General features: G+C 40.8%; 1 protein-coding gene across 1 annotated transcript; it reads right to left on the bottom strand.

Moving 5' to 3' along the window:
- Positions 1 to 8,837: 8,837 nt before the first annotated feature.
- On the bottom strand, positions 8,838 to 43,158 carry LOC131246107 (eukaryotic translation initiation factor 4B2-like). Its single transcript, XM_058245975.1, has 3 exons — positions 41,750 to 43,158; positions 10,761 to 11,171; positions 8,838 to 9,152 (listed from the first exon to the last, which is right to left on the bottom strand). Exons 1-3 carry the CDS (start codon positions 42,886 to 42,888, stop codon positions 9,128 to 9,130), a joined length of 1,575 nt encoding a protein of 524 aa, XP_058101958.1. The 5' UTR covers positions 42,889 to 43,158; the 3' UTR covers positions 8,838 to 9,127.
- Positions 43,159 to 72,089: the final 28,931 nt, after the last annotated feature.

Raw genomic sequence — 72,089 nt, forward strand, 5'->3', positions numbered from 1 at the left:
TATATTTATCACATTATTATAATGTATTTATGGGCCAAATTACACAAGTAGTTGGGCCTTTGATTGCCCACCAAATTAACCAAATACTTGGGCCAAGTTGCAAGGCCCGATTCACTTGATTTAAGCTTAAGGATTTGCCCATATGGTTGAAATAACAGGCTGCCCATTAGGCCCACCATAATATGTGGATTTATGACCTTTATGATTGGGCCCAAACCTTACTTATGGACCCACAATATTGCCTATGAGCTGAGCTTTATATGATTGCCCACTAGCCCATGATTGGTATAGGCCTTGGGCCTTGATTCGTATTTGGTTAAAGGCGGGCTACCTCTTGGGAACCAGTTGAGGTTGGATGTCCTCCTTGGTGATCCTAGGGTAGGCCCATGGGTTGCTATGGGTGGTTTAATGCCCACCATAAGCCCTTGCTAGGACCGCTTATTCCTTTAACTTATGACTAGTCCTTCTTAGTTTGTGGGCTACCCCAATCTATTGGGCCCCCACTAGCGGATTGCTCCTTAGAATATTTGCCTATATATCTAGACTTAGTCCCTCTTTGGGAAGGAGGAGTGTATTCCACATCATCATCGCCATGTGGTGCACCTATTTCACCCTCATGACCCATGTGCATCATTGCGTTGTTGGATTACATTAGTGTGGGGTCATTGGGTTGGTATGATAGAGGGATGGAGTTTTTCCCTCTTGTGCACATTGAGTGCTTGGAGCTAGTGCATGTTTGATATGCATGATTTATGCATCCGGCATCGTATCTTATAGATATTATCGCCCTTGCTTCACCAGGGTCTTACCTCCACAGGTATATTCGTAGATGGCTGTATGTGAACACCAAAAATATATTATTTGAGCATTTGAGGTACATAGGATATCCCTGTGTGAAAGTCCCTAAACCTTCAAGGTACCTAGAAGACGCCTCAACGCTGTAACCGAGTGGAAATTATGAGCACTTGAGCGCCTTACACCGTTAGGCCGCGTCTCCCACTGTCATGTAGTTGGTTGAGATAGGATGTGGCCTTATCCGCTTAAGTGAGAGGGCATTGCTAGGCTGAGTCTAACCAGCTCGTGAATGGGTCCGCTACCGTCGAGTCTTGCTAGTTACGGGTTATCCATGGGCAGGTAGTGAGGTCTCCTATGCTCGTTTGACTGTGCGAGTCTGTAAAGCGGCAATCATCCTACAGTGTACTTAACCCCGGTGGATTTCTTATGATGGAATTGTACTTGATATGGGGACTGGTTATGAGCATTAGCATTACTTCTGTGTAAGCCTTATTGCATTGCATAGCCTTGGTATGGCTTCCTGCATTCATGGCTTAGCTTGGGTAAGGCTAGTGATATTGACATTGATCGTGTTTCCCTTCTACATCTCCTATTATTCTTCTGTGCACATTGTCACACACCTTTACCACCCTCTAAGCTTTCTATAATCTTATGCACGATTGATGCGTGTAGGATATCCTAGGTCAGCGCAGTAGCGATGGAGCTGTGGATTTGGTTGGCGCGAGCTAAGGACCTCTTGCAGACCCTTCCTTTCCTCTCTCTACATTATGTATTTCCTTTTGAACCCTGTACCTGTAAAGTTTAAATTCATAGTGAATTTTACAGTGCTAGGACCGCTTTTTCCTTTAACTTATGACTAGTCTTTCTTAGTTTGTGGGCTACCCCAATCTATTGGGCCCCCACTAGCGGATTGCTCCTTAGAATATTTGCCTATATATCTAGACTTAGTCCCTCTTTGGGAAGGAGGAGTGTATTCCACATCATCATCGCCATGTGGTGCACCTATTTCACCCTCATGACCCATGTGCATCATTGCGTTGTTGGATTACATTAGTGTGGGGTCATTGGGTTGGTATGATAGAGGGATGGAGTTTTTCCCTCTTGTGCACATTGAGTGCTTGGAGCTAGTGCATGTTTGATATGCATGATTTATGCATCCGGCATCGTATCTTATAGATATTATTGCCCTTGCTTCACCAGGGTCTTACCTCCACAGGTATATTCGTAGATGGCTGTATGTGAACACCGAAAATATATTATTTGAGCATTTGAAGTACATAGGATATCCCTGTGTGAAAGTCCCTAAACCTTCAAGGTACCTAGAAGACGCCTCAACGCCGTAACCGAGTGGAAATTATGAGCACTTGAGCGCCTTACACCGTTAGGCCGCGTCTCCCACTGTCATGTAGTTGGTTGAGATAGGATGTGGCCTTATCCGCTTAAGTGAGAGGGCATTGCTAGGCTGAGTCTAACCAGCTCGTGAATGGGTCCGCTACCGTCGAGTCTTGCTAGTTACGGGTTATCCATGGGCAGGTAGTGAGGTCTCCTATGCTCGTTTGACTGTGCGAGTCTGTAAAGCGGCAATCATCCTACAGTGTACTTAACCCCGGTGGATTTCTTATGATGGAATTGTACTTGATATGGGGACTGGTTATGAGCATTAGCATTACTTCTGTGTAAGCCTTATTGCATTGCATAGCCTTGGTATGGCTTCCTGCATTCATGGCTTAGCTTGGGTAAGGCTAGTGATATTGACATTGATCGTGTTTCCCTTCTACATCTCCTATTATTCTTCTGTGCACCATTGTCACACACCTTTACCACCCTCTAAGCTTTCTATAATCTTATGCACGATTGATGCGTGTAGGATATCCTAGGTCAGCGCAGTAGCGGTGGAGCTGTGGATTTGGTTGGCGCGAGCTAAGGACCTCTTGCAGACCCTTCCTTTCCTCTCTCTACATTATGTATTTCCTTTTGAACCCTGTACCTGTAAAGTTTAAATTCATAGTGAATTTTACAGTGTGTTCATTGGCTTATTTTGAAGATTTATTTGCTATGATCTTGAGTATGCTCTATTGGATTGGAATTGTGATATAGAAATCCTCCTTGTAGGATCCCAAGATCGGAATCCTGCCTCAGGAGCCAAAAATGGGGTGCTACAGAGGTTGTTGCGGCCGGAACCGGCTATCGGGTTCCTTGTGAATCCAATCACCGAGTCTGGGGCATGACAAAAAATGAGAAGGGTTCAGAATCTGTAACTTATGTTGATCTATCCACTTTGAGGAAATCATCATAGTTAGTATTATGGAGAAAAAATTTGAACTATTAATGGAGTATAAGTTAGAAATTCACTGACCATACTAGGAACTTAATGTTTGAATGTATTGTGCTAATTAATTATGAAAGGGAACTGAGTTTAATGGTTTATTAGTGATATTAGGTTCTAGACTGACATAGTTCATCCTTGTATCTTTAATTCTTGTTTATATATGTATAGGGCTGCACATAATGTTATTTTTCTGAGAAATGTTTGAATTTTAGATATTGGAGATTAGTTTTTTGCATATTTTGCTCGGGAAACATAAAATGTTGGTCAGGGGGTGTGTCGAGTGTGAAATATTATATATTTTTCCCTTGTTATGTGTTGGTTTTATAAGCATAGATGCGTTTAATCGATTCAATCACGCATATTTTTCTATGTGAGATGATTTGGAGAGTTAAGATGAAAAGGACGCTTAAAGAGAAAATTAAATGCTCAAAGAATACCACAAGAAGATTTGGAGATTTTGAGGTGATTAATGAAGAATTAAAGTACCAAAGATCCAAGAAAACCAAGTGCAAAGGAGAGAGAAAAGACTCACTGAATCACAAAGAACTACAACGAAATAAATAGACCGTTTGCTCTCACCTAAGGTCGGTTCGGTCCGACCGAATGTGGACAAAACAGTCCAGTAACAAGCATTGATTTTTTGAGTTAATTCGGCTGCAATTGAAGACCAATTAGGTCATCCTGAAGTTGCGCTTGGTGCCACTGAAGCCATGTTTGGTGCAACCTAAGGAAGACAGAGACTTCCGATACAAATAGAAGAAATTCGGTTGCAACTAAGAGTTAATTCAGTGTGACCAAGCGCTATATTCGGTGTGACCAAAGCTTATCGTCGGATACAGTCAAAGCATAACAAAAATGCGTAAATTGATGTTGGTTCCAAGTCGGTTGCGATTTTTTCTATTTAAATAGATGTTTTAGGCTTTCTTAGATATGAAATATGGTAGAATGTGTAGAGAAAAGAGTTGTGGAGCCTCCGTAGAGTCCTTCAATCATTTAGTTCTAGTTAATTTTTATGTTTTTCCTTTTGGAGTTTTAGTTCAATCATGTCTTTGATTGGTTAATCTCTTAGCTATTGCTAAGAGATGAAGCTTGTAGTTATTCTTAATGCTTAGTTTACTTTAATTCAAGTATTTGATTTGAATGTTGAACAATTCATTGATACTTGGTTTGAATGAAGATTTATTTCTAGTTTACTTTGATCCATTGTCAACTCTGGACACATTGGATACTTGGGAATACTAAGAGTACTTTCTTATCTAATTTTTAAGAAATTGATCTGTAAAATTTATTTATCTATCATAGGTTCCGGACACGATAGATGCTTTTAATTCCCTACGATCAATACTTTGGTACATGATGTGGGAACCAATTTAATTGAAGTTCAAATCTGTTCTGGGTTTATGAATAATGATTTAACTGCTCTATTATTCAACTAGATAGAATAGGACTTCGATTCCGGTTGAGTTATATAATTGAATTAAGTTAATTAATATTAAGATATAACTATAAGTGAATCATTGGCACTCTAGTGTTTTATCCTTTATAGTTTCTCTCACAATTACTCCTTAAAGCAAATTTCAATAGTTAGTTTAATTCTATTTCTAATTTTAAAGTGTTCTAGAAATCACACAATTGTAAGTCCCTATGAGTACAACCTCGGTCTCACCGAGTTATTACTACATCGCAACCATATACTTAGGATTGTCGACCCTTAGGTTTGATCAATATGCTTATAGTGAAACCCAATTACTCTATGCTTTTCACGCACTCTCTCTCTCTCTCACGTGGTGTGGTTTATATAAGAAGATGCATAGTTAGAGAGAGGTGTTCTATTGCATTGATTCATCATCTAGGGTATTCTTTGGTTTGGGATTCCTCATATGATTGGGAGAGAAGTAAGCCTTGCATTTATATTTCTTTTATTTTTAGTGAAGAATAAATCTCTATATTGGCGTCCCTTGGAGTAGGCATACTATTGAACCACGCAAATCCTTATGCCTATTGTCTCTTGTTTTGGTTTAGATATTTTAGCTTTGGTTTAACCTTTTTCTTGTGTTTTTGGCTTCACCTACATTGACCATGTATGGGGTTTTTTTCTACAACAGTTAAGAGAATTAAGTCATGTTTAGATATAACTTCTATCTCTCCATGACACCAACGTTTTTTTAGGCCCGGGGAATTGTTGAATTCAATCAGCACTCCAACGTTTTTTGACAAGGCCTGTCCATCATAGACCCAATATAAGCCTCTATGGTCTACTTCGTGGGAGTGAGGAACCACGCACATAGAGCAGGAGTATCAATGGGCTTCCTAGCTTGGCTTGGGCTGGAGTACGAGGCCCAAGGACCAGGCTTGAGCCTAAATTTCAAGCCCATTTATAAATGGGCTGCGCTTGAACTAAGAAGCCCAAAGCTTATCAGCCGAACCCGCCCGGTAGGGTTTACAAATACATATCCCCAACACCCCTGGAGTGCCAGACCGCCAGATAAATATCCCTCCCTGGAGTGCCAGATTGAGTAAGGTAGGGGTAACAGCATAGTGGATGAGGCCTTGGCTTTGGGGCCCACCTTGATGTGTTATATATCAACACGGTCCATCTATTTTTCCAGATCATTTTAGGGCATTGTCCTAAAAATGAGGCAAATTCAAATCTCAGGTGTACCACACGGGAGGAAAATAGTAGTGATTGAACGTCCACCATTAAAAACTTCCTAGGGCCCACTGTAATGATTATTTGCCATCTAACATGTTGATAAGCTCACACAGACCTGACGAAGGCAAAACAAACAGCAGCTTGATCCAAAACTTTTATGGCCTATAAGAAGTTTTTAATGGCGGTAGTTCTATCCCTATTTTGTGGTCCACCTGAGATTTGGATCTACCTTATTTTATTTTACGGATGATGTCTTAAAATGAGCTGGAAAATGGATGGACAGCATGGATACAACACATACATCAAGGTGGGTCGCACGGTCAGGGCCTCACCCAAGTTGTACCCTTGCCTCACTCAATCCACGCCCTCATTCATTCCAATCCATTGGACTTCCAAGGCCTGATTAATGTTAATAAATAAAGAGAGAAGGGGTTGCTGACTTGAGTGGGACCCACCATGGTGTTTATCTGAAATCCATCCCGACTACCAAGTTTGCTACCCCATGTTAGGCCCGGAGCCAAAATCAGCCATTTCCATTATTTTAAGTGGACCAAGCAATTAGAAATGGTGTACAGGGCAATGCTTACCTTTCAAACTGTTTCCCACCTGAACGATGAATAACCGATAAAGCTGGTGTTTGGTGGAAGTGGATTTATTGGAAATGGTGTACAGGGCAATGCTTACCTTTCAAAGTGTTCACCACCTGAACGATGAATAACCGATAGAGCTGGTGTTTGGTGGAAGTGGATTTTAAATAATCATCACAGTGGGCCTTGTAAATATCTAGGGGGAACATCTCTCCCGACTGTTTCTCTTGGTGTGGTCCACCTCAGGTCAGCTGCCCAGGGGATAATATAGGACTAATGATCGAAGTGGATCTCACCTACACATTAAGGTGGGCCTCCAAAAAATAATGTGTGGTGTCGGGTAGATTTATTTTATGGCACGCATCTCAAGCAACAGAGGGAGTGGTTATTTCACCGATCATTTTGAAAAAGGGGTCGGCAGCTTGGGTGACTTCACCTTGTGTTAATATAAAATCCAACTAATCCATCAGCTGTGTCAGACCATGTTAGGTCCATGGCCCAAAAGTTAGCCTCATTTGTAATTCAAGTCAGCAACACACGATTGGAAATAGTATAAAAGACAAAGTTCACCTTCCAAACTATTTTCTTTGGTGTGGCAAACCCGAACTATGGATGGGCCTGATTTTTGGGATCCATGCCTAAATATTAGTGTGGCATCTAATGGTTGGAGTGGATTGTATATATTCATCACTGGCCCTGTAATAATCAAGGATGGTAGTGTCTCTCCAACCGTTTCCTTTGGTGTTGACCACTTGAATCACAAATAAGCCTGACTTTTTCAGTCTTCGCCTAACATGCGACTACACATCTAATGGTCGGAATAGATCTTACTTACACATCACCGTGGGCCCCTTAAAAATCAAGGATGTGCCTCCCTTTATTTTAAAAAATTTCTTTCACTTGGCGCCGGTCTCAAGCAAGACTCTTTTAGCCCCACGGACCCAGGCCAAGTTTGGGCTTAGATTATGTTTGATTTTACCATGGATGTTGTGGTGGAACAACGGCTAGGTCGATTCCAAGTTAAATATTTGCCAGGAAAGATTCCTTTGCAGCCACACTGACTTTACTAAAACCGAATATTACACACTTTGAGACCTATTAACCACAGCATTATCAAGTTTTTGTAGTAGATGGACTATTTTTATTTTTATTTTTATTTTTTATGTTATACATATGTAGATAAATGTATTAGCAAAAGTATCAAGGGATGTTTTACAAGGAAAGATTTAAACTCAATAAGTGAATAAGGAGAGACTGATTCAAGATGAAGGGTCATCTGCTCACGACCTGGACAGAGAGACCTAGGGCATTCCTTGAAGAGCTTGGAAGATCACGTTGTGTGGTGGCCATTTGGCATATAATTGACTATTATATATAGACACAAAAAACCAGCTGGTCCCACTCCCTTAATGGTCAGCTCATTAAGCTTTTCATCCCTGACCTTACGGGGTTAACTAGAAGATGTTATGACACAACACCAATTACATGATGGCATGCCTTCACGTGATGGTAAACCCAAGTGGAGTTCCGTCCTGACGTGGGTCCCCACCAACCTCCACTACCTTACATTCTTCCTTTCCCTCCACGTATCCCCACCTACCTCCACCATCTCACATTCTCTTTTCCCCTCCCATGTATCGCTCTGCGAAAGGGAAGAAAAGGAAATGGTTGGGATCCGTTGCCCTCAAATTGCACGAGGCATCTTTACCGTCGATTGGGGGGAAGTAGCCCATCTTTCCACTCATGGTTGATTTGAATGGGGCCATGAGGCTCCATGTTTTGGCTCCCCAAATCAATCCACTGTATAGTTTCCTTTTCTTCACTATGAAACCCATGCCCCCTGTCCATAACCAAACTAGCCAACAGAGCCAATAGTCTTTAGTGCAAGTGGTGGCATGTTTTTCTACCACTGTATAGTTTTCTTTTCTTCACTATGAAACCCATGCTCCCTATCCATAACCAAACTAGCCAACAGAGCCAATAGTCTTTAGTGCAAGTGGTGGCACGTTTTTCTACCAACTGTTAAACCCTAGCATGTAAAGCACAAGTATTATATATATATATATATATATATATATATATATATATATATATATATATATATATATATATATATTACTGATAGACTTGATTTTCGAAACATGAGACAAATCATATTAGGGCCCAATATATTATGGATCATGTGCAATCATGCGCGCCTACCTACCTACCGGTTTCATTGAAAATGATTCTTTCCGGAGGCGGCTCAGGTAGGTAGTCCGGGTTGGAAGTTTCCACTTCTTTTATTAAACATAACCTGAAGGTGCATTCTCTGTTATGCAGATCATCTGATATAAGTTGTCACACCCTAAGTGGCTAACATCTGACGCCAATAGCGTTCTGCAAATCCATGGGGAAAACCATAGGAAAATACAGTTATAAACCAATAAAACTGCACTATCATAGGACTCGAGAAACAAATAACAGCTTCAAATAGCATCAAAGGCAACAACACTGCTAAGAAGGCTTTGCCTTGACATGGAAAGAATTGCAATTTTACACCCTATCAAGGTAGCAATAAATTAATCGGAGTCAGGTTTTTCCGATATTGTTAAGAGACTTGTCACCATATGTCCAGGTGCAAAATGACTAACATGAAAAACATAGGAAAGCATTATTCTGTTGTGGTGTCAGAAAAACAAAAACAAAAAAACAAAAAAAAAAAAAAAAAACAAAAAAAAACAAAAAGAAGATGACAGAAAGAAATCCACACCATTGACAGCTTCACCATCTTTCTCTGGACTTGGACCTGCAAAACAAGTCACAGGCTTTAGGAACAGAATGAAGAAAAGATGTAAAACATTGACACTAAAATTTCCGTTTTCCTTTGTTCTTTTATTACAAGGGGAAAAAAACTGCTATAGTGTAAATCCAAATACACATGCTTGCAAAAATACCATCCCAAATTCTAATACATTTGGAAATCAACATGCAGCCATCCTTCTGGAAAATGCAAGCCTTGTTTGTGTCATGTGAAAATGAAAACAAGTTAAAGAAGTGGTGTTTCCAATTCCAGCCATGTTTTTACCACATTGGGTGCATTTGAATGCACTGTTGAACAGAATTGCACTTTTTTTCTTCTTTTTTCCTTTTTTTTTGTTGAAAATTCGGCGGGAACCAGTTACTAGACAGTTCGATTAGTCTTTAGGCATCTATACACGAGCCAGACAAACAATTTGCACGTCAGTATTGCTGTGGGCCTCCACCAGAGTTTCCTTTGGCTTCATCACTTATTACTATGATAAATTGGCAATTAACCAAATTGCATACTTCATTAGCATCCAAGTCATATGGACTCTATTTCTTTTTTTTGAAAAAAATGTCAAATTTCATTAAGCACCAAGAACGCATACAGCTCTAAACACCGCCGAGATAGGTGACTGTCTCGTCACCACCATGAATGAAAAACAGAGCAAAACCACCAAAAAGAAATAGCAGTGCCCTATAAAGAGCAGGAGACTCCGCAACAAATAGAAGATGAGGGATTACACAAAAATGACTGAATCCCAGCCACAAAGTCCAGCTGATTGAACACCCATTCCACACAAGAAGAAGAAATAGCCCACTTAACAGATTCCACAGTCGCAACCTTCCATCAAAGATCCTTGTGTTCCTACCCTAATTCCCTACAGAATCACAAAAGGCACCAGCTTCCACAATAGCTTACCCCGTGGTGTAAGAGGACCCAAAAGGCCAAAATTCCCTATAACCTCAAAAACTGTTCCATTGGCATCCCAGCTAATATTGAAGCACTTTCGGAAAATCTCCCAAACAGCTTGTGCAACTTAACAGTGCAGAAACAAGTGATTCCAGTATTCATATGGACTCCAAATTGCAGTTATATTACTTTCGAGTTGGACAAGAAAGAGACGAGATGTACAGGAACACCATCATGAATACTAGGAAACAACAATAATCTTGGTCGATCCATACTTGATTAAACTATAGGAAATTCAATTCAGCTGTGCATCAGAACACTTCAAACGTGTAAACTGATGCATCGGTATAGGAAAATGAAATCTCGATGAAGCAAATATATGCAGCAAATCCTCAGAATGTAATTTGAATGAGCTAGTATTATATGACGGTTGGCATCCAAGTGGGAACAATCATTGCTCGTTCGGATCATCATAGACTGCCCCAAAAACCATCCGATCAGTGGGCGTCTTCCCATTTTACTCAAGCAATAGCATATTAATAATTCCTCATTAAATCTCATAAAATTTTGAAATAAAACATGTATTCCTCCAAAAGTTACTGGGTTAGTGATCTTTAACCATTCCCCACACTTGCAAAATACAACAGGAGGAATGATGAAACAAGAGAAAAAAAAAAGGGTATGAGTTAAAATGTGCACCTGTCTACGTCCTTGCTGCTTAGAAATCCTCTTTCCCTGCTGCCTTGAAATGCTCTTCTGTCGTCTCCAGACCTGGACCAAACGTCCCCCACTGTTCCACGGGAACGGGGCCTCTCCATGAACTCCATGCTTCTTGACTCCTCTGACATGCCAGACTGGGAAGGTGGCCTACCTGCTCCAGAAGTGGGCCTGTCACTAGGTCTCTGGCTGAACCGAACTTTGTCATCCAACTCACATATCAGCAGCTGTAGGTCCCTTTCTTTGTGTCGTATCTGGTCACCTAGGCTAACCTGTTCCTCAGCAGATGCTGGTGTGGATTCTCCATTCACATTCACCTCAGCTTCTTTTGCCATTTCCATCTTAAGCTGGTTTATCTCTTCCTTCAGCAACCTTTCCTCATCCGTCTCAGGCCTAAGAATTTGAGATCCAAAACAAAATCCATGATCCAGATCAATGACAAAACAGCATCCATCAAAAACATGCATGATAATTATTTGGGTGAAACCTTCCAAGCACATGCTACATTCAAGCGTGTGCACATGGGAATACTTGTAACAAAATAACATTCAAGGTGCGGTGAAAGAAGCTTCAAAACAATACATAGAAAGGTTAAAAAGAGGGATTTGGGGGGGGGGGGTGGGGGATTAGTTATTTGTTAGTTGACTTGGCGGTGCAAGCCCCTTTCTAGATAGAAGACTTGGGTTGAGTCCTATTGATGTACTGGTTTCACTCCTGCATGAACTGACAATGTAATCCATATTTAGCAAGGTGTCCCGTATCCGTTACGATACAGTCATAAAGACGGATACGTATAGGTAAGAGCTGTGACCGTTACACGATGCGGGGGTGAAACAGGCAGTTGGTTTTTTCAAATCGTATCAACCATTACAGGGGCCATTACGATCAAAAAACAGCCACTTTTTTTTTCTATTTAAATCCATTTTTTCTCCCCATTTTTCTACTTTTCCCATCCCAAAAAACTCCCCTAGATCATTTTACAGCAGATTTCGACCACTCTTACTATAGTTTTTAAGATGAAAATCGTAGATTGAAGCAATTTGAGCGAATAGAAGCTCCGAGAGCCTTTTTTTCAAAACATTGAAAAAGGTGGTATTTATGCCTTTTTTTATAATAAAAAAAAAAATTCTAATTCTAATGCTTGATTGTAATGTGTAAACATTGCAGACACAACCATATTCATAAATTCACCAAACAGCCCAATACAACACTCTCACCAAAAGAGTGGACCGTTACGCTACCATAAACATGTTCAAAATAAAAAATAAATAAATAAATTTGGAATATTTACATTATCCTGGATTCTAGATATTTTTACAGAATTTTTTGGGTAAAAACAAATTTCAACCGTTACGGAGGTCGTAAGTCGTTACGCCCCCGCATCAGTAATGGTGGTGACCATTACGGCCACCATTACCAATATGGAATACCTTGATATTTACAAAAGGGAAAAAAACTAAAAAGAAAAGAACGGATTTTGACAAGAACCTGCTTCACAAAAACAAAGAACATTTTAGGAGACGAGAAGAGGATGGAACATTTTAGGAGACAACTTTGTTGCAAAACAGATTTCAATCGGGATCTTGGACACTAAAAAAGCAAATGTGCAGCTTGATTAATTTCACACCAAATATGTAAAGAGAAAAAACTTCGATACTCTGCCAGAGTGATGAATGATATGCAGGCTTACAAATTGCATGTGGCAGACAAGTAATTCAAATTTAAATATTCAAATTATGGGTCCCAGTCTAGATGTATCATGAACCAAAAATTAGGCTTATTTGATTATCTGCCCAAATGATTGATGGAAAATGAAAAATATCCAATGGTCCTATTTCAACGAACACATGTCCAAGACTCAGAGCTGTTCAACCAATCTCATTTTGGGACTTTTGACTTAGCGACAGTGGGTTCCTCAATTTAATCAGTTTACAAATTCAGATCTTGTATTCCACTTGTACAATTTCTGAGTGCCTGCATATCAAGTGTCATACTCAACATTTGTTAAACCCTCCAATTATGAAGCTCTGAAACGTCACTGATAATATGAGCAATGGAAACCTTGTTCTCAAGGGTGATCACACTTCAAAAGATTGTCTCCAGTACATTTTGAGTCGATTTCAATCGGAAGTTTCTGAACACCACTATGGGTGGCAGTGGAGATCTCTTTCCTGATTGATATCAATCACTCAATCTGGGTTAATGGACCATGATTAAAACATTAAAGAAAAAGGCACAACATTTTGCTGCAGATCTCTAGAAATGCCTCCCATCTCTGGGGCAGTGATTTGTGAAATCCACAGATTGGAAATCTCCCCAATTTATTTTTTGTTGGGGATTTGTCAGATCAATGGACTTCTAAATCCATACCCCCATTAATCTGTGGATTTGGGCCAAATCCGAATCCCCTAAAAAACTAAAGACTTGGAAATCCACACTTTTTGAAGTGAGGTAACAAGCCTCATGTAGGTATGTGGTAAAAACAGGCAAATGCAGGGCTGATTCCAGAGGTGCTTTCCATGAATCTAGATATGAAAATAATGTAGAACAACCACTGGCGAAGAAACTAAGATTGGGGGAAGGATTCCCAAGTAATCAAGAATAGTTGTTAATCATGCCCCCTCTTCTACCATAGAAACAAAGGAATTTTTGGGGTGAGGGATCTGGGGAGGGATTTGTGAAATCCACATATTGAAAATCTCCCCTATTTGTTTTTTGCTGGGTATTTGTCTAATCTGTAGACTTCCCAAAGGGCCTATTTGGATAGGAAGGGAAGGTAAAACTAAGATCATGGATTACCTAGGTAAAACTATTGAATTTCCATTTCCCTTCCACTTATTTGGTTTGCACAGCATTTGATGTGGATATGTATTTCATTTCCCTTTCATCTGTTTGATTGGTGTGCAAAAGTGTGGGAATCCAACCAAAAATGTTATGGTGCTCCACACAATCGTGACATATACATACATGCTCATGCTATGTTCATATGCCATCCAATCCATTCATATGCCGTGCCTCACTAAGATGAAAGAATTTCCCAAATATCACAGTATTCCAAAACTCAAGTGGGCCATACTATCCATCTTAAAGCACTGTACATGTGCCAATATGCCACGTGCACCAATGTGCCACATGTTCCATTTTCCACGTGCCACCATCATCTTCAAGTTCTCCCCATGCTACCACCCAAGTGCCCCACATGTCCATATGTCACCCCAATGTGTCACATGTGCAATGAGCTGTCATCATCTTCACTCAATCCACATGTGCCAAATGTACTGCCATACATCTTCAAGCGTTCCATGTGCTGCATTTGCCCATATGTGACGTGTGCACCATGTGCAACCAAACACCTTCAAGCACCCCCCTCATCTCAATGTGTTACATGTGCCCCCATCAATCCATCTTAAAGTGCTGCCCTAATAAGAAACAAATCAAGCATGAATTGGTGGTTTTGGGCTTACATATTGTTGATGCGTCATGGCCAAGTGTGGGCCATCCAGGCTGCATGTTTGGTCCCCCCAGTCTCTCACATGGTCCACTATGTTTGGATCTATGTTGGGCCTTAGTTATGTGTTTCTGTTAGAAGCCTTGGGCCCATAAATCATTAGTTTATTTTATCTTTAGCAAGAAGGGTATAAGTGTAATTTCATTGTAATAGTGATTGCCCTATTTTATAATAAAAGGGATGTGACCATATGGAGCTTTCCATGCTCTCTCCTCCTCCTCTTCTTCCTCTCATCTTCCTCCCTTTCTTCTTCTCTTCTTCCATCTCTAACTGCATAGTATCAGAGAGAGAGAAGTGATCTGATTTCTTTCTTCTCTCTTTATCATCTTTTCTTCCTTTTTATCATTTTTCTTCTTTTTAGGGAAACGCTAACATGCTTGGGGCTGACCTAACCTAATCCCTTTCTCTCGTTGTACCACCAATTGGTTGGAGGTGAAATCATGTTCAATAAAGGCATGCATAGCCCACTTTTATATTCTACCCACGTGATGGGTCAAAGTGGGCCATCTCTCATCTATAGTTGGATCTACAATCAGATTTGAAGGATGAGGTCAGATTTGAAAATGAAAATTATTCGTAAAGGTTGTCGATGGTATAGATTGAAGAAAAGGTATACAAGTGAGAGCAGATAATGATCTAGTTGATTATGTTTACGGTTTTATACATCTTTCTACATGTGAGGTTAATATTGTTGAAAGTTTTTCCTAGTGTGTATTCAAAGTACTTCCCTTTGTCAAGATGGATACCAAGGGATGATTCAAAGAATAATATCATGTCCCCACCAGAGTCGATGGCACTCCAAATCACATCGACTAAACAGAATGGAACAAATTATCTACAATGGCCTACGTCTGTAGAAGTTTTTCTGATAGGAAAAAGGAAAGTGAAATATCTGACACTAGGTATTCCATAATGATAACGGCGGCCACCACCATTAACTTTATGATGCGGGTCATAGCAACTGTTACGGCACCTATAACAACCGTTACAGTCTCTTTCTTTATTAGGAAAAAAAGAAAAAAGAAAAACCCGTATCTACCCTGTAACAAATCGTAATGGGGTTGTTATGACCTTTACAGGGGGCATAATGGGTCATTATAGGCAAGGCATTCCGCAACGGTAACGATGGTCATAACGGCCACCACCGTTACCTTTACAATACAGGGTGTAAAGGCCGTTATGGGGGGTCGTAACGACTGTTACGGTCTCTTTGTTTTTTTGAAAAAAAAAAATCCAAAAAACCGATAACCACCCCGTAATGGACCATTACGACCTTCGCGGGGGAGGGGGATAATGGTCCATTACGGGGGTTGTAACGGTCTTTACGGGTCATTTTTTATGTAATGGCCATTACGACCTTTACGACCCCGTAACGTGTAACGGTTGCCACTATTACCTTTACGGCACACCATGGTTATAGGGGTAGTAACGGCGATTGCAGATCATTTTTTTCCATAACGGTCATTATGACCCTATAACGTACAACGGTTGCCACCGTTACCTTCACGTAACGCCTTAACGGGTAACAACCATTACGGCACACCATGATCTGACATCACCCAAACCTAATGAAAACACTACAGAATGATTGGGTACAAAAAGATGCCCAAATAAGGGCGGGTACTATTGGGGAATAATATGGAGCCTCGTATCAGTGGGGATGCCATCTTCTTCAAGACCGCCAAAGAAGTCTGGGATTACTTAAAGGAGATATATTCGAGTGAGAAAAACGTAACTCCTATTTATGAGCTTCTATAGAATATATTTTTATTCCAACAGAGGGAGTCAAAGAGTGTGGGACAGCACTATTCTGACTTGCAATGCATGTGGGAAGAATTGAATGTTTATCAGTCAATGTCTACAAGTGTTGAGACTATGCAAAGGCAAAGTGAGGAATTGTGTCGCCAAATTCCTCTCTAGCCTCCGACCTGAGTTCGAACATGTGAGATCTCGAATTGTTGAAGAAAGTCAGATCCCATCAGTCATAGGCATTCACCAAAGTTCAACATACAGCTAGTATGACCAGTGACCACATAGGGTTCCTCATCATCCGATCGGTCTACTTTTACCTCTACATCTGGCAGAGGTGATGGGGGGGGGGGGGGGGGGGGGGGTGGTGGTCGCAGTCGCAGTGGTAGGATTTAGGTTACCTTCAGTGTTGACAATATCAAAGGAGGGAACTAACCTGTTGTAGTGAAAGTATGTGATGATTTTTTTAAAAGAGGCAGGTCTGCTTGCGACTAAGCTAGTTGAAAATCCCATGGACACTAATTCAAATTTGAGTATAGATGAAGGGGAACTATCTAATAACTTAGAGAGATATCGCTAGCTAGTGGGCAAATTGATCTATTTAATGATTACATGACCAGACATCACTTATCCAGTCAATGTAGCTGTGGCCAGTTTATCCATGCTCCTCATACGTCTCATATAGAGGTCATGTTTCACATACTCAGATATTTAAAGGGAGCTCCTGGCCATGGAATTCTCTACAAGTGAAACGGACACCTTAGAGTCGAGGGGTTTTCTGATGTAGAATGGGCTAGCTCTCCTTCTAACAGGCAGTCTACCACAGGCAATTGTTCGTAGGAGGAAATTTGGTTACATGGAAAAGCAAGAAGCAATAGGTTGTCGCTCAGTGCAGCGCGAAAGTAGAGTATAAGGTTATGGCCTTTGCAACATGCAAACTTATTTGGATGAAGACGTTAATGTGCGAGCTCAAGTTCATGGTGGATGCTCGAATGAGATTATACTATAATAATCAAGTAGCATCTCACATCGCCAACAATTCAGTTTATCATGAAAGAACCAAGCACATTGAAAGTCGACTATCACTTCATCAGGGAAATGGTTGCTAACGAGGAAATATGCACTCTATTTGTCAAGTCCCAAGATCAAGTAACAGATATGTTCATGAATGCTTTAAGTCGGGCTCATTTGGATGGATTCTTTGTCAAGCCAAACATTTATGATATATATGCTCCAGCTTGAGGGAGGAGTTGATACGTTATGACCATACATGTGGGCCATCTTGGCCGCATGTGTGGTCCCCCCAATCTCTCACATGGTCCACATATGTTTGCGTCCATGTTGGGCCTTAGTTATATGTTTGGGTTAAAGTCCTTATGCCCATAAGTCATTAGTTTATTTTATCTTAGCAAGGGGGTATAAGTGAAATTTCATTGTAATTAATGATTGCCCTATTTTATAATAAAATAGAGGTGGGGCGTGTGGAGCTTTCCATGCTCTCTCTCTCCTCTTCTTCTTCCTCTCCTCTTTCTTCCTTTCTTCTTCTCTTCTTCCATCTCAAACTTCACATAAATACAACAAAAAAGATGTAAAAGTGAAAAAAGAACAAGTGTTGGTTTACCCCTTCTTCTGATATTTTCCAAAATGATTCATTACTCGTTGATTCATCGAAGCCCACTTAAATTTTGTATTATTATCCTCCAAATAGCCAAGATCTTGTTTAAAGTTAGTTTATAAGCTTCCTTCACGGTTGAAATGAATAAGAGGTGGAAGACGAGAATTTGAAAATAAAAACTTCAATAATGGGCCCTTTATGGTCGTAATAGCTTGTGACCATCATTTATCAGCCCCATAACAATGTTGATACGAGGTACAGGCCAATATTGCCCATTTTCTTCATAACGGACCAAGTCACCCCACATCGTGTATGTGGGTGACAATTTCCTTCATCTAACCATTGATACAGCCATAACATGATTGCTTTTCAACACCATAACCATGATACGTGCAACATGGGCCACTATCCATCTTCAAGCAGCCCACAAGTGCCAATGTGCCACATGTGACAATGCGATATATCTAACAATGTATCATGTGACAATGCGAGACTTGAGCCGCAATCCATCTTCAACGCCACACAAGTGCCACCTTCCATCTTCAAGTAAAAGTTACATGAAAATTCTAATTTTTCAAACAACAAATTTGGAAATGAAGGAAAAATTTTCAACAATATCTTCCTTTAAAATAATCAAGGAAAATGGCTCTTTCCTTCCTCACAATTTCCTAGAAATGTCGATCCCCGCATAGTCTGCAAACTTAAACCCGGCTCAGGATTAAGTTTTCCTGGTCGAGTTGACCTGTAGAAAATGAGTCGACTAGATGGGTTAGAAAATGTGCATTTTATTTTATTTTATATATTTTTATGATGAAAATAAAAGAATGATCGTCGTGAGTTGACCCACCTATGACCATTCTTTTAAATAGTAGAGAGAAGTTAGTCTTCTTCTACACCCATGAGATCCACGAAAGACCCATCACAACCACCAACATGGAAAACCTAACCTATCACCACCTCCACTTGATGGTACCATCAATAACATCATCACAAAAAACCCACCACCACCACTTCTTTTTTAATCGTCCGAGAGAGGGAAATCACGTTTTCCCTAAATTTTATTACCCTCACTTCTTTTGTTAAATAATAATATTTCCCCTCAAAAGATCTGAGTCAACAAAGTCTTAGGTAAACTTAGGAAACCATGCCTAAGTCTCACCCTCATCAAGGCAAGGCTGGTTTTGGTAACCCCATGACCAGGTTATGACATGACCGGGTCAACTCAGTCAAGTCTCAAGTTGATGCACCCAATTTGTAAATTGTGGTTTCCTGAAAAACACTATTTCCTCTTGTTTTTCTATGAATCCAAACAAGCCCAAAAAAAATGAAAGAATTGGAAATTTTATGTTCAAATGAGATGCCAAGCTTCCCTCATGTAGTATGTGGTACAAATAGGCAAGCACCGAGCTAATACTAGAGGTGTTGTCTGTGAATCTATATATGAAAATGTTGTAGAACAATCACTAGTGAAGAAACTAAAACTGTGGGAAGGATTCCCTTGTAGTCATGATTACCAAACAATACACTTCAGGATTTTACAAATCCAAATTTCAAAAAAAAGGACCATGAATTTAACAAGTTCATAGATTTGCCAATGTTCTTATTTCGCTAATTTCGCTATGGTATACAATCTAGCATTAGCAAACACATTAAAAAGAGAGATGAACACTTAATTACTTTCAAAAGTGGATCACATGCAAGCTAAATAGATTTCTTTCTACATAGGAAGACAGAACGATCAATATGTAAGGGATGAAAGTTATAGGCTTATAGCAGGATGGTTTGACCGCGGAATATATGTTAATGGTTATGGATGTTTACATTAAGAGACGGAAGAAAGGGAATTTAAAAGGAGAGAAAACAATGTGATGGAAGAAGGAAAGTGGAATGTGATGCAAGACAATTAACCACTTGCTCTAAAAGCTCGAACTGTTAGAGTATGGCAAATTAATCCCTTCATCTCATAGCCCAGGCCCCACATCGCATGGTTAGGACCTCGGCTGAACCCCCCTCATGGGCCCCAAATCACATGGGTACCGCCTCACACAAGCCACCCACCCCGAGTGTGTCCCCGCATCCCACAGGTTACCCCACTCGAGCCCAGTGTGAAATGTGCATTAATCACCCCCGGTGAGGAGTCTCAAACATGAAACCTCCCTCGTGGGCCTCGCCCACCCCGAGTGTGCCCCTGCATCCCACAGGCGACCCCACTCGAGCCCAGTGTGAAAATGCTCCTACATTAGAATGTTGAGGAAGAAGTAAATGTTATGTGGAATGACAGGGTTGAGTCCTGAGTGCATCAGGAAAGTGGCAAAAGATGTTTTAGGAGTATCTAGAGGAAAAAGCCAATCATATAAGGAAACTTGGTGGTGGAATGATGATGTAGAAAAAGTTATTAACACGAAACATTCATTCTTCAAGGCCTGACAATGGGCTAGAAACAATGAAAATCTTGAACAATATAGAAATGCCAAAAAGAAAGCTAAGAAAGTAGTGAGGAAAATTAAGGCTTATGATGATCTTTACTACACTAGATTGGAGATAAGAGAAGGTGAGAAAATGACTTTAGACTGGAAAAAATGAGCAAGATGAAGAGTAGGGACATAGATCGAGTTAGATGCATTAAGAGTGATGATCGAGAGGGTATTAGTCAAGGGCAATGAGATCAATTAAAGGTTGAGAAGTGATTTTCAGAGCATGTTAAATAACAGTCACTCTGAGAGAAGAAGGATAGAAGGAAATATAAATTCAAATCATGTCAAAGTGAATCGATACTTTCATAAGGTTAGGATATCTGAAGTGAAAGAAGCTTTGGGAAAGATGGAAATAGGAAAGGTCCTTAGAGTAAATGGCATACCAATAGAGGTTTTAAAATATATAAGAGATAGTGGGTTATTTTGGTTGACAAAGTTGTTCAACAAGATTGTAAGATTAAAGAAAATGCTAGACGAATGGAGGAAAAGCATTGTGGTACCTATTTATAAGAAAAAAGGAAACATACAGAGCTGCACTAATTATCATGGGATTAAACTTATGGGCCATACAATAAAACTATGGCAAAGAGTAATTGAACAAAAACTAAGGCATGAGACGAATGTATCAAAAATTTAGTTATGTTTCATGCCAAGGATGTCAACCAATGAAACTATTTTCCTACTTGGCCAATTGATGGAGAAATACTGGGAGAGGAGAGAAGGATCTCCACATGGTCTTTATTAACTTAAAGAAAGCTTATGATAGGGTCCTCAGAGAGTGAATCTAGTGGGTGTTGTGAAACAAAGGAGTTTGAAGAGGATATATTAATATGACTAAGGATATATATGACGGAACAGTAACATATGTGAGGGCCACTAGTGAATAGATAAGTGAGTTCCCAATTACAGCAGACTTGCACTAGTTGTTGCCATTAAGACTGAACCTTTTTGCATTGGTTATGGATGAGTTAATGAGGCATTTGCAAGAAGGGATACCATGGTGTATGTTGTTTGTAGATGTCATAGTTTTAATTGACAAGACAAGTGAGGGCATAAAAACAAAAGGTAGATTTATGGAAGAGTGCTTTGCAAACTAAAAGATTTAAAACTAGTTGAACTAAAACAGAGTATATAGAGTGCAATTTTAGCAACAATAGGAGTGGGACCGAGGAATTAGTTAAGATTGCTAACCAAGAAGTTTTCCAACATGACCACTTTCGATATCTTGCGTCAATAGTTCATGGCTAGGGAGATTAAGATGGATGTTGCCCATAATATTCAAGCAGGGTGAAAGAAATGGAGATGTACCTCTAAGAGTTTTATGTGATCATCATGCACCACTCAAACTGAAAGGGAAATTTTGTATGATAACTATAATATCAACAAGGCTTTATGGACAGAATATCGAGCAAATAAGGAACAACATGTTCATAGGATGAGTGTAGCTGAAATGAGGATGTTGATATGGATGAGTGAGGATGGAATTAGAGATGAATCCATTCAAGGGAACTTGGGAGTAGCACCAATAGGTAAAAAGATGCATAGACTTGGATGGTTTTGTCATGTGCAACAAAGACCAATAACCGCGCTAGTTAAAACTTATAAGGAGTAAGTTGGTAAGTTGAAGGCTCTAAAAGGGCAAGGGGAAGGCCCATATGGATGTGTGTGGAGATAGTAAGAAAAGTCTAACCTATGATCTAACTGAAGTTATGGACCTTGATAGAGTGGAATTGCATAAAAGGATTCATGTAGCCGACACCAATTAGTTGAGACAAGGCTTGGATGATATATATATATATATATATATATATATATATATACAGTGTTCATGCGTTTATGGAGAGAGAGAGAGAGAGAGAGAGAGATGCTCACAGCCAACTAATTGGATAATAAGTTATCGTCTAACCAGCAGATAACTTCCAACCTATCATGTGTGTGAAACTTCCAACCCATCCAATATGATGGCAATGCCATGAGGATCACCTTGTGCAAAATCACTCAATCCACTCATCAAGTGGGTCATATATATATATATATATATATATATATATATATATATATATATATATATATATATAGAGAGAGAGAGAGAGAGAGAGAGAGAGAGAGTATATTATATATGGAAATGCTAACTTCTCCGCTATAATGGAGATGTTAGCAGCATCACCAATACATTTACACAACCCCTGGAAAGGCAAATTATGGGGACATAAAAGGACCTATTCGAGTGTACCAGAGATGGAGGAAACCACCTACATCAACACAGCTCTCTCTGTGGATGGGAGACGAGTTCCAGATGAGGTCCGCCGAGCCATTTTGAAGACCCTACATGCATTGGGCGTGCATTAAAAAGACCCCACCTTGGGATGATGCATGTGGGTTACTTAGGAGACCATTTTAGTCTTAGGGTTTTTATTTCGCGTCGATCCAACCGTTGGATCTTGTCGATCGGGCCATCAGGTCACCAAAACTTCCAAATCTTAGTCCCTTGGACTCTAATCTTGCTTCCTTTATGTTTTTTGTTATTTATAAGATTTATTTGACGGCTGATATTGATAATAAGTGTTTTAGTTTCCTTATTTTGGATGATGGGTCGTTTCACTTAAGTGAATGGCATAGTTGTAATTATTTTGATATTTTATTATAAAAGCATAGAGAGGGTGGACGTCCAATCCTAGTAAACAAGATTGAGATGACAAAAAAGAGTTCTCTTATGTAAAGGAATTTTTTTTTTTCTCTTTGTTTTTAGGGTTTGTGAGAAACCCTCCCTTCCAATTGAATTATGGAATGGTGGAGGCTTGTTTGGTGGTGGATTCCCCAATGTGCATTCTACCTCCTCTTCTCCAACTAGGTATTCCTCTTCTTCTCTTTCCCTCCTCATTTCCCTTCCCTTACAACCTTTCTAAATCTATCAAAACCCTAACCCAATCCATCCATTTTCTTCTATGTCCCTACCAATCCACGTGTGGACCTGCTCACACGTACACACGCACACACACATGTGCGTCCGTACGGCCTTCACGTGTGGGCCCCATTTCGTATCTTTTCCCTCCTTGATCCTCTTCCAACCCTACATCATCCCTAGACCCTTTTATCCCTAAAACCCTGATTCCCAAATCTCAAGTTGTGAACCTAGAACCCTAACAAAAATCTGAATTTTTGCAAAACCTTTCTCAAACCAGAATTTTATTTGCATCATTATCTATTCACATGCTTGTTGCACTACCCACGCTAGATTGAAAGTCCCTACTTCCAAGTGGGCCACTCTCGAACTATTTTATATTTTCGTTCATCGCGTGTGATAACCCAGGACCCGTGTGTTTCAAATCTGAATTTCTAAATCTATTACGTGGATATGTTTGATTTTACATGTTGACTACTGAAATTAATGCGTACTGATCTCTCATCTTGCATACTAAGTTAGTTTCCAACGTCCTACATCAAATTTGATATCAGAGCCTAGGTCTAGCGTAGGGTAGGTGTTCGACAAAACTCATATACCCATAGTGGGGCATATAGATCGCATATAGCTTACTGAATTTTCTGATTTGGCTTGCTGAATTTCTTGTTTGGGTATTTTCAAAGTTCTATATCATTGGAATTTTCAGATTTAGTAACTTTTAAGCCACCTAAGTGTTGAATTTTTAGTTTTAGCCTTATTAAAATCATTCTACTGCTATCCATAGAGTCATCAAACATAAAATAAATGTGCATCATATAACATCACATTGAGCGTCGTCAAATCTGATTTTTGGACCGCATTCATCATATAGTACACATTCAGCTAGGTTGTCTCTCATTAAGATCGTTTAGTGTATGCAAACGCGAACAGGTCGTGGTTTTGGTCTATTCCCCACCATGAACCCGGATCAACCTGTCGAGTCTCTCAAAAAGATTAACTGTCGTTTAAAGGCCATTGAGATGCACAATAGGACCACTGTCATACAATTGACTACTATAAACCAACATACTACGCAGCTAAAGGCTACCTCTCACGGTACCCCCGTCACCGGGGAAGACCACTAGTCTTAGGCAAGAGAGCCAGCAGATGAGGACCCAGATGAGTAGGGTCCACTCCCAGTAGAACCTATTAGGAGTCGTAATAGGAACTTTGGTAAGGGAGTAGGTCATGTAGGATCGCGTGCCCATGCTGCCCGTAGAGAGTCGCATGATCGTTACAACCCTGAGGAACGGGTTACGACGAGCGTTAAAGGTGATGCTCCCAACTTTGATGGTTGCTTGAACCTAAAGCATTTCCTTGACTGGCTAGCTCACATGGACCACTTCTTCAAGTGACATGACATGTCAGATCACCGTCAAGCAAGGTTCACTAAGATGAAGATGACGCGTCAAGCCAAGTTGTTCTGCACCAATACAAAACGGAAGGTAGAGCGGCGTAGAGATGAACCCATTATATCATGGGTTGAGATGAAAGTTCTTAAAGAAAAATGCGTATATGTCCCGCTCTCCTACCATGATCGCCTTTTGGATCAGTAGCAGTCCTTGAGACAAGGGTCAATGCCTGTATCGGATTACATCGGGAGATTCGAGGAGTACATGATGCGATGTGATGTCAATGAGTCTCCTGTTGTGACCCTGTCCCATTTTAGGACGGGCTTGCGCCCTGAGATTAGGCATGAGCTCATCCCTCATGATGTTGGTACACTAGAGGAGACCTACCTTAGGGTAGAGGAGCTTGTGCAATACCTAGTGCAATCGACCATGAAACGGTTTGGGTCTCATGATTCCAATGGCAGAGTTGCTCCTTGGGGAGCCAAACCTAAACCTAGGAGCTAGACCAAAGCCCCAGCTGGTGCTCCTACCTATAACAGACATGTTAAAGGTAAGTATCTATTCAGTCAAACATAAAATACATGTGCTCTTATGATGGATGAGGCAAGAGGACATTTGAGACAGAGGAACATGAGCCTGATATTGGTGCTAGTGATGAGGAGCTTGATGATCGAGAGACCCACAAACTCGCAATAATTAGATGCGTCTTTGCCCAAAGCTAAAGAAAATGATGATTGGCATAGGAACACGATCTTTTACACTTATACCAAGTGTGGAGAATGAATTGTAAAGTGATCGTGGACAGTGGTAGGTGTGCCAATGTAGTCTCTACAGCACTGTGAGTCGACTGGTTTGAAAGTCGAGTCTCACCCTCAGCCCTACAAAGTGTCGTGGGTTGATAAGTCCTCCATTATGGTCTAGCAGCGATGTTGTATCCCCATCTAGTTTTGGTTGTATAAGGGTTCATTGTAGTGCGATGTGGTTCCCATGGATGCCAGCCACATCATCTTGGGTAGGCCCCTGCTTATTTGACTTGGACGTTACAATATCCGGTCGCTCGAATATTTGTACATTCATGTTTGAGGGCAAGAAAATTAAATTGAGTCCTCTTCCACCCAAGAGCATACCTGAAAAGAAGGAGACCACTGAGAAGGGTGATCCTGGAACTTCAAAGAAGTCCAAACCTAAGTCTCTTCACATCATTAATGCATAGGAATTTGAAAGAGAGGCTAAGGAGGATTCGGAGGTGTATGCCATCGTGACTAGAGAGGCTACACCCCAGGTTGGTGTAGAGTTGTTAGTGAGGTGATTTCGCTGATGGATGAATTTATTGATGTCTTTCCTGACGATCTCCCGGATGAGCTTCCGCCCATGAGGGACATCCAGCATGCCATTAATCTTGTCCCCAGCTCCACTCTCCTAAACCTTCCTCATTACAGAATGAACCCTACGGAGTATGCGAAACTCAAGAAACAAGTTGATGAGCTTCTTAGAAAAGGGTTCATTCAGGAAAGCATGAATCCATGTGTCGTGTCCGCCCTTCTGACACCCAAGAAGGATGGCACGTGGCATATGTGTGTGGATAGTAGAGTCATCAACAAGATTACCATTAAGTACCGGTTTCCTATACCATGTCTTGATGACATGTTGGACATGATGGCCAATGCCACAATTTTCTCCAAAATAAACCTCAAGATTGGGTATCATCAGATCCATATTTGCCTAGGTGATGAGTGGAAAACGGCCTTAAAGACGAAGGATGGGTTGTACGAGTGGCTAATCATGCCTTTTGGGCTAACCAATGCCCCAAGTACATTTATGCAGGTGATGACCCAACTGTTGAGACCCTTCGTGGGGAAGTTCCTACTCATGCACTTTGACAACATCCTTATTTATAGCATGACTAAGGAACAACACATCCACCATCTAATGCAAGTGTGTGGGATCCTTAAGGTAGAGAAGTTATATACCAACCTCAAGGAAGTGTTCATTTTTGTCCAGTAGTGTCATCTTCTCAGGTTTTATCGTGTCATCTGAGGACATGTCTGTAGATCCCGAGAAAGTCAAGGCCATAGTCAGTTGGCCTGAGCCGCGTAATATTCATGAGGTGCGTAGCTTCCCGAGGGATGACTGATCGTTTTGGGCGTGACAAAACTATTGCCCTTGTAGATATGCGCTTTTATTGGCCAAGTCTCAAGCGAGATGTGGCTAACATTATAGGACAATGTAGGACTTGTCAACTAGCAAAGTAAAGGAAGCAGAATACCGGTTTATATGCACCTTTACCAGTCACCCACGCCCCATGGGTTGATATCGGCATAGATTTCGTGCTTGGGCTCCCCAAGACGATTAAAAAGCACGATTCCATTTTTGTAGTTGTGGACCATTTTTCAAAAATTGCTCACTTTCTTCCATGTTCTAAAACGTCTAATGCCACTAATGTGGTTAAGATATTCTTTAGGGAGGTAGTTCGTATGCTTGGTTTGCTGAAGACCATTGTGTCATAACGAGATGTGCAATTTATTAGTTATTTTTAGAAAACTCCATGGCGCATGATGAGAACTAAGTTGCAGTTTTCTTCGGCATACCATCCTCATATTGATGGTCAAACGGAGCTTGTCAATCAAAGCTTAGGGAATCTGCTATGATGTCTGGTGGGAGATCATATTAGGACCTGGGATGCGGTTTTGCCTGTAGCCGAGTTTGCATACAATAATTCCATCAATAGGTCCACAGGAATGAATCCATTTGAGATAGTATTTGGGTACAAGCCTAGAACGCATATGGATCTCATACTCATGTCCATTTCACATGGGACATCTGAGTCTGCAGAAGCATTTGCACGGCATATTCATGACCTACATAGTGATATCAAGAAGTGCATTAATGCTAATAATCAACATTATAAAATCTTTACATATTCACATCGTAGGTTTAAGGAGTTTCAGGTGGGTGACTATGTCATGGTCCGCATTAGACCCAAACGATTCCCATTGGGAACCGTGAGGAAATTGCATGCCTGCAATATAGGTCCATATAAAAATTTGACAGGAGTGGGCCCTGATGCGTATGTGGTGAATCTTCCACCTGACATGGGCATTAGTGCAACATTCAATGTGGAGGACCTTGTGCCTTGTGACGGACCCACACATCTATCTTCTAGCCCTCCTACAAACATTTCTCCTATCCTAGATGATGATGTCTGTGACCCCGTCCCTAGCCCATGGCCTTTATCAAACTTTACTTCCTACCCATTGCCTTCTCTTCCATCATTACCTGGTCAGAAAGAAGAGATTGAGGATATTCTAGACCACCAAGCGGTCTTTACCCACCACGGAAGATATTAGAAATACCTTTTGAAGTGGAAGAACAGATCAAAGTCAGACAATACCTGGATTACAAGGGCAGAGTTCCAGCGCATTGATCGCAACCTCCTTGAGCGTTACCATATCTTTACTTCACCAATGGCGAATTCTCAACCGAGGAGAATTGATGGGGACATCAGAGGACCTACACGTGTACCAAAGACGAAGGCGACCACCTACATTAGCGCAACTCTCTTTGTGGATGGGAGATGAGTTCCATATGGGGCCCGCCAGGCTATTTTGAAGACCCCGCATGCATTTGACGTGAATCAGGAAGACCCCACTTTAGGATGATGCATGTGGGCTACTTAGGAGACCATTTCAGTCATATGATTTTTATTTTGTGTCGATCCAACCGTTGGATATTGTCGATCAGGCCATCGGACCACCAGATCTTCCAAATCTTAGCCCCTTGGACTCTGATCTTTCTTCATTTATGTTGTTTTTGTTATTCTTAGGATTTATTAGACGGAGATTGATAGTAAGTGTTTTAGTTTACTTATTTTGGATGATGGGCCATTTCACTAAAGTGAATGGCATAGTTGTAATTATTTTGATATTTTATTATAAAAGCATAGAGAGGGTGGATGTCCAACCCTGGTGAACGAGATTAAGAAGACAAAAAAGAGCTCTCTTGTGTGTAAGTATTTTTTTTTTTCTTTGTTTTTAGGTTTTGTGAGAAACCCTCCCTTCCAATTGAATTGTGGAAGCATAGAGGCTTGTTTGGTGGTGGATTCCCGAAGGTGCATTCTTCCTGCTCTTCTCCAACAAGTTAATCCTCTTCTTCTCTTTCACTCCTCCTTTCCCTTCCCTTTCAACCTTTCTAAATCTGTAAAAACACTAACCCAATCCATCCATTTTCTTCTTTCTCCCTACCCATCCACATGTGGACTCGCCCGCGCGTACGCACGTACGCACGCATGTGCATCCGTACGGCCTTCACGTGTGGGCCCCATTTCGTATGCTTTCCCTCCTTGATCCTCTTCCAACCCTACATCATCCCTATATCCTTTAATCCCTAGAACCCCAAATTCCCACATCTCAAGTCGTGAACCTAAAACCCTAACAAAAATTTGAATTTTTGTAAAACCTTTCCCAAACCAGAATTTTATTTGTGTCACTATCTATTCACGTGGTTGTTGCACTACCCACACTAGAGTGGAAGTCCCTACTTCCAAGTGGGCCACTCTCGAGCTATTTTATATTTTCGTTCACCGCAAATGTGATAACGAAGGAACCGTGTTACAAATATGAATTTCTAAATCTATTCTGTGGATATATTTGATTTTACATGTTGATTGCTAAAATTAATGCGTAACTGATCTCTCATCTTGCATACTAGGTTAGTTTCCATCATCTACATCACAAATCTTTGATTTTGGATGCTTATTCATTCATACCTTTAGGGCAAGTCATGGTTGAAAAAAATTGCGTCACACCAATGATCCTAACCATCTAATCAATAGGATGAAAATGGACAGTTAAGATCAAATAGAGAAACAAAATAATTTTGATCAATCATCTTGGAATGTTTGTTCAACGCCATGAATTGCTTATGATTCCAAAAAAGCACATTGATTTAATGATGTTAGCCATCTGATCCATGCGTCATAAAAACGAATGGTTGTAAATATAGTACAAATTAAAAGGGTCAGTAGCATGAACACGGGAATGGTCTAAATCACACGCACGCACCCAAACGTGTATGTGTGTGTGGGCCTTCCCACAGCCCTTTTAGAGCCTTCAACTTGTACCAACTCACTCCTAAGTCCTATCTGGCATTTGTATGTGTACATATATGTACGCATGTATTTGCATATACATGTATATGTATACAATAGGTATACATGTATATGGATACACGCACGATAGTCGGTCCCTTGCAAATGTTACACGCGAGCAAATGCAAGGGTAGCCCAAGTGGGCCCAGCCTAAACATGAATGTGACATGTGCGCCAACCATCAGATGTGTCACCCAATTTTAGGCCCAACGTAAAAATAAATAAATAAAATAACATAAAAAAACCAAGTCCCTCTGTGATTCAGGTGGGCAGCAAGAGAGGGAACATTGCACAAGGAACACCCGCAATCAAAACTATTTTCCTTAGTGCGGTCCACCTGAATCACGATTGGACCTACTTTTTGGGCACTAAGCCTAATGTGGGATGATGCATCTAATGGTCAGAGTGGATGTTCCATACACAACATAGTGGGCCCCACAAAAATCAAGGGTGGCCATCCCCCTCCAATTATTTCCCTTGGTGTGCCCCACCTAAATCACAGATCAACCTGATTTTGGGGCCACCAGGGCTAAAATTTCCAAAAAATCTGGTTATGCACATGCACCTGATAATATGAGTGCATGTCCCAAAAATTGCGCAATGGGCCCCTTAAAAAATAAAGAGTGGGCAGGACCCTTCATAATTGCTTCCCATGGTGTGGCCCACCTAAATCACAAATCCAATAGATTGTTGGGCCTCAGGCCTAAAATTGGGTGAAGCACATGATGGTTGAAGTGGATTTCATATACAAATCACAGTGGGGCATCAAGGCGGACCATGTCATTTTGCTCATAAGAATGTCTCTTGCAGCACTTTGCTCGCAAGAATGGTTGTCTACTCCACACTTACATGCAAAAATATATGCACGCATGATGCATGTATTGTGCGTGTTTCCGCATCAGATCCAACCTATGTATGAGGTGGACCCTTGAAGCCTCATCTAAGCCTCATCTTATACCCATCATCTCCTCTTCATCTAAGCCTTATCTCAATGAATTGGAGTCTACTACACATCCTATGTGCAAGTTATGGTGGAAGTTTGATGCTAGCTGCCAACCTAACACAAACCTCCCTTGTTCGAACTTGGAACTACAAATGAGAGTGCAAACTCCCTTTGGCCAACCTAACCATGGGCCACACAACAGGATCAACTGGGAAGGGATGTCCATCCAATAACTTCTTTGTCTAATTTGCCTCAATACTATATGTCCCTATTCTCTTGCCCCAAGTTGGTAATTGTCCAAATTGATAAAATGTGAAGAGAATTTTTATGGCAAGGGGGATCGTCCTCCAAGAAGTTCCCTCTTCTCAATTAGGAGGAGGTCTATTCCCCCTACTTAGAAGGTAGGGTTGGTATTAGACGCTTAGATCTGTTCAATGAAGCCTTGTTGGGTAAGTGGATCTAGAGGTTTGCCATAGAAAATTTAAGCCTATGGAAGTCTATAATTGCCGTTTAATATGGTCTTTAGTGTGCGTGGTGGGAACCAAACCCTCTTCTCGTTATCATTCTTCTTTCTTATGGAAAGGTATTGTTAAACTATCCTCCAAAGTTTTCTCTGAACTTAGCTTCGTCCTTAGGAAAGATGATCAAATCAAATTTTGGGAAGACCCCTGGTGCGGGCCTTCACCCCTCAAGTATTCCTTCCCCTCCCTTGCTTACCTAAATTCTGATAAGGACATTTTGGAGTCGAATTGCTTCTTTAGGTCCAGAGATAATAGTGTTTGGATCCCTCCGTTGCAAAGGAATCTATCTGATAAGGAATGTTTGGACCTTACGTCTCTCCTCTCGCATCTGCTGGGCGCCAGGGCATGTCTCCTACTGGCAAAGAGGACTCTCTCCTAGAACCTGTCAAGCTCAGGTGTCTTCTCAGTTAAATCCTTTTACAATCATCTTGCTTCGGGTGACTTGTCAGGATCCATCAGCCATACAAGGATGATCTGGTTTTATGGATCCCCTCTAAAGGGGCAGCTTTTGCTTGGCTCCTAGGGAAAAATCACATTCTTACCATCGACAATCTCTGTATTCTTACCATCGATAATCTCCAAAAAAGGGGCATGGTTTTTTGCCTAATGCTTGCAGCCTCCGTCTCCAACGTGAAAAATCCACCAATCACCTCTTCATCCATTGCTGCTTCTATGTGAAAATCTGGTCTTGTGTGATGAAGATGATTGGGGTTCATTTGGATATGCCAAAAAACGTCGGAGGCCTATTTAGTTTGTGGCACAGCAAAGATGGGGGCTTGCTTGGTAGGAAGAAGTGGCATAACATGTTTCTTGCGGTCCTCTAGTCTATCTGGCTTGAGAGAAACAATCAGTGTTTCAAGAATTCAAGAATTGTTGAAATTCTTGAATAGTTTAGCGATCTTTAGCAAAGTCCTGAGCCTGTTTAGGGATTGGGCGCCTTAGTAGTCGCGATGTTTTCTGGGGGTCTTTCCAGCCATGGGGTTGGGGTTGTATAGTTTTTGTTCTTTTTTCTCTGTTTTTCCTTCCTTGTTTTGATTTTCGTGTTGTGTAGGTTTTCTTCTTATTTTGTTCTAATAAAATTTTCAACCTTAAAAAAAAAAAAAAAAAAAAAAAAAAAAAACGGTAGAAATGTCAACAAAACTAAAGAACTACCACATATGAAAAGAGTCAAAGACCCAAACAACGTGATTGCTAGACATTTTTTTAGAGTACGTGATTACTAGACATCTCCCTCGAGTGGTCAAAGAGTTTGCTTTAAAATACACCTCACAACCAATATGTGAGAAAGAAACATTGAGCTTTGTAACACACACCATAACTTCGCCAAAACATCAATGAGCTTCCAATGGAGATCCTACAAATGCCCGAAAGGTAATTTAAAGGAATCTACCATGTCCACAAGAGAGTTGTAGACCACAAATCATTACCAAGCTACCTCCTCACAAATAAATCACAGTTACTAGCATGCCCGTAAGTATCTTGGGTACAAGTCCACAAATTATTGTCTGAAAGACCCCACCCTTGTTGGACCAAGGTTCCTAAAAAGATTCCTATTAAAGTTCAATTTTGATTGAGTCCGTAAGGAGGCTCTTCTATCTTTTGATTACATGCAAACCTTAGTCAAACTAGAAATCACCTCCCAATAAGTATATCTAAGCACGTTTGCCTAAAACCATCCAGCAATATATCAGTTTTCCAATCAATAAACGACGTGAGAAGAAGTAAACACCCCCTTCAAGTTGCAATTCCTCCCCTAAGAAACCTCGTATTGCTCTCCAACCAACATTATTATTATTATAATCTTGTAATGAGCACGAAGTTTGCACCATTTATGGTGATCATGGTAGGGTTTAAGAGTGATGATGAGTGGATTACTGGTCATAAAATAAATCAAGAGGCCAAATACACCTATAAGATAGGAAGAATAACTATTTTATTTGGATATCATAACAGGACCAAGTTCATGTTATTCAGGAATCATATGATACCAGAAAAATGGCCCACAAAATAAGTGACAAAAATTCTAAGGGTAACTTCTTGAACATGTCTAGACTAGCCTTAACACTTACAATTAGTTAAATAATAACTATAATGATCCAGAATGCACACCATGATCGTTGACCTTCCGAATTAATCGGACCCCCAAATTGGTCTAAACCTTCAATCCAGATAATGCGGGGGCATTTTCAAACCAAGCTCGAGTGGGGTGGCCTGTGGGATGCAGGGCCACACTCAAAGTGGGCGACCCGCGGAACCCATGTGATTTGGACCCTTGTGAGGCAAGTAGCTCGTGTGAGGTAGAACCCATGTGATTTGGGGCCCGTGTGAGGCAGGTGGCTCATGTGAGGCAGAAACCATGGATTTGGGGCCCACAAGGAGGGTTCGGCCGAGGACCTAACCCATGGATGTGGGGCCTAGACTATAAGACAAAGGGATTAATTTGACATGCTCTATCAGTTCGAGCTTTTAGAGCAAGTGGTTAATTGTCCTGCATCAAATTGGTATCAGAGCGGGAGGTCTCGTGTTCGAGACTCCTCACCGGGGGTGATTAATGTCGGGGCATTTTCACACCAGGCTCGAGTGGGGTGGGTTGTGGGATGCAAGGGCACACTCGGGGTGGGTGGCCCGCGGAACCCATGTGATTTAGGGCCCGTGTGAGGCAGGTGGCTCGTGTGAGGCGGAACCCATGGATTTGGGGGCCCATGAGGAGGGTTCGGTCGAGGACCTAACCCATAGATGTGGGGCCTGGGCTATGAGATAAAGGGATTAATTCGTCATGCTCTATCAGTTTGAGCTTTTAGAGCAAGTGGTTAATTGTCTTGCATCACCAGAGATATGATCCAAATCTTTGATTAGGACCCTTGATGGCCCAATCTTTGATCGACCAACTTGTGAGGCCCAGATGCATCAAGACGAGAAGAGGAAAGAGGATCACCTTATTGTAAACCTCTTGATCTTTTAAAGTAATAGGAAGGGAAGCCATTCTCTAGGATTGAGAAAGAATGCAAAGATACACATTTCTTCATCCACAGGATCCACATATGCCCGAAAGCCCATCCCATCATATTTCGAGAATAAACAAGAAAGTCATAATCAACATGATAGTAGGATTTCTCTATATTTACTTTGCAAACTATGCCAGACAAGGTGCATTTAACTCTATAGTCAAAGCACTCGTTGGTGATAAGTATTCCATCTAAATATTTGACAATTGATGTGGGGAGATCACATAACTTGTTGCTTCCATCTCAGAGAGTGAACATTAACTGAAATCTTATAAACCCTTCCCACTAAGCAATAGGCCGTAAATGCTTGGATCTCCTTATCCCCTCCATTTTATGAGATACAATTACAAGGAACACATTGATACTTTTACAAGGTGGCCCTCTCATGGAATTCCCATACAAATTCATCAAAGCATCCTTGATGATATCCAAATGAGAATGTTGAGGTGAGGCCATCTGGCCCCAGACCTTTATCCCCATAAATCCCATAGATAACTTTTGAATCAGTAATGTTTCTTTCAAATCTATTATAAGCCAATTTACTATGTTCGACAAGAGATGGCTAAAAGTAAAACCACCATGCATTGGTATAACAATGTCTTCCTTTGTGTAAAGATTTTCATAGAACTGCATAAAATGATGGTGTTTCACCTTCCAAATTGTCAATAAGGCCACCTCCGACCACCAACTTATGAATTGAATTTGTTTCTTCTACAAAGACTCACCACACCAGTCAATGGACAAAAAAATAAAAAATAAAAAGGTGGGTTTGTCTCCTCGAGCCACATCTTATAGATTTTCGCCTCCAAGCCAATCCCTTTTTTCTCAAAAGGAAGCAATTCTCCTATAAAACTTTCGTGTCTTCCCTTTGCTTGATGTTACATGGCCCTGATCTTCCACATTGTCAATGCTAGCTACAATTGACAACATCTCATTTAATTCCACAACGCCCACAAAATTTGATCGCCATTTCTAGGTGATTTTTTATCTTTTTGAAATTTGGAAGCCATCCCAACCTTCAACATGGAAGCTCTTTGACCATCCAAGCACCAAGAACCAACTTAAAATTTTTAATTTTAAAAAAAAAAGGAACTTGAAAAAAAAGGGAACCTCCAACCACCATTTTTCTAAATGGAAAGGAATCCAACCGAAGACGATCCAATTGTCTACAACAATATCAGAACATGATGCATAGCTAGCCTAGGGAGGACAGACCATGACACTCTCTAACCTCTCCGAGTCGGTGATAATCAAGAAACAATCAAGTTCACACATCAACAGTCTTTGTTCATTATTCAACCAGGTCTACAACCTCCCATCAAGAGAGATGTTGATCGATTCATCAATTGACACTAATTAAGCAAATTCTCTCATCCTTAAACCTCCTTGCAATCCCCGAGCTTATCGTAAGGAAACTTAGGCCCCGTTTGTTAAATCTGAAGTCTAAAGCCTGAATCTGAAATCTGAAGCCTGAATCTAAAATCTGAAACCTGAATTTGAAATCTGAAGTCAAAAAACTTGTTTGGTAACTATGGCTGAAGTCTGAAAATTAAGTACTGAATTTGAAACAATCCGTTTGTTAACAAACATCTGAAATGTCTGAAATATGTTATTTTGACACATTTGCCCCTATCTATCTCCTGTTTGGAAATGCTTTACATTATAAAGAATTTATTTTTTATTAAATGAAAATAAAATTATTCTATTTAATTCAAATAAACTATAAAGTACTTAATAGAAAATTAAAATATCACATGATATAAAAATGCCATTGACCTAGACCCCTGAACTCCAGATCACATGGTTCCCATAATCCGCCTCATGTGAGATTTTATACTAGGCCTAATGATCATAAATTAACCATACACGTCGAATTTCAGCCCTTAGATCATAGTAAATTAGCTACTTAACCTCTACATCCATTCGTACACTTATCAGATCAAGATTATGATCTGTTATGCTTAACTCACTATTAGAATTACAATCCGAGAAACTTAGACATGTGAAAAAGTCACTCGAATCTAACGATATACCGGTCTTACCCCTAATCACTTCATAAACCCGCTTTATGTCCATCCAATTACAAAACTGACAATACAATCACCTGGATACATGAATAGAATACCAACAATCAAGTCTTCCTAGTTTTAGCATGTCATATGACTATCCATCATGGTTGGATCCACCAAACGGGCCACGTGAATATCATGATAAACCGATCATCATTAAGAGCTTAGGGTATAGGCCCAAACTACCTGGAAATTTGTCAAATAAATATGCACAAATATTATTTTGAATTACCGAGTGAGCTAGTCTATTTAAAAAGGCACGTGGATCATCTATAGTTGATCAAGGCCTAAACTGGACCGATGGAAAGAGTACGAAAAATGAGAAATGTTCAACAAATTTCAGGACATTCGGACGGCGCACCTTGACATAACGGACATCAGAAGCTACTTGAGAAGTGGATGGCAAAGTTGTAAATAGCCATTACTATTACATGCCACCGTTAACACTCTATTGAACTTCGTGGCCCACCCGAGCAATATACCTGCTCCATTTCCGGACCTATGTCCTAACATGTTGTGTCAATCTCGATGAACAGAGTGGATTATACCACTTCAAACAATCTAATGAACTCCACGAAAATATTCAAGTTTACGTTACTTCCTTGTTTTCACACGTCACATGTTATTCATTATGTAAAGAAGTTTTAATGTTACGGGTCATGCATTGGCGGATCCTTCGGCCCACCTGAAGATTGGATCTACTTCAAATTTGGGACCATAGGTTAGCACGGGGTGCTGAAGATGGTGAATGGAGTGGATCTTCCAGAAGATCATCACAAGTGGACCCCACTTATTTTTAACAACAATATAGAAAAGAAACTCGTCCACATGCGGTAACAGAGGACGTGAAATCGTTGAAACCTTTTTAAGGGCCACTGTGATGTTTTTTACCATCCAACCTATTCATTAGGTCATGTACACATGGATGTAGTGAAAACACAAATATCAACTTGATCTGAAACTTCTCCAGCTCTCAAGAAGTTTTTAACGGTGGACGTTCAATCCCCACCTTATGGTCCAATTAATCATTGGACCTGCTTCTTTTATTGGATCACACCTTAAATTATCTGAAAAAGTTGATGGACGGTGTGGATCAAACGCATAAATCATGGTGGGGCATAAAGAAGTTTAACAAAGGTTGATTTTGTATTGCGCAAACAATTTAAAAGAAAAAATTTCCGTAGTCACTCGAAAGGGGTACTTTTGGAAACAAAAAATTTTTATTTAATGAAAAATCCCGGAGCGCATTCCACGTTCACCATTAAGCCAGACTCCTATCACGGAAAGAATTCAGTGAAAAACCACTTAGCGCTTTCCGTCTTCCGTGTTAATAACACATTAACAAACACCACTAAACACGGAAAATTTTCCCCATTCCGTGTTAAGTGCAAAAATTCAGCGTTAACAAACACGGCCTTAATGAAACTAAAGTTGCCACTGATGCACCACAAAAGACCCCATTTCCTTCCTACCTTGTCGAGATATTCCAAAAGGCAATCATTTTCTTGCATTTTTCAGCTCATACACAATTGTGAGCACCTACTAAAAGCCATCTACTATGGAAACACAATAAACAAAGGTGCAAAACTCTCCCCTCAATTCATCTTGCACAAAAAGAGTCCACGACACAATAATTCCACACAGTTTCTCTTTCTGGCAATAAGTTGAAACCTTCTTTTTCGGGATCGCCAAATCTCAGGCATAGCTTTATAGTTTTCTTCCAGTTTCATTTCTTGCAGCATTACAATGTCTATCTTTCGCCTGCATAAATCTTCAACCACAAGACACCTCCCAGGGTTGCCAAGGCACCACTTCTAGGATACCAAATTCATTTTCCAATTGATGCCACTCCCCTCCCCTTGTCCTTCTTGCCAGAATTCTTTATGCCTGATTTGGTTGTCCTCGTCATAATTTATGGCCAAAGCAAGGTTGTTTAGCTTGCCTATCTCCTTTTTCCTATTATTCTTCTCACATTTATTTCATGTTCTATGTTCTTTCTGTCTCTTTCTTCCAGAGTATATAGCAGCTTCTTCAATGCTGCCTCTCCTCCTCAAGTAAGTCCCAAACTGTACCTGAAATAGACCAGGTCCTCTTCTTTTGTATTGGTGCCACCTTCATTGATTTTGCATCTGTCTTCCAATGATTGTGATCCTCTTCCATGACTGCAGACTTCACTACTGCTGTTCCTCGACATGTTCCCTAAACCTGATATGAACTTTCTTAGGAGAGGAAGTCTTCAACACCAACATGTACAAAGTTGGGCAGATAATTTGTTTTATTGCCCCTCCTACAGTGATGTTAGATGAGGAAGTAGAACTCTACTGCACTTCAAGAACATACATGCATTGACATAGAAGATGAGAAAGCCAATTTTCATAAACTCTACCTTGACATCAGGAGTGTGCTCTTTGAAATTCAATTTATGCTGTCCAATGAGACAAAATAGAGTCAAGAATCTGCAGATGACAAAAACAAGTCTGATTTTTGAGGAAATACAAACTAACCCTTTGACTGGTTCTGCAGCAGTCGTCTACTATCAATCATATTGATATATATATATATATATATATATATATATATATATGAACTATTTCTTTTGAACATTTCTCTCCATATACATAGATGATTCCCTAAGTCAATGCATTCTCATAAAAGCTTCATGTGCAGTAGTCAAGTTGGATTAGGAGCAAAATCAGCAAATAGGATTGGTAAGACACTTGTTATGCGAAAAATGTTTTGCAATTTCAAGTGTTTGCGGACTTCTTAATAAATTTGTTGTTATCTCCCAAAAAAAAAAAAAAACCTTCATGTTTGTATTCATAAAATCAAGCACAACTTCATCCATGTTTTGTTATCATAATTATTAACTATCTTCATTTCTTTTATGGTTGAGACCATGCAGTTGATCTTTATAACTGGCTGAAGTTGGTGATTTGACAGCTTTTCAGGATTTTCATGATACAACATGAGAGAGAGAGAGAGAGAGAGAGAGAGAGAGAGAGAGAGAGTGATAGAAAGTAGAAGGATAGGAATAATGGAATTTCCACCCAACTGCTTGGCCTACACAGTCCCTGCGGATGATAGCATAAATCCTCTATTGATAAAAGGCAATTCATAACCCTCATCATTGCCTCATTTTTATGCAGATGGAGTTAGATATTCAAAGGTTCATGGAGAACCCCAATCAAAATTAACTTGAGTTCCCGCATTTTCTAACTTCATATCTTCAGCTCGCAGGTCATCATTTTGTTTGACAATATTGCCTAGCCATCAACAGCATAGATGGTTAGGGAGGTGGAATCGTAGTGAGGAAGACAGCTGAAAGTAGGTGCCCAGCAGTTGCGTTAAAGGGCATTCCTTGATGCAGCTGGAGGATGACAAGCAAGAAAAAAAATAATAATAAATAAAATTAAAATAAAACTAGACTGCTATTAGGGCAAGGACATTCTTCCTATCGCAGTGTTCTTTCCCTTCTAGGCTTTTAGTTGCCCGGGCCCCTGTTACCCAGTCTTGAGTTGAATAGTTGATTTGGTGTCTTGTCTGTTTTGCTTTTGTCTTGTTGTTGTTTTTCAATTTCTTTTGCTTTGGTTTTGTTTCCTTGATTTTTCTGTTTCTGTCTCTGTTTTGTTTGCTTTTGCCTTTTGGCATTCTCTACTAATATTTCTTCAATCTTCCAAAAAAAAAAAGGAGAGACACGGGTGAAGCGTCACCGAATAATGCAACTGAACTTGGGATAAAAAGGAGTCCATTCAGAAATCTAGAAGATGGGAAGGAAGAATATGACAGAGCACAGGCATGCATCTTCAGTGGTCCTAGAAGTCCAAACGTGGAAGGCATGCTTTCTGAGGCTGCCTCAGATGGAAGAAGCTTGTACTTGGGCAGACAGGAATGCCACAGATGAGACGAGAAAACCAGCACCAAAGATAGCGCCTACAGAGTTGCTATTTTTAGAGATAGGGAAAAGAACTGTAGTGACCCAGACTATAATTGAAATTACAAAAGGTATGCTAGGAGCTTCCCACACAATCAAAATTTTAGCTCAGGTCCATTTATCATGCTCCACCCATTTGTTCAATATAAAACCAGTTATCCTCAGTTGGAGCAGAGGCCCTCGAATACCAGTCATAATGCCATTCTGTTACTCTACCATATCAAATCAGCCTTCAAGGCGTCTATCTTCAGTGGCCAAGCCCTACCATGCTGTACACAGTACACACACTCCTACGAGCATTTCAGACATGCTGTTTTCCATGCAACCTTCTATCAACCTTAAGCTTTGAGCATTCTCAAAACCGTTAGGAGGAATCGAGAGTCTTGTAGTGGTTGATGTCATTTTGGGTTTCATGGAGTGAGGTACATACACTGTTGAGATTTTCAGATTTTTCCATTTCAGTTTCAGGTTCTGTTTTGTAGTGCAAGGAAGTAAAGGTCCGCATGACCCGTTTCTTAGCGTTTTGGTAGCTAGATGTTTTTGCTGGTAGTGGAGGCTTTAATTCTTTGGATCCCTTTTTCTAGCATTATCCTTTTGTTATAATGTAAATAAAAGGAAGAAAAGAAAAGGATACAACATTTACAAAAGGGACAAACAGAAACAGCACATTTACCAGAGCATTTATCATTCTCTAGGCATCCTGTGTTACTCAAGGATGGGATTGAGTACAACAAGGATTGGGTACCATGAATCCTATAAATTCAAATTGCAAGCATAAGGATACAGCATGTTTGATTACAACTCATCATCGTCGTCGTCATCTAAGCCTTACCCCAAATAATTGGGGCTGGCTTCATGAATCCTTTTCCGCCATTCCACTCTACATTCAAGGCTATCTAATAGACTACTACATAGCTTGATTACAATCAACGGGTTTGTGTTGGACTACAACTCATAACCATAATTCTCATCTTCATCACACGTTCATAGCCTTATCCTATCTACTTGGGGTCAGCTACAACAAATGAGTACTAACAAACCGTATATACTCTTTTTAGGATGAACAGTAAACAGTATATACTATATCAACACCGCTAAACAAGAACAAAATAAAATCAATGGTTTTCTCTAGTAGTTGTGTCTGCATCTTTCCAACATGTGGGTCACACACGAGCACTAGACACATCAACTTGCTTAGAAAATGGAATAACCCATAACCTTTAAAGGTTCTAAAGGCAGGTCTGGTTAATACTAACTGTGAAAGGCAAAGCCATCAGTGCGGGGTGTACAAAGCCAAGTAAAATATGAAAGCAGAAATATGTCACAATGCAAACTGTCAAAATCCACATACAAGGGTAAACAAATGCGGGTGAGATGGATAGGACTGTTTTTGAGGACGTTAAGGAATTGAAGAAGATGTCAGTTCAAATCTTAGTCGCATTAGTTACGAGTCCAATATGAATGTACAATAACTTCAATATGTAGGCTAGGGACAGTCATTAAAGTTTGGTCATTTCCACTTTATTCAATTATTACTTCAATTCAATTCAACCATGCATCCAAACAAGGACTAGACTAACAGGAAGAAGCAATGCAAATGTGCCAACAAACCAGCATTGCCCAATTCCAACAAGCAAACCATGATGAAAGGGTGAGTATATTACAAAAACTAGTTAAGAAATCAAATGAATAGAGAAAGAAAGAGGGAGATCCAAACCTCTCAATACGGCGATGCTCCAGCTCCAAATCAATTTTCCGCCAATCTTTTCCCTGTTCTTGCAGCAGAACTTCCCGAGGCTTGGCATCCCCGAATGGATTGACTTTAGGGCGGGGCTTCACAGCTCCTTCCACTGCCTGAGCAGCTGGGCTACCCGGCCGGCTTGACTGTGCACTTGAAGGCCTGCTAGAATGCGAGCTTGTCGGACGACTTGTCTTCCGGACCTCAATCTCTGAATCCACTTTCCTCCAATCCAGCCCTTTCTCAGCCAAAACATCCTCCCTCGGACGGGCTGCACCGAATGGGCTCGGCCGAGTCCTCCCAGGTTCATTCATAGATCCTCCACCTTCAACCCTTGGCGGATCCAAAACAAGCCGTGGCCTCTCACGCTCCACATCTCGTGGTGGGCCACCCCTGCCCCATCGATCAGAATCCAGAGTTGAATCCCTAAAACCCGAACCAAAGCCGCCGGATCTAGCTGGAAGCGACTTCTTCCCGGAAGCCCAGTTATCGACCTCGTCAGCACGTGACCCACTTCCTCCACCGAGGGAACCATATCGATCATGTCGTCCAGAATCCATAGGAACAACTGCAGCAGGCTTCTTCACAGCTGCCCAATTATCAACCTCATCAGCACGAGAAGGCTGGTCAAAATCAGAAGTTCTAGGCGGTGGGCCCCTACGTTCCTCATCAAAACCCCCATAAGAAGATCTGTGACCTCCGCCACCCCAAGACTCGGTGCCCTCATCCGACCTATCCCGCATGCGGCCAATCGGGGCAGGACGACCAAATGAGCGGAACCCACCACCAAGACGGCCATGCTCGATCTCTTCAGCAGTCCGCTCCTTGGGCCCGGTTGGGAGGCGAAACATCTCTTCATGCGTCAATCCCTTGAATTCCAAGGAAGAATCACGCTTTCCACTGCCAGGTCCAACGTTACTACCTGTCGTGAATTCTGATAGTGTCATGACCTTCTTCTTCTTGGGTTTCGCGGCGGTGGCTTCCTTGAGGCTGGGGAAGCTCTGAGAGGATTCTCCAGCGGAGGATGCGGCCACAGCGGCTGCAGCGGCTAGCTCTTCGGCCTCTGCGCGTTCGGCATCTGCGGCCCAAGCGCCGACTCCTGCCCAGGGTTTCGACATTTTTGTGAGGAGATTCGATGGAAATAGGGTTTTGAAGTTTGGATTTTGTAGAGAGAGAGAGAGAGAGAGAGAGAGAGAGCTGAGGCTCCTTAAGGGAGCCGGAGCTCCGCTAACATGCGCGGTAGGAAGAAGGGGTGGTTGTGCTGCGGCTGCGTATTATGGGTTTTCGGATGGAAGAAGAAGCCCGATGGGTACTACATCCACAAGCACCCGCACGTGCCAAGTGACTAGGCGTGTGGGCATTCAGCTCGAGCGTCTGTGACCTCGTGTTTCCTTCGATCTAAAGAAAAAGGTTGTCCACTCGTCAGGTGGACACAGCGCGTTCACAAGCGATCGACACTGCAAATGGATGCCAGCGGTTCCATTCAGCTTACAGGTGTGGCCAATTGATTTTCGATGAGGTCCTCGTGGATGGGCGCGGCTTCGGTGAATCGGGTGTTTCTTGCACTCGGTTTGATTTTGGTTACATGAGGTGCGTGCGGGCATGCCGTGACCGATTGTACGGCCTGATTCAAACTAAACAACTTGGGGATGATTGTGAGTGTGTGTGTGTATATACATACATATATATATATATATGTGTGTGTGTGTGTGTGTGAGATACGAGAAAATCAGTCACTATTCAACCACTTATGATGGAATTATAAGATGATCGGGTGATATTTAACAAAGCAGGGTTCTTCCTTTCATGATAGGTTACTTCTTATCACAAAGTACAAAAGAACGTTAATATACTGGTGCAATCAAAAAAAAAAGAAAATATTTACGGTCGGTCGCAAAGAAAAACTTTAAGAAGCCTTTCTGGAAGATGAACTTGTATTGAGAATTAATATAGTATAGCATATGAGTAGAGACTTATGCCGTGTTTGTTAACGCTGAATTTTTGCACTTAACGTGAAATGGGGAAAATTTTCCGTGTTTAGTGGTATTTGTTAATGCGTTGTTAACGCGGAAGACGGAAAGCGCTAAGTGATTTTCCACTGAATTCTTTCCCTGATAGGAGTCTGGCTTAATGGTGAACGCGAAATGCGCTCTGTGATTTTTCATTAAACAAAAATTTTTTGTTTCCAAAAGTACCCCTTTTCAAGTTACTACGGAAATTTTTTCTTTTCAATTGTTTGCGCAGTACAAAATCAACCTTTAACCTGAGAAACTTCTTTATGCCCCACCATGATTTATGTGTTTGATCCACACCGTCCATCAACTTTTTCAGATAATTTAAGGTGTGATCTAATAAAAGAAGCAGGTCCAATGATTAATTAGACCATAAGGTAGGGATTGAACATCCACCGTTAAAAACTTCTTGAGAGCTGAAGAAGTTTCAGATCAAGCTGATATTTGTGTTTTCACTTCATCCACGTCTACATGACCTAATGAATAGGTTGGAGGGTAAAAAAACATCATAGTGGCCCATGTAACTTTGATCTCTTTGAACCGTTCGTACAACGGACGCAGATTGCGTACTACCCCCGCCCATCCCTAGCATCGTACAGGTAGTTCTGTGGGCGGGCCCACCGTGATGTATCTGTACATCCAAACCCTCTATCCCTTTTCTCATATTATTTTAAGGCATTAAAACAAAAATGAGTTAGATCCAATGATCAGACCACATCACAGATGACTCTTGCATTTAATGCAACTAGTGCATTTTAATGCAACCAAGATTACTATTTGGTGTGGTCCACTTGAGCGTTGGATCTGCCTCATTTTTGTGTTCATGCCTTAAAATAATCTGAGAAAAGGGATTGACGGTTTGGATGTACATATACATCACGGTGGGCCCACCCACAAAACTGCCTGTTTAGAGCTAGGGACAGGCGGGGGTAGTACACAATATGCGTCCTCGTTAAACACGCCGCTCATCTTAGATACAAGACGGGAACGGACTGGCTACTCCCACTGCCACCGGCCAGTGGCTGATGGTCGGTGCTCTGTGGGCCCTACCATGATGTATGTGGTTCATCCATGCCATCCATCTATTTTTTCAGATCATTTCATGGTATGGGACAAAAAATTAGGTATATCAAAATCTCAAGTGGGCCACATTACAGGAAACAGTGTTGAATAGTGTCGACCATTAAAAACCTTTTGGGGACCATAAAAGTTTTCAATCAAGCTGATCTTTGTTTTTTCCCTTCATCTGGGCATGTATGACCTGATAAAAAGATTAGATGTCAAATAAACAGTACAGTGGGCCTTAGGTGGATTTTAATGATGTATATCCAATCATTATTGTTTTCCTATGGTGTGGTCCACCTGAGATTTATATCCCTCTAATTTTTGGGGTGAAGCACTAGAATGATCTATAAAAATGGATGAACGGAATGGATGAAACACATACATCATGGAGGGGCTAACAGAGCACCGACCATGGTAGCTGGGGGAGTAGCCAATCCGTTTCCGTCTTGGACTGGACACGGATCATTATCTTGTTACTATTTTTGGTGTGGTCCATTTGAGTTTTGGATATGATTCATTTTTTAGATAATGCTCTAAAATGATCTAAAAACATTGATGAACAGTGTGGATATATGTAACGCCCTGAAAATCGAGGGTCGAGCAGGAGCCCAACTCCCGAGCTCCAACACATCACTTATGTAACATAGAAAATGATGATTAAATGTTGTCTGTATTAGTGCCTTAAACATGAGTGAGAATATACCAAACAGCATATCATACTTCAGAGACAATTAAATTTCGCAAGCGGAAGACTATGATAATTATATAAAATTTATAAACTGTTGTAAGTTTCGATAGTGTGAACATGTTACCAAGTTAAATATATACATGTATACTCCCAAAATGGACAAAATGAATATACATGGGTACTCCAAAATGTAAAATGACAAGTGTAATGGCATCTAGACAGCATCACTGCAACCTCGTCAATCAGAACACGGTCTACATAGACCCGCCTGATAGCTGCATATAGGAGAACTCCTGCTCATCGTCGTAAAAGTCCGGCTCTACCTTGAAAGCATCGCCATCATCTGTATCTACAATAAGGTCTAGTTGGTGTTTAAAACACCGTCCCAGAACATGGGAGTGAGTGATCAACTCAGTGGAGCTATGAAGCAAATGTTAACATGTTATCAATTCAGTCAAGCAGTAATAATAAAGCAATACAACAGGCATTCCTAAGTACTCTGATTAATGCAAGGATGATATGTGTTAATAATGCATGCCCTTGCCTGCACTACCTCTTGCAACAACATCTCACGATCATGGCATGCAACACTCCCGCTGTGCTCAACTCCAACGCCAAAGGCACTTGCAATACAGTGCATGTGCGTGATTAACCAAGTTCTTAATTAGACATATTCATACAGCAAGATTGGGAAGCTAAGGCACCCCCTTTATATCATTTACCCAAACAATGATCTATCTAGGGTCATCAATCCTAGTTAATCACATACGATTACAGTTCTAGGTCACTACGGAGAGGCTCGTCACCATCAGCACAGGCCTAGTTTATACTCCAGGTTACTACGGAAAGGCTCGTTGCCTTAACTTAGTTCTAATGTATACTCGAGGTCACTACGGGCTTGTCACCTGATCATAGGCTGACGCTCGAATATAGTGTCCCATACTACTGTATTCGGCTCACGAGTTTGGGTTACTCACTAGACACTATGGGGAGGCTCATCACCTCAATGTAAGCTGATAGCTCGGCCACGGTGTCCCATACCACCATGTCCGGCTCATGAGTCTTAGCGGATCGAGGTACCAAGGTTAAACAGGCTTTTCACTGGTGAGTTTAATATCTTAGATTCAAACAGTAGCGTCCATACATGGTGATCATACATTGGGCCAATCGGGTTACTTGACAAGCTCGACTAGTACTAGCGTACGTAGACTTAATCGACATGGAGTGCATAAGCAATTCGCATGGCCTAACCACTGTCGTCAAACGACATACGACTCGGATTCATCGAACATATCCATCATGGTTAAAACAGTTTGACCACCGACCGTGAACCATTACCGATTGCTTGGACTACATCATAGCCCTAATCACAATTTAAGCAATGGCATTCACATGTGATAGTCAAGACAGCATGTGACAACCAATTTCAGTATCCATCTCGTTTAAGCATTTCAACAAAACACGTAGTACACATGTTAACATACATAGGCATTCCATACATAAATCACGTAGTAGCAAGATAGATTACATAAAGAAAACTGTAACTAAAGATAAGGGGATTTAGAATCCCATCTTAATGCCCTCATCAAATACATTACATCAAGCATTTTCTCACTCAAGCATTTTATCAAACACTTAGACTACACATAGTACATACATGTAATAAGGTAGTTTAAAAAAATACATATAATAGTGAATCCTTCCACATAGGAGTTGCCACACGTACAACCATCATGTGTTCCCAAATGTCCATCACAACAAGCACAAATCATAATTCCATATCCATTCAGACATTTCAACAAACACATAGAATGCATTTAAAATAAACATAGTTACATATATGTGAAATATATGAAAAGCATTGTATCTAGGCATATGTGATAGCAATCAAGTCAGACATAAATCATTGCTGACATTGAAAGCCTTGAAAACCATAACTTAAACGTTTATAGTCCACACCTTTCGCTGATAAACGAGTATCGAACTCAGTTTGTATGCCAAGTCTTTGTCTACGGCACGACGGCCACCTATAGCATAAAATAAGTTAGCTATTTCATCACTTACACTATTTGAAACCCTAAAACAGATTAGGGTTAGGTTTTCTTACCTAAGAACGGAATCAGAATCGCCGGAATAACAATATAGAAGTGGTAATTAAGCACGTGGAGTGGCGGGGTTGAATCCCAAGAACAAACGTCAACTCTCTCTCTCACTTTCTCTCTCTTTCCTTCTCTTTTCTCTCTTCTCTCTCTTAGAGTTTTCCAAATTTGTATGGAATGAGAGAGAGAGAGGGTTTAAGGGGCTTATATAGGTCCAAAACTGATGGGAATGGCCCCAAAGCCATGGTATACTTGGGTTATAGTCAAATAGTGCCTGTTTTGGTCCAACGGAGCTGTTCTGTAAGCCCCTTTTCTACATGCGGTCAGACTTAAGCTCCCTGACATTGGATCTAGTTAGGCTAAATTTTCAGTCCGATTGGATTTGTGGATCGACCGTGGCGGACTAGTTTCAGTTCAACGGTCATCGTCGCTCGATCAGGGCAACGAGTACATGGACCTGTACTGGAAAATTTCCCTGATTTGAGGGTGTATTTGGGTCAGATTCTGACAATATGAAAGCTTAAATTTGGCCTGTAAGCGGATGGCCCAATTCATTTAAATCTGAGTTCATTTCCTAAAGGTATTCGCGTTTCTCACACACTTCGCTCCGAGCTTAAGATTTGTGCTTCTGGATACTATCTGGATTTGATTTCTGAGATGGTTGTCAAGTCCAGTAAGGCAGTCCTAACCGTATGGTTTGGCAGTAATCGGACTTTCGACGCATGGTCCAGGTCCGATACGGAGTTTCGGTGTGCTCCTAAGAGCAACTGGGTTAAGAAATTGATCCTAGATTTTAGGGTAATGTAGCGTTAATGATTCTACAAGTTTTGGATCTTGCAGTTCGTATTTAAAGTGGTTCAATCTAGTTTCAAAGCTAATCTAGTTTAGCACTTAGTTAATTTCATCTAATTTCTAAAGGATTTGGTCTTGAGTGATTTCTGCCTGAGGTGGTACTCGGGTCTTTGTACGGATGTTTCGAAGATGTTACAATCTACCCCCCTTAAAGAAAAATTTCGTCCTCAAAATTAATACCTTTTCGTACTACTCGAGAATCTGAGGGTAGTTCTTGTGAACCTCGGCTTCTGTTTCCCAAGTAGCCTCTTCCTCGGTGTGGGGCATCCATAATACCTTCACTAGCGGAATAACCTTATTGCACAACACCTGCTCTTTCCTGTCCAAGATACACATTGGTCGCAGTACATAAGTAGCATCCTCACTCAACTGTACCTACTCCCATCTAATAATGTGGGAAGGATCAGGAACGTATTTCTTCAACATCGACACATGAAATACGTTGTGCACGCCTATGAGTGGTATGGGCAAAGCCAGGCGGTACGCTACTACACCCACTCGATCCAGTATCTGGAATGGGCCAATAAATCTTGTCGTGAGCTTCCCCTTCTTGCCAAACCGAAGGACTCCCTTCATCGAGAAAACCTTCAGGAATACGTGGTCTCCGACCTCAAAACTTTAACTGTCGCCGCCTCGTATCGGTGTAACTCTTCTGTCTGCTCTGCACTGTAAGAAGTCAATGCCTGATAACGTCGATCTTCTCTGAGGTCACCTGTGCTAACTCGGGGCCAACTAAACTTCTCTTGCTAACCTCTACCCAGCTATGTGGTGGTGCTCTACACGGACGCCCATACAATGCCTCATAGGGGGCCATACCAATACTCGCCTGGAAGTTGTTGTTATAGGCGAACTCTGCATAAGGAAGACAGTCATCCCAACTGTCCTTAAAATCTAGTACACAAGCTCACAGCATATCTTCCAACACCTGATTCACCCGTTCCGTTTGCCCGTTAGTCTGTGGGTGGAACGTGGTACTGAACTTCAACTTTACACCCATTGCTTCTTGGATACGGGTCTAGAAGATAGATGTGAATCGTGTGTCTCGGTCCGATACGATCTCCATAAGAACTCCATGCAGACGCACTATCTCCCTGATGTATAATCTGGCCAAGTCGTCTGCCGAGTTCGAAACTCTAATAGGGAGGAAATGAGCCGATTTCGTTAACCGGTCCACAATCACCCAAATGGAATCATGACCCTTCCTCGTCTTCGGTAGCCTAGAGATGAAATCCATAGAGATGAAGTCCCATTTCCATTCTGCTATGGGCATGGGCTGAAGTAATCTAGGAGGTCGACGATGCTCTGCCTTGACCTGCTGGTATGTGAGACAACGGGACACATAATCTGCTATGTGGACCTTCATGTTGTCCCGCCAGTACGACCTCTTCATATCTCGATACATCTTCGTACTGCCAGGATGCATCGCCATCCTCGAATTGTGAGTGGCTTCGAGAACTTCCTTTCTCAAGTCATGAAGATTTGACACGCATAGGCGGCTACGATAACGTAAGCCCCCATCTGTACTAACTCTCCACTCAGAGTCTGCATCATCACTAGCTTGTTTCCTCAACTCTAATAACCCTTCATCTTCCCCCTGAGCCACGATGATTCAATCATCAATCAGAGGCTGTACACGCATGTGTACGATGCTCTCAACGGCTCTCCGACCGTAAGTTTTTACTCAAAGTCTCGCACAAACTCTACCATGTCCCACTCTGCTATCATCAGCGGAGCCACAAATGCTATCGTCTTCTTGCGGCTCAATGCGTCTGCCACAAGGTTGACCTTGCCAGGGTGGTAAGAGACCTCGAACTTGAAGTCCTTCAGGGTCTCCATTCATCGTCGCTGCCTCATATTCAAGTCTCTCTGAGTGAATATGTACCTAAGGCTCTTGTGGTCGCAAAAGAGCTCGAACTCCTCTCCATAGAGGTAATGTCTCTAGAGCTTCAGTGCAAAGATGACGGCCGCTAACTTTAGGTCATGCGTAGGGTAGTTTTCCTTGTGTTTCCTCAACTGTCGCAATGTATAGGCATTAACCCTGTCTTTTTGCGTCAAAACATAACCTAAACCAACACAAGAAGCGTCAGTGTATATCGTATACTTGACCCCTTGCTCTGGCAATACTAGCACAGGGGCGGACATCAACTTGTCCTTCAGTTCCTAGAAAGCTGCTTCTGCCTTCTCGTTCCAAGCAAACTTAAGATCCTTTCGAGTCAGCTGAGACAACGGTCTGGCTATCTTGGAAAAGTCTCGAAAGAATCGACAGTAGTAACCTGCCGGGCCCAGAAAACTCCTCACCTCAGTAACTGAACCAGGCTGCTCCCAGTCCTGAACTACGACTACCTTAGAAAGGTCCACAGTTATCCCTTCCTTGGACACCACATGTCCCAGGAACTTGACTTTTTCTTTCCAGAAGTGGCATTTCTTGTACTGTGCGAACAACTGGTTCTTCCTGAGAGTATCGAACACTGCTCGCAGGTGCTTCTTATGATCTTCCCGACTCTTGGAGTATATCAGGATGTCATCTATAAACACGATGATGAATCAGAATAGATACGGCCGAAACACCCGGTTCATCAAGTCCATGAACATGGTCGGGGCATTTGTGAGTCCAAATGACATCAAAAGAAACTCGTAGTGCCCGAAGCTGGTTCTGAATGCTGTCGTGGCCCAATCTCCATGTTGTTAAGAGTGGTGTTGCTGATGAAATGGATCGGCACAGGAAGTTCTGCGCCAAGTTTGTAGGCGAATTCACGTGCAAGCTTGCATATAAGTCGGCCGAAGGGGAGCGAAACAGTCGTCCGAGAAGAGCACGCAATCTACATTATCTATAGTAGTACATACGTAGGCACGCACAGCTTCTCTCCATGCCTAACTCGGTATAGAAAGTCTACCATCAGGCGCGTGCACTCGCTGTGATTGCTCCACCTGGGTTACACGTTGTACGTGAAGATGTGGGGGAGCAGGCGGAAGTCGTCGGTCATATTGGATGCCAAGAGGCTATTGTTTGGATTCTAGTGGGTCAGTTGGCCATAAAGGAATAGTGTGCGGTGATCCCTTTCACGTGCACTCCTAAGACTCTTCTCATTAGCATGGACTTCACCAAGCGGCATCCCCATGAGTCGGGCTATTAAACCAACATCAACTATGGCCTCCCGCCTTCCCACAGGAATTTTAAATTGCAAGGGCTCCAGTGTTGGCTCTCGAATATGGGCATAGAAGGCTCGGACAGTGCCCACATTTGCACGAGACTTGCCCTCAAATATGGCACCCCACCCGGCAGCCACCAGGCGGTCCATCACCAGATATTCCCCAAAGAGCTTCTCGTCCACGTGTGCTTCAAAGAGGACCCTGCGGCCCTCAAATCTTCTATGAGATAGATCCGCCAGTAGAGCTCTCTCGAGGGGAGCCTGGGAGTCGAGGTCCCGCTTTGTCCTTATCTCACGATCGATGCTTATACCTGCGACGGTGCCTTTCGGCCTCCTCGAATGAGTAGGGCGGCTAGGCCCGACTTCATCTGTGGAAGCTCTCTTCTTCCCCATGAGAGAAAGAAGTGTAGAGATGGAGAAAATAGCCGTTACAAGCTCGAAAAGAGCCATGGGAGCCAAATAACCTTAAAAGGAAGGTGGATTGGGAGAAATTTTTTAATATGAGACACAAAGCTATGGACTTTGAGCTCAAATGTGTAGGGATAAGAGAAAATGGGAGTAGTAGGAGATATGATTTGGAGGAGGATGATGGAAAAGAAGTATGTGGTGAAGGAAGTGAAGAAAATTGAAGAGTGGAAGGGGATTTGAGAGGAAAATGTGAGGTTTTGAGGGATTTGGAGAGCTTAGAACATAGTGGGGGAAAGAAATGAAGCAAATGGGACGAAAAAAGGGGTCCCATATGATTTCATGGGCCCCACAGCCTTGCACAAGTGTCGGCCCGACCGGCCCGGCGATGCCATTGCCGGTCCCTGGACCTCCGAGCGAGGGCTCGCCCCATGGGCGATGGCATCCCCCCGGGGTGCTGGAAATGTGTGGGGTCCACTTTGCCCCCCCTCGATTTGCACTTGTGGGCCCCGACTTCGTTTAAGTCACTTTGAGTCCCGATTTGCGTATATTCACGATTTTCGAGTTTATTGCGTGTGAAATGGGTTGGAGTCTCATCTAAACCTGTCAATCATGGTCTAGGAACGATCTGGGGTCACCACGCATGATCACAGGGGCGTACGAGCCCCGATTTCGACGGTCAGTTTCATCTATGAATGATCAGTTTCATCGACAGGCGAAACTTGGAAATCCTAGGACTGTTCCTATGTTCATCGCACCCTTCTAAGTCAAAGTACATCAGTGTGTGTCGTGAGACCATAACCGAGGTCTAGTTTAATCCAAATCATTCTCTGATACCAACTAGTAACACCCTGAAAATCAAGGGTCGAGTAGGAGCCCAACTCCCGAGTTCCAACACATCACTTATGCAACATAGAAATTGATGATTAAATGTTGTCTGTATTAGTGCCTTAAACATGAGTGGGATTATACCAAACAACATATCATATTTCAGAGACAGTTAAATTTTACAAGCGGAAGACTGATAATTATATAAAATGTATAAACTGTTGTAAGTCTCCAAAGTGTGAACATGTTACCAGGTTAAATATATACATGTGTACTCCCAAAATGGACAAAATGAATATACATGGGTGCTCCAAAATGTAAAATGACAAGTGTAATGACATCTAGACAGCATCACTGCAACCCCGACGATCAGAACACGGTCTACATAGACCCGCCTGATAGCTGCATATAGGAGAACTCCTTATCGTCATAAAAGTCCGGCTCTACCTCGAAAGCATCGTCATCATCTGCATCTACAACAAGGTCTGGTTGGTGTTTAAAACACCGTCCCAGAACGTGGGAGTGAGTGATCAACTCAGTGAAGCTATGAAGCAAAGGTTAACATGTTATCAATTCAGTCAAGCAGTAATGATAAAGCAATACAATAAGCATTCCTAAGTACTCTAGTTAATGCAAGGATGATATGTGTTAATGATACATGCCCTCGCCTACACTCCCTCTTGCGACAACATCTCACGATCGTGGCATGCAACACTCCCGCTGTGCTCAACTCCAATGCCAAAGGCACATGCAATACGGTGCATATCGTGATTAGCCAAGTTCTTAATTAGGCATATTTATATAGCAGGATTGGGAAGTTAAGGCACCTCCCCTTATATTATTTACACAAACAATGATCCATCTAGGGTCGTCAATCCTAGTTAATCGCATATGATAGCAGTTCTAGGACACTATGGAGAGGCTCGTCACCATCAGCACAGGCCTAGTTTATACTCCAGGTTATTACAGAAAGGCTCGTCGCCTTAACGTAGTTCTAGTGTATACTCGAAGTCACTACGAGCTCATCACCTGATCGTAGGCCGACAGCTCGAATACAATGTCCCATACCACCATATTTGGCTTACGAGTTTGGGTTACTCACTGGACACTACGGGGAGGCTTGTGACCTCAGCGTAGGCTGAAAGGTCGGCCACGGTGTCCCATACCACCATGCCCGGCTCATGAGTCTTAACGGATCGAGGTACCAAGGTTAAACAGGCTTTTCACTGGTGAGTTTGGTGCCTTAGATTCAAACAGTAGCGTCCATACATGATGAACATATGTTGGGCCAATTGGGTTACTTGACAAGCTCGACTAGTACGAGTGTACGTAGACTTAATCGACATGGAGTGTATAAGCATTCTGTGTGGCCTAACCACTGTTGTCAAAGGACATACGACTCGGATTCATCGAATGCATCCGTCGTGGCTAAAATAGTTCGGCCACCAACCGTGAACCATTATCGATTGCCTGGACTACATTGTAGCCCCAATCACACTTCAAGCAATGACATTCGCATGTGATAGTCAAGACAGCATGTGACAACCAATTTCATCTCGTTTAAGCATTTCAACAAACACGTAGTACATATGTTAACATACATAGGCATTCCATACATAAATCATGTAGTAGAAAGATAGATTACATAAAGGAAACTGTAACTATAGATAAGGGGATTTAGAATCTCATCTCAACGCTCACATCAAATACATTACATCAAGCATTTTCTCACTCAAGCATTTTATCAAACACTTAGACTACACATAGTACATACATGTAATAAGGTAATTAAAAAAAACACATTTAGTAGCGAATCCTTCCACATAGGAGTTGCCACACGTACAAACATCATGTGTTCCCAAACGTCCATCACAACAAGCACAAATCATAATTCCATATCCATTCAAACATTTCAACAAACACATGGAATGCATTTAAAATAAACATAGTTACATATATGTGGAATATACGGAAAACATTGTATCTAGGCATATGTGATAGCAATCAAGTCAGACATAAATCATTGCTGACATTGAAAGCCTTGAAAACTATAACCTAAATGTTTATAGTCCGTGCCTTTTGCTGATAAACGAGTATCGAACTCAGTTTGTATGCTAAGTCTTTTTCTACGGCACGACGGCCACTTATCGCATGAAATAGGTTAGCTATTTCATCACTTACACTATTTAAAACCCTAAAACAGATTAAGGTTAGGTTTTCTTACCTAAGAACGGAATTAGAATCGCCGGAATAACGATATAGAAGTGGTAGTTAAGCATGTGGAGTGGCGGGGTTGAATCCTAGGAACAAAGGCCAAGTCTCTCTCTCACTCTCTCTTTCCTTCTCTTTTCTCTCTTAGGGTTTTCCAAATTCGTATGGAATGTGAGAGAGAGAGAGAGAGAGAGGGTTTAAGGGGCTTATATAGGCCCAGAACTGATGGGGATGGCCCCGGGGCCATGATATACTTAGGTTATTGCCAAATAGTGGCCGTTTCGGTCCAACGAAGCTGTTCTGGAAGCCCATTTTCTACATGCGGTCGGACTTAAGCTCCTTGACATTGGATTTAGGTCAGGCTAAATTTTCAGTCCGATCGAATTTATGGATCGACCGTGGCGGACCAGTTTCAGTTCAACGGTCATCGTCGCTCGATCAGGGCCACGAGTACATGGACCTGTGCTGAGAAATTTCCCTAATTCGAGGGTGCATTTGGGTCAGATTCTGACTGTCTGAAAGATTAAATTTGGCCTGCAAGTGGACGGCCCAATTCATTTAAATCTGAGTTCATTTCCTAAAGGTATTCGCGTTTCTCACACACTTCGCTCCGGGGTCAAGTTGTGTGCTTCTAGATACTATCTAGATTTGATTTCTGAGATGGTTGTCAAGTCCAGTAAGGCGGTCCTAAACGTATGGTTTCGCAGTAATCGGACTTTCGACGCGCGGTCCAGGTTCGATACGGAGTTTCGGTGTGCTTTCGAGAGCAATTGGGTTTAGAAATTGATCCTAGATTTTAGGGTAATGTAGCGTTAATGATTCTATAAGTTTTGGGTCTTGCAGTTCGTATTTAAAGTGGTTCAATCTAATTTAACAGCTAATCTAGTTTAGCACTTAGTTAATTTCATCTAATTTCTAAAGGATTTGGTCCTGAGTGATTTCTGCCTGAGATGGTACTTGGGTCTTTGTACGGATTTTTTTGAGACGTTACAATATAATAAATACATTATTGTAGGGCCATGTAACTTTGATCTCCTTTGAACCATTCGTACAACTCGGATGTGGAGAAGCGTTGGCACTTATCTTTTACACGACAGATATTTACACCAGCTATATAGTTGGTGTGTGATACAAAACATTATAGTGGGCCTATATTTTTGTTTTCCCTTCATCCATGCCCTTATGATATAATGAACAGGATGGATGACAAATAAACATCATTGTGAGGCCTAGAAAGGTTTCAACAATGGAAATCATTATCCCCATTGTTTCGTGTAGCAGTGGGAGTAGCCAATCCATTTTCTGTGTGGTACACTAGCCCATGGACGTGGATTCCGTGAGAAAGCCTTTCGTAGGAAGTTCCTGCGCCGGAAACCTATATGGGGCCCATCCTAACTTTTGTGAATAATGATATTTTAATTTTTTTTATTAAGTAGTTTATAGTTTATTTGAATTAAATAGAATAATTGTATTTTCATTTAATAAAAAATAAATTCTTTATAATGTAAAACATTTCGAAACAGGAGATAGGGGCAAATGTGTCAAATTAACATATTTTAGACATTTCAGATGTTTGTTAACAAACAAATTATTTCAAATTCAGTACTTAATTTTCAGACTTCAGCCATAATTACCAAACAAGTTTTTTGACTTTAGATTTCAAATTCAGGCTTCAGATTTCAGATTCAGCTTTAGATTTTAGATTCAAGCTTTAGACTTCAGATTTAACAAACGGGACCTTAGATTACAGCTAAAAGGTTACCACTACTCCTAAGATAGAGTTTAGCTATGATAAGAAAAGATAAAAATAATTTGATTGGTTATTGGATTGGTGTGAAATGACTTGCTTTGCTAACTTTCTTACTATTTATAGAATCTTATTGTAACTTCCTTTCAGGCATTTCTCTTTGTTTATTTATTTATTTAATTTCAATGGTTATAACAACTAAATCGTTGTCACTCTTGGACTTTCATGTCCTTTCGTCTCTTCTCAACAGGTGTCCCTCTAACTGTTCTCTCCACTCGACCGTTTTTCGCTTCTTGGACTTGTCGGTCGTGCCTCGTTATCGCTAATTAAACTCAAGGGTTGACAATCTCAAGTGCAGGGCTACAATGCAGTAATAACTGATGAGACCAAGGTCGAATCCTTAGAGAATGGGGAACATGGTTTAAAACTAATATAAATCTAATGGTTTGTCTGGGTTTTTAATCCAACGAGATAAAAAGGTTTTGAACAAATAAATAAATAGATGACCAAGGATCTAGGAATCCACTCATAACAATCATAATATTTCATTTATTGATTCAATGTATAACTTAATTAGAATCGAAGTCATATCATATCCAATTAGAAGATAATTCTATTAAACCAATCATTAACACTAATAAGAATATGATTTTGATTGAACAATTCACTCATGAAGCACTCGGATCTTAATCGCAGGGAATTAAAAGTATTTAAAGCACCCTTATGCGACATTAGATTAATCAATTATACAGATTGCATACTTCTCTAATTCAGTTAAACAATTATTAAATCAAAGTTGTTAATGCAGAAATTTGGTCAATCCTACCTCACCTCATACTAGTCGGAGTACCTGTGATTTAAACAAGAGAAGACACTGGATGCACTGGTTAAGGTCTGGGACCTACAATGCATAAGTTAGGCTTATAGACTCACAGTAGGTGTAGTAGTATCAGTGTATTTGTGTGTATCTTTAACCATGACAGTGGGTGTATTATAGGCTTTTTAGGCGGTTTGCGTATCTGAGTTGATTTGAGGGGCTCGTATTGGAGTCGGACTCTAACTCCAAGAATATCATTGATCGGCATCATCCTCAGTAAAGATCTCAAAGCGTTATCTTATCTTTATATATTATAAGGGTATTTCTATTCTAAGCTGGTGGTCAATATCTGAGGTCAAGGTTGGTACTTGAAGCCGAGGTTGGTACTTGAGGCCGAGGTCGGTATCTGAGACCGAGGTTATCTCTTGAGGTTAGCGAACAAAACCGACCTCAAAGTCATTGGTCGGCATAAAAGCTTAGGGTGATTTTTCGGCCATCAAAAAATCCATAGTCATCGAGTCTGACTGCTCAGCTCATTTGTCTCACGTATTTGTTTTACCTCATTTTACCTATAACAGTAGCCCCTTACTTCCGAGCTCTATAGTTTATGAGCTTGAGAAGTAACTTTTGAACTAATGTATGAGAATGTCAGCTCCTTCCATATATGTTCCTCGATTTTGTTACCTTTATATGTGGTGGTTGAGCATGTAATGATAGGTCATATACGATAGAATCAATAGGTCGATCGACAAATAGTATACGTTGTTGTAGGCCGAGCAATAAGGACTTTCTTCCCTTAAATTGAGGAAAGTCCTTTTGGTCGATCGTACATCTCAGATAGTAGGGAGTTGAAATAAATTCTCCTCCCCTAACTTGGGGAGATTCTTTCATAGTAAAATTCACAGTGGAGGACTTTCTTCCTGTACACTAAGGGAAGCCCTCGTAGTTAATCGCGTATGCTAGATAGTTGAATTTTGAAAGAAATCCTCCTCCCCTGACCTAGGGCGGTTCTTTCATTGTAGAATTCAGTGGAAGACTTTCTTCCCTTTCATTGAGGAAAGTCCTCGTAGTTAGTCGTGTAGTTTGGATAGTCGAGAAATCATTAGAAGAAATCATTTTCCCGTGACCTGGGGAAGTTCTTTTATTATAGAATGCCTGAGCATAGTAAATGTTGAGTGTGAAATATTACATATTTTCCTGTATTTATACATTGGTTTTTATAAATGTGATAGTGCTTAATCGATTTAATTATGTATGTTCTCATGTGCGAGGTAATTTTGAGAGCTTAAGGTGAATCGATGCCAAAATGAACATTTATGCTTACAAGATTACTAAATGAAGATTTGGAGATTTGAAAGTCATTAATGAAGAATTCACATGCTAAAGATTCAAAAAAAATCAAGTGATGAATGAAGAGAATCAAAGATTTGAAGTGAAGAAAATGAATCCTGAAATTATCTCGAAAACAAACATATTCTTAAAATTGTCCTAAAAAAGCATATTCTAAAACTCCGAGTCTATTTTGAGAAAACTGCGTAGAGTGCGTAAATTTGAGGCGGTTTAAACTTTGAATTTATTTTGAAAATTTGCGTAGAGTGTGTAAATTTGAAGCGGCTTCTAGATTTTTCTAACTCAGTGCGAAAGTTGGAGTTCCACAAATATATATAGGACTCGCTAGGATACTCCAAAGCATCTTCTAAGGTTTGAAAAGGTCTTAAGGAGCATACACAAAGGTGGAGCAGCCGTCAAAGAGTTTTTCTTCTTCCCTAGTTTATTTTTCATGCTTTGTTTAAGAGATTTGGTTTCAATCATGTCTATGGTTGGCTAAACCTCTTAGCTAGGGCTAAGAGGTGAAGCTTGTAGCGTGTTTGAATGTTTATTTTGCTTTGATTCTTGTTCTTATTGAATTTCATTGATTTCTATTTTGATATTAAGGGAATGTTTTTCAGTTTTCTATAATTTATTGTGACTCAAATTACAATAGATGTTGTGATAGCTTTGGATATCTTCTTTTCCTGTTTTAAAATGGTGAGATTGGTAAATCCCATTGTTCACCATTGTCTTTTGGGCATGGTAGGGTGATGAAATCCCTTCCAATCATCATAATCTGCCTTCATTGAGAATTAGGTTAATGAAAAGTTCAGATTTGATTTAAATTGCTTTATCTTCCAATTGGATAGGATAAGACTCCAATCCAATTATGTTCCTTAAATCAAGTAAGGTAGCATCTTGATAGCTACAAATGGATCCTTGACATCCTATTTCCCACCTTTGAATTCATAAGTTTTAATCAACATTATTCACCATTACTCTCAATTATTCAGATTTCAATTTAAATCTTTTTCTAGTTCTAGTTCTAGTTATTTTCAGAATACGTACAAGTTTAGTCCCCGTGGATTCGACCTCGGTTTTATCAAGTTATTACCACATCGCGACCCTACACTTGGGGTTGTGAACAAGTTTTTGGCGCCGTTTCCAGAGACTACGGGTATATTTTTCTGAAATTAATTGGTATTAGAATTAGGTTGAGATTAGGGTTTATATTTCTAATATGCTTTTAGGTTAGGATTTTTTCTGAAATTATTTTTTGAAACTAACATTGTTTTCTGTTTTGTAGAATCTCAACATAGCAACTCTTATTCAGTAATTTTGTTCCAACCTTCTCTCTTATCTTTTCTAGATCTCTTATTTGTTTTAGTTTTTCTAGTTTTCTTTTTTAGGTTTAAGTAGTTAGTTAATTGAGGGTTGAGAGTATTTTATGCCTAAGTGGGTTCGTGACAATACTCGATGTCTCTTAAGTGAACGAGGATTATTTGAAGGGTTGCATATCCATCACCAAATTAGACATCACTTGAGATCCTCTAAGTCAATAGTAGTTATGGCTGCACATTAACCTCAACACCCAGTTGAGGAAGCCCAAGATGAAAATGAGGTGCATAATGCACCCCCGCCTCATATTTTACGAGATTATTTATAACCAGCGGGGGTGACCACACCTTCCTGCATGATATTTTCATTGACTGCAGGAACTGTGGATATTAAACCAGGGGTAATTCAACTCCTCTCTACGTTTCATGGACTAGAATCTAAAAGTTCATACTTGCATATGAAAGAGTTTGATGAAATAATATCTACATTACACTTCTCAAATGTGTTCGAGGACACAGCTAGACTGAAATTGTTTCCTTTCTCTTTGAAAGAAAAGGCTAAGTCGTGGTTACATTCCTTAAGACCAAGGTTCATTGGCACATAGGCTGAGATGACAAGGGATTTTCTTAAAAAGTTTTTCCCATATCCTAAAACAAATATCTTAAGGAAAGCAATCATGAATTTTGCATAAAAAGAGGATAAAACATTCTTCCAATATTGGGAGCGATTTAAGGATCTCATAAATTCATATCCACAACATGGCTACGAGACATGATGTATGACAAGCTTCTTTTATGAAGGATTAACCTCATCCAAACATCAATTTGTGGAGATGATGTGTAATGGGGAATTCATGAACAAGGAAGCCGATGATGCATGGGATTATTTTGATAAACTTGTTAAAAATGCGCAATCATGGGATACTTCCTCAAGAACCACCACTTCTAAGCCTACTCAATCGAAAGAAAGTGGATGAATTTATGTCTTAAAAGAGGCAGATGATGTAAATGCAAGATTGGCCGAACTCACAAGAAAAGTCGAGACTATGGAACTTAAGAAAGTAGAACCCGAAAAGACTACGGAAGTTGTTTGTGGTATTTATACTTATGACATACATACACCTGAGAATTGCCCAATAATTCTTGCTTTTTAAGAGATATTGAATGAGCAATTAGATGTCGTAAACAACTACCAAAAACCTTTCAGTGGACCCACCTAAATACATATAACTCAAGCTGGAGGAACCATCCAAACTTCAGTTGAAGGAACGAACAAACGGCTACTCCTCAAGGGATCCTTAACCAATTTCTGAATCAAAGGAAACCTCAAAAGGATCCAGTCTTAAAACATATATGTAATGACCCGAAAAATTTTGTGCCAAGACCCGAGTACTACCTCTATTTTTTCCTTAGTTGTTGTTTTTGGGGTAATTAGCGCTATACTCGATTGCTTGTGAAATTGGCATCAATCACTTTAAATTGGATCTGCATGACTCAAAACCTGTAAAATAGTTAGCGCTATGTTACTCTGAAATCTAGGATTCATCGCTAAATCTAGTTGCTCTTGGAAATTTTTATAAGTTTTGTATCGGACCTGGACCGCGCGTCGAAAGTTCGATAGCGATGATCTTAGGCTGTTGCGGTCACCATGTTGGACTTGGTCATCACCTCAAAAATCAAGTCCAGATGATGTTCTGGGTCGATTTGATTGAGTCCGGAGTGAAGAGTGTGAGAACGGTTGGAAATTTAATGAGGTTTTATGAAATCTGAGTCGTGTCGCTTGCGCGATGATTTTAAGTAATCTGACCATTGGATTCTGACCCAATTTCACCCTCTGATCAGAGAAGGTGGCCCAGGCATGTCCTTGTGCTTGTGGACCTGATCGAGATTTTGTGACCGTTGAATTGAGTGTGGTCCGCCACGGCTCATCTGAAGATCCGGTCGGTACGAAAACTCAGCTTGACCTAGATCCATGGTCACTGAGCTTAAGTCCGACCTTTCGTGGTAATAGGCCCACCGGAAGTGCTCCGTTGGATTGTGATAGGCCGGTTTTGGTTATACCCTAAGTATACCTTGGCCCTGGGGTTATTTTCATCAATGTTAGGCCTATTTATAGACCTTAAAACCCTAGCTCTCTTTTCTATACGAATTTTCTAACCCTAGCTAAGAAAGAGAAAGGAAAAGAGAGAGAAAGTGAGAGAGAAGTTGGTGAATCATCTTAGATTCTTTCTTGTTCTTCTTCATCCTTGAACCTTCACTTTTGAATCGTTATTTCGGCAATTCTGAGTTCATCCTTGGGTAAGTTAACCTAACCCTAATCTGTGTTAGAGCTTAGAATAGTCTTTGTGTTGTTGTAGCTCATTTCTATCCTTGCTTTAGGTTATCTTGTCGCCGTTGACGAAGACAAATCGTCTGAAATCAGTTCGGTGTTCTTTTCTGGATTAAGGTGCGAACTTTAATCGTATAGGTTATGGTTTTCAAGGCTTTCAATGCCAGTGAATGGTTTATTCTTGCTATGGATGAGATTTCACATGCCAAATGTTATGTTTAATTTGCATTCATGATATGCATGTGTTATATTGAGATTTGTGTATTCTATGTGTATGTATAAAGTACCGTATGCGTATAAAATATGAACATATGATTGCCATGATTATTTGTCGTGTATGTATGCTAGATGTATGTGTGATAACTCCTTGGCAAAAGGAATTGTCCAAATGCGTGTATTTCAACATACGTCATGTATATTGTATTATGTATTTTAAGTGTTTGCAGAAATGTTTGAATGATCTAAAGTGTGATATATCAACCTAATATGGGCGTTGAGAAGCGATTCTCAACTCTCCTATTGTTGTGTATGATTTCTTACATGCAAGTCTTATTCCTTGTTGTTTAAGTTCAAGCATTACTTATGCTTACATTCATGTTAAGTTGATATTCTTCAAGTACTCATATGCTATATGGTTGAAGTTGTTGTTCCATTACTGTTCTACATTCAATATGAATATCTGTTGTATTGTAATGTGTTTGGGACTATGAATAGTCCAGGATATCGGTAATTGACCTTAAGATCATGGCTGAGATTGCTTTCGCCATGAAGGATGTGATTAGATGAACCCGAGTCGTATTAGGGTTGTCGGCAGTGGTTTGGCCACGCGGAGTGTTTGCGCACTCTATGTCGTTCAACTCAACGTGTGCTCGTGCTAGTCGAATTTGTCAAGTAACCCGATTATCCGATGTATGTTTACCACGTATGGACGCCATTGTTTGAATCTAAGGTACCAAACTCACCGATGAATTCCTGATAACCATGGTACCTTGATCCGCTAAGACTCATGGGCCGGACATGGTGGTATGGGACACCGTGGTCGAGCTGTCGGCCTACGCTCGGGTGACGAGCCTCCCCGTAGTGACCAGTGAGCAACCAAACTCGTGAGCCGATTATGGTGGTATGGGACAATATATTCGTGCTGTCGGCCTACATTGATTGGTGACGAGCCCTTTGTAGTGACCTCGAGCATGCCTAGATACCGCATTGAGGTGACGAGCCTTAGTGTAGTAACGGAGGTATGATAGGCGTGCATTGATTGGTGACGAGCCCTTTGCAATGACCTGAAACCATATGATCGTATGAGATGTCTAGGACTGACGACCCTAGAATGGATCACTATTTGGATGGTGATATGAGGAAGGTACTTTAGCTTCCCAATCCTGCTGTATGAAAAGGACTAATAATAACTTGGTAATCATGTTCATGCACCGCATTTGCATGTGCTTTGTAGACGTGGCGCACTTTGAGGTGATGTCATGCATAACGTAAGATGAAGACGCTAAGGGTGCACGCGCGAGGGCACGCATCATTCTGCATACATCCTTGCATTAACAAGAGTACTTAGGACCTGTTTAATTGTTCTGCCCTATCATTACTGCTTGATTGAACTGATAACATATTAACCTTTGCTTTATTGTTCCACTGAGTTGATCACTCACTCCCACGTTCTGGGGCGGTGTTAAACACCCACCAGACTCTGTCTTAGCTGCAGATGTTGATGAGACTTCTGAGGCAGAGCAGGAGATCGAGGATGATGAGGCTGCTTTCTCTTTTATGCAGTTTTCAGACGGGTTCTAGTGAGCCTTGTTCTGATGCGAGGGATGCTGGGATTTCTTTTGGGAATTAAATGATGTAATTTGATACTTGTAATTTTGATATTAACACTTACATTACGACTTGGTATGTGTATGTATTTCAGGGATTCGCACATGTACACATATATTTCTTTAAGTCTTCCGCTTGCTTTCTTCACTTATCCCTGAATTATATCTGCACTTTGGCTTAATCTATTCCATGTTTTATGCACTAATACAGACAACATACTTCTATCATTAAATATGTTGCATAAGTGATGTTTTGGAACTCGGGAGCTGAGTTATGCTCGACCCCCGAATTTCAGGGCGTTACAATATATAAAACCAAGAGTTTTTTTAATTAGGGTATGCTGCGAGCCTTTCAAAACCTTACAAAGGGCATACAAGGGCTTGAAATAAAAAATTTGATTGGGGAGAAAGGGATCCTTTCGGCTTAGCCGATCCCCAACCCAAAACAGTAATATGAAATTAGTGACCCAAGCTCTTCAAATCAGATGAAGCAGGCTAAGTCTATCACCACTCTAAGGAGTGGGAAGACAATTGACAAATCTATTCCGGTAAGGGTTGAAACCCGAAAATAGATGAGGATGATAGACCTAGCATTACTCTACATGGGTTAGATTCGGAACCTCAAAGTAAGCCGATTGCGCCATTCCCTCAGCGGTTGATTGCACCAAAACCTCTAGCTAACTCACATGATATTCTAGAGGTGTTGAAACAAGTGAAAGTCAACATCCCTCTGCTGGATGCTATGAAACAAATCCCCTCTTATGCCAAATTTCTGAAAGACTTATGTATAATCAAAAGATGATAGAGTATTCAAAAGAAATTTTTTCTGATAGAAAAGGTGAGTGCCATCCTCAAGCAAGATGTGCCACATAAATATAATGATCCTGGTAGCCCCACTATCACTTGTATAATCGGGAATCATCAGATTGAGCATGCACTTCTTAACTTAGGAGCGAGCATAAATTTGATTCCTTTCTCGGTATATGAACAGTTGGGTCTAGGTGAATTAAAACCCACCCAAACTTTATTACAACTTGTTGATCATTTGGTCCGTGTACCAAGAGGGATGATTGAGGACGTGTTGCTTTAGGTTGACAAATTTTACTACCCAGTAAATTTTATCATCCTGGATACACACCCCATTGTAGATATGAGCACTCAGATACCGGTCATCATTGGTCGTCCATTCCTTGCTACATCTAATGCATTATTAATTGTAGGAATGAAATTATGAATTTATCTTTTGAAAATATGACATTAGAGCTCAACATTTTTTTCAACATGAGCAAGCAACAAGAGGATGATAACGATACCTACGACATTAATATGATCAATTCTTTCATAGAAGATAGAGTACTTCTGACTCTATACTTTGACACTTTAGAGACATGCTTGACCTACTCCCTTGATTTGGATAATGACAAGATTAGGGAGATGGATGGCATTCTTGATGCTGTGCCGGTACTTTGAAGTTAACAAGTGGAGGCCACAATTTGAGAAATTGCCCCAAACCGATGTAGTGTCTCTACTGTTTAGCCTCAAGGCACCGAAGCTTAACCTGAAATCTTTGCCCACTGATATTAAATATGTCTATTTAGGTCATGACAAGACATACCCGATGGTGATTTCTTCCCACCTTATAAAAGAATAGGAGAGTGTGCTTCTTTCTACTCTCATTGAGCATAAAGGAGACCTTGAATGGTCAATTGCGGATCTTAAGGGAATTGATCCTTTGATTTGTACTTACCACATTCATCTTGAAGATAATGCGAAAACCTCATGACAACCACAACGTCGACTAAATCCAAACATGAAGGAAGTGGTTAAGGCTGAGGTACTTAAGTTGTTAAATGTGGGTATCATATACCCTATATCTGATAGTCAATGAGTGAGTCCAACTCAGGTGGTTCCTAACAAGTCCAGAATCACCATCGTAGCCAATGCTGACAATGAAATCGTGCCAACTAGAGTTACTACTGGCTGAAGAATGTGCATTAATTACAGGAAATTGAATACCGTTACAAGGAAGGACCACTTTCCTTTGCCCTTCTTAATCAAATTTTGGAAAGGCTAGCTGGTCACTCTTACTGCTGCTTCCTTGACGGCTATTCGGGCTATAATCAGATAGAGATAGCCCTCAAAGATCAAGAGAAAACCATATTTACATGTCCCTTTGGCACCTTTGCTTATCAACAAATGCCATTTGGACTATGTAATTCTCCACTACTTTTCAGCGATGCATGTTAAGTATTTTTTCTGACATGGTAGGGCAATATTTAGAGGTCTTCATGGATGACTTCTCTATCTTTGGTCCATCCTTCAGCGAGTTTCTGGAAAACATAAAAAATGTGCTGCAGTGATGTGAGGAAAATAATTTGGTTCTGAATTGGGAGAAATGCCATTTCATGGTTCTCAAGGGAATTGTTCCTGGACATATAATTTCGTCTAAAGGAATTAAGGTAGACAAGGCTAAAATTGATCTAATATCTAACCTACCACCACCCAAGAGCGTACGTGACATGCGATCCTTCCTAAAATATGCCGAATTTTATAGACAATTCATAAAGGACTTTAACCATCTCTCTCGTCCTTTATATAATCTACTTGAAAAGGATGCACCATATGAGTGGACTGAACAATGCCATGAAGCTTTCACTAAGCTCAAGGGCATGTTGACTACCGCTTCTATCATGCAGCCACCTAACTGGAGCATACCTTTTGAGATTATATGTGATGTGTCTGACTATCCTATTAGGGCGGTGTAACACCCCGAACATTTCAATACCCGAGTATTGAAAGTTGTCGAGTGTTACCATGACATTTAATGTAATATGTACATGTGTTTGATACCAAACTATCCTAACCTTATATCTATTCCTTGACATGGATCCAACCATTGAGAATGACCTCCATTCCATAGATCAAGCCATCTAATCGTTGATTTCGTGATAAGACCCTCCATCATGTGATTTAACGTATATGCATTTCCTTAAATGAGTTGGTGAATAACTCCTCCTCCGTAATGATCTAGATATGAGTCCATTTGTAAGAATTGTTTAGAAAGGCACATACAACCATGTAGACCCACTAGATTTTACAAAACTCTTAGATCAACAATAATTACAAAAATGTCAATTAACCTAGACCCCTGAATTCTAGATCACATGGTTCCCACAACCCGTTTAATGTGAAATTGTACACCATGCTTATGTATCATAAATTAGTCATACACGTCGAATTTCAGCCCTTAGATCATTATAAAAGTGGCCCAATTGACAAATTAGCCTGTAATCGTTGATTTTGGTGTCCATCGAGTGAAGAAATCTCGTAAATAATTGTAGTTAGACATTTCCAGTCATATGGATGAAGTAGATTCGCTCGAAAAACATCACAAGTGGACCCCATTTGCAGTGCACGTGTACGGTACACATGCACCAGCAGTGCACTGAATGGAAAGTCGGGTCAAACTTGGTTTGACCCAACGAATCTCCTCTCTTTCTTTAGAGTCCCGCCAGCAATGATTTTTAAAACAACAACTGTCCGCTAGATGAGTTATGGGCCACCATTTGAAGATGCTTAGAGGATCAGGACCGTCGATCCTATCTAGGGGATAGATCCGACCACACCCTAAGTCATTTCACACCCAAGCAAGGTCCCACACGTATACAAATACAGTAAAAAAATGGATTGCGTATAGAAGTTTAACATGAGAACGGACAATGTCCGCTGAGGTGCATTGTGGCCCACCATCTACGATCAGATGGCCGATCCAAACCGTCCATCATGCAGTTGGGTTGAATCCGAGCAGACTCTAGCTTTCTTCACGTGAAGATAAGCTCACACGTGGGCACAAATCTAGCCATAGTTGGACTATGTGTAGAAAACCAATCCAAAGAAAAAAATGGAAACCGGTTCATTTCGCCTCGCTGACCACCCGCGTTCCTATAATGTCGGCCATTGGATCTAAACTATGTTAAAAGGGAAACCGACTCCCACCAACTCCAAGAAAATTAGAAGGAAATCTCCATAGTTTCAGAATCATAGAATCCCTTCTTAAGACGTCTCCTAGAGAAAACAACAACCTCCTCACCCGAATTGGGGAATCCATCTCAGATCCAGGCCATCCAAATCTAAGCAAGGAGGATTCTGACCACTTTCAAGAAGTCAGATCGGAAGGGTCAAATCAAATATCACTCCAATCTCAATCGAACGCAAGATATCCTCCCTGTTTTCACTGCGCAAGAAACAAGGTTGTGTAAACTAGACTTGCGGGAGCTTTCGCAAGAAGAGTCTGGAAGACTCACTGCATCATTATAAAAGGGCACCCTCGCCCAGTGATTTGAGAAAGCATTGTGAGAAAGAAAGTAAGAGAAAGAAAGAAAAGAGAAGAAACGTGAGAGATAGAGAGCTCCAACTCCAGCCAACGACCAGCTCCTGTTGGACGTACTAGCAAGAAAAGGAGAAGGAAGAAAGAAAGGAAGAAAGAAGGAAAGAAAGAGAAAGAGAGAGAAAGAGAAGGAAAATAAAAGAAAAAGAAAAGAAAGAAAAAGAGAGAGAAAGAGAGATAGAGAGTTGGGTGTTGAGTCGACTCAGCAAGTTTTGGATGGAGTCAAGGCCAGGATTAAGCCAGTTTTGGGTCCTGCGTTGTTAGGAATCCTGGTGGGGGAGTATTCATCAGGCAGAGTCATGGGATTGACAAGCTGACAATAAACGTTGAATGAGGTGAATTATTTGTTACCTAATATCTCGATTCAAGTTTACTTAGTTAGTTAAACCCTATACCTAGGCCAAAAACATAACCCTAGAACTAATCCTAACGTTATAAGTTTTGTGACATAGGATAGGATTGGAGTTGAAGGAGTATGCATAAACATCTAGCATTAGAAGAGTGTGATTCGACTTTAAATGTGAGGTTTTTATCCTTTAAGCTTACTTTGATTTAATTGATGTGAATTATCCTGCCTTTTCATGTTTACATATTACTGAGAGTTATCTGTTCGATTAATTACTTTAATGCCATCATTTATCTACCCTTTGAGAACTATGATATTACGCGTGATATTAATGAATTTATGTGAGGCAATGGATATAGGCCTTGCCCGTGCCTTTATCAATTTATTGAGTTAGCCCTTGCTACACTTCTCTTTATTGAGTTGGCCATTGCCACTCCTCTATTTATTGAGTTGGATATTGCCGCTCTTTTTATTATTGAATTGGCTATTGCCACTCTCCTATTTGTTGAGTTAACCATTGCTACTCTCTTCTTTGTTGAGTTGGCCATTGCCACCCTCCTCTATATTGAGTTAGTCATTGCTACTCTCCTCTTTTTAAGCATAGTGCTATTTATTTTTTACGCTTGGGCATGTGTCTTGATATTCCAGAACCCCCGTGATTTAGTTTATATTATCTATAAGTGCAAGTGATGTATTAAGAGGTATCACAACTAGTGACTCAATTATTATATCATGAACGTAATGCGCTCTGGGTAGAGACCCTCTTGGTCATCATGTAATTCAATGGGTTTTTAGGTAGTGGCACACAAATTAATGTGTGTAATTCACAAATGCAGTGTCACATCACTTCTGAGATTGAATGTCACAAATAGTCGCTCCATAAACAAATCGTGTCACATAATTGATCTGACTCATGTGTTGTGCGCCTTGAGGTGTTCATGTAAATCCATGGTAGCATTGGCCATGCTGGTGAATATCTGTAGTTATGGGACGCGGGTCGAGTCGGATTTTCTAAGAATCGTATTCCACATTGTGATGATCACTATGTATGATGAGCCGCACACACTTTGCTAGGCATGCATCTTATGTAGGTTGTTTGCGTATACTAATATTTCTTGTAGTAGTGGAGTACGTGACGTATCAGAACATTTACATTGCTTTTATGAATCTCTTGATTCAATGTTAATCTTGAAGGATAACCATCATTATAAGTAGGGCATTGACCCTCTCAAACCATATAGATGTTGCAGGTGACGTACAGATTGAAGACTTAGAGAACCATCTCCCTATGGAAGATTACACCAAAAGAATAAGAATATAGTTTTATGATTAAGTTTTTATACTTCCGGTGTAAACTCGATAAATGTAATAAGCTCCCATTGAGAGGGCATCTGATTATTAAATTCTTTTACTCCGATGAAATAATCAATAAAGTTAATTTTATTTCTCGTGAATGCTGCCTGCATGAATGCATCTGGATGTGATCTACATGTAAAAAAAAGAAGGTGCAATTTTAAAGCATCCAATTTATACATTATTAACACCTGATTTTTCTGGGCACGAGTATAAACTATGCGAGTTACAGGCGGTGTGTAATGTCTCGAAAAAATCTATACAAAGACTCGAGTACCACCTCAGGCAGAAATCACCCAGGACCAAATCCTTTAGAAATTAGGTTAATATTAGCAAGTGCTAAACTAGAGTGCTTATGAAATTAGCACTAATCACTTTAAATTTGATATGCAAGACCCAAAACGTGCAGAATCCTTAATGCTACATTACCTTGAAATCTAGAATCCATCTTTAAACCCAGTTGCTCTCGGGAGCATCTTGAAACTCCATATCGGACCTGGACTGCGCGACGAAAGTCCGATTATCCTGAAACTATACAGTTATGGCCGCATTACTGGACTTGACAACCCCGCCAGAAATCAAGTCCAAACTATGTCTAGAAATGCACAACTTGAGCCCGGAGCGAAGAGTGTGAGAAACGTGAAAATATTTAGAAATAAAATCTAAATTTAAGTAATCTGAGTTGTGTCGCTTGCAGACTGAATATAAGGATTCAGACCGTCAGAATCTGACCCAAATACACCCTCGGATTAAGAGAAATGTCCTACACATGTCAATGTACTTGTGGCCCTGATCGAGTGACCGTGACTGCTGAACTGAAACTGGTCCGCCACGGCTGATTTGTAAATCCGATCGTTACGAAAACTCAGCCTGACTTAGATCCATGGTCAGGGAGCTTAAGTCCGACCGCACGTGAAAAAGGGGCCACCAGAAGTGCTCCGTTGGACCGAAATAGACCCGATTTGGTTATAACCTAAGTATACCTTGGCTCTGGGACTAATTCCATCAATTTTTGGCCTATATAAAGACCTTAAACCCTCACTCTCAAATTCCATACGAATTTTCCAAACCCTAGCTAAGAGAGAGAGAGAGAGAGAGAGAGAGGAAAAGAGAGAGAAAGTGAGAGAGAAGTTGGTGAATCATCTTGGAATTCTTTCCAGTTACCCTGCGTACCAAATCCATCACATCTGAATCGTTATTCCGGTGATTTTAATCGCATTTTTAGTTAAGTCAATTAAACCCTAACCTGTTTTGGAACTTAGAATAGCTTAAGAGTTGATGTAGCTAATCTAATTCATGCCTTAGGTTACCTATTCGCCGTCGACGAAGACTTATCGTCTAAATCGAATCTGTTGCGCAATATCTAGTTAAAGGTGCGGACTATATTCATATAGGTTATGGTTTTCAAGTGTAAAGCCCTGAAATTCGGGGGTCGAGCATAACTCAGCTCCTGAGTTCCAAAACATCACTTATGCAACATATTTAATGAAGGATGTATGTTGACTGTATTAGTGCATAAAACATGGAATAGATTAAGCCAAAACGCAGATATGATTC

The sequence above is a fragment of the Magnolia sinica genome, chromosome 5, assembly GCF_029962835.1.
Source record: "Magnolia sinica isolate HGM2019 chromosome 5, MsV1, whole genome shotgun sequence".
In the NCBI taxonomy this organism is placed as follows: Eukaryota; Viridiplantae; Streptophyta; class Magnoliopsida; order Magnoliales; family Magnoliaceae; genus Magnolia; species Magnolia sinica.

Coding starts and splice junctions, on each gene's coding strand:
- LOC131246107 (XM_058245975.1), bottom strand. CDS start 42,888: ATGTCGAAACCCTGGGCAGGAGTCGGCGCTTGGGCCGCAGATGCCGAA. Junction 11,172..41,749: donor GAGCATCGCCGTATTGAGAG/GTTTGGATCTCC, acceptor TCAAATTCTTAG/GCCTGAGACGGATGAGGAAA. Junction 9,153..10,760: donor AGCAGCAAGGACGTAGACAG/GTGCACATTTTA, acceptor CTTGTTTTGCAG/GTCCAAGTCCAGAGAAAGAT.